The sequence below is a fragment of the Chelonoidis abingdonii genome, chromosome 3 (assembly GCF_003597395.2).
Source record: "Chelonoidis abingdonii isolate Lonesome George chromosome 3, CheloAbing_2.0, whole genome shotgun sequence".
Taxonomy (NCBI): domain Eukaryota; kingdom Metazoa; phylum Chordata; order Testudines; family Testudinidae; genus Chelonoidis; species Chelonoidis abingdonii.
Window position 1 is genome coordinate 134,995,779 of NC_133771.1, and position 72,089 is coordinate 135,067,867.

The 72,089-nt window shown below is 44.1% G+C and overlaps 1 protein-coding gene across 11 annotated transcripts; it reads right to left on the bottom strand.

The window, feature by feature from the left end:
- Positions 1–233: 233 nt before the first annotated feature.
- On the bottom strand, positions 234–44,857 carry TRIM67 (tripartite motif containing 67). 11 transcript variants are annotated; one of them, XM_075064121.1, is made up of 11 exons: positions 44,737–44,857; positions 44,000–44,673; positions 38,210–38,305; positions 31,664–31,786; positions 30,203–30,313; positions 27,163–27,322; positions 16,720–16,865; positions 14,913–15,051; positions 13,083–13,386; positions 4,461–4,623; positions 234–1,129 (listed from the first exon to the last, which is right to left on the bottom strand). In XM_075064121.1, the coding sequence occupies exons 1-11, from the start codon at positions 44,855–44,857 to the stop codon at positions 1,064–1,066; spliced, it is 2,103 nt and encodes a 700-aa protein (XP_074920222.1). In that variant the 3' UTR covers positions 234–1,063. The 11 variants fall into 11 exon arrangements, with proteins under 11 accessions (XP_074920222.1, XP_074920225.1, XP_074920224.1 ...); XM_075064124.1 differs by having other exon boundaries at positions 16,720–16,877; positions 27,169–27,322; positions 31,664–31,783; positions 44,000–44,655; positions 44,728–44,857; XM_075064123.1 differs by having other exon boundaries at positions 27,169–27,322; positions 44,000–44,655; positions 44,728–44,857.
- Positions 44,858–72,089: the final 27,232 nt, after the last annotated feature.

Below are 72,089 nucleotides of genomic sequence, written 5' to 3' on the forward strand. Positions count from 1 at the left end.
GTGCTTTGCTGGATCAGGGCCTTAATTAGTTCATCCCAGCTGAGTAGAAAATTAAGACCTTTGATCCCAAGAGATGTTGCCTATCCACAGCTCCCAGGGAAGACTACGGCCACTGCAGGTGCTCAACACCTGTCAGGATCAAGGCTATAAAGTATCACTCCTCTTCCCAACACGGTCTATTTTGTGTATACCATTTTTAAAGAAACATCTGTGATCACTTCACTGGACTCTCCTCTGCTTCCTTTTCAGAAGATGATTGTTGCTGGTAACTGAAATGAGTTCTCCCATTTGTGAGACCAAAAGCCACTGCAGTCACACTGAAATGAGAAGCACTAAGGTTTATTGAGCAGTTTTTACCCCCACTAGGTATAGACCCTAGTGCTAACTAAAATGAGCACTAATTTTGTATAAAAGTACATAGGGCCTAATCTTGTTGCCATTGAAGTCAGTGGGAGCATAATTAATAAATGCATTTAAGGCCAGAAGGGACCATTATGATCACATAGTCTGACCTTCTGCATAACACAGGGCAATGAAACTCCCCCAGTAATTTCTGCTTGAAGCCCACAACTTCTTTTTGAACTATAGCATAGCTACTAAAAGATAACCAGTCTTGACTTAAAGAACTCAAGTGATGGAGAATCCATCACCTCCCTAGATAAATTGTTCCAATGGTTAGTTGCCCTCACTGTTAATCATCTATTCACAATAATAATGTGAAGCTCAGATCCAATTATAAACGGGAAAATGTGCTCATTTTAGCTGTCACTATGTGTCTGTAGTGTGCTGTATATATGTGCTTTTGTACTAAAATGCAGGAATGCACACCCATTGTAATAAAAAAACCCAAACATTCTATAAGCATTCTTGTTACCAATGTAAAATTAAAAATGGATGTGGATTAATATTAATTATCAGATCATACAGTGCTAGTTAGCAATGTTCTGCATAAGTGTTAGTCTAATTTAGGGATGACACTGCTTTTCTACTGACAGCAAATGATGACAAATTGTATTTAGAAAGATTACAAAATCCAGCATAGGGTTAGGCAGCAGGAGCTCAGTTAGTTACTGGGCAGCTTTGGCTGTCTTACACTCTGTGGCACCTCCAGTCCTGTGTGCAGAGTCACCTGTGCAGAAAAGAAATAATTGCTTAGTTAAAATACAAATTGGGACATCCTTAGTACAAAGAGTTTGTGAAGGCCAAGAATATGTGGTTAATAGTGAAAAGCTAATGTCACCAGGGGAGGCCCAACATACAAATGATTCTTCCCCTGAGGCCAGGTCTACACTACAAACTTACACTGGTTTAACTATTTTGCTCGGGGAATGGGGAGGGAATCCACACCCCTGAGTGGCACAGTTATACTGACCTAACCCCCGAAGTAGACAGAGCGTCTCCCACTGACATAGCTACTGCCTCTCGCAGAGGTCGATTAGCTATGCTGACAGGAGAAGCTCTCCCGTCGGCATAGTAGCGTGGTATCTTCACTAAAGCAATACAGTGGCACAGCTGCACTGGTGGGGCAAGGCAGCTTTTTAAGTGTAGACCTACCCTGAGTCTAGCTGCCAGGTGTTTGTGACTCTTCCCAAGACTAGCAACCATTTATCAGCCACCGCTGAACAAGCTGCTTCTTGACAGCAGGAAGGGTGACCCCAGATGGAGTGGGTGCCCAAGGAGTTATGAGGCAGGTGGAAAGCAGACTGGGGAGAGGCAGAGTCTGGTAGACCTTTCCCTGCTACCCTGTCAGTGTAAGACAGAGGAGGTTTTACAGCACTCACCGTAGCCTGACACCGCTGTGATCTACCAGGGTTCTTACAATGGCACCCATCGCTGTAGGATCTGAACACCTCCCAGGAGGTCTCTCAAGCTTGAACTCACAAAAGTGTTCTCCCCTGCCCCCTTAACTGCATCTAGTTCCATGGACAGGGCAGAGTGAATGGAGGGCATGTTGTGACAGAAATAGTGTAGCAGACTGGCTGGGGTGCCTGGGCAATGAGGGAATTGGACTGCAGCATATAACTATCAGAAAGGCCCTAACTAACAAGCCCTGTAACTTCAGTGTCATTTTCCTAGTATTGTGTGTCTGTCTGATCTATTTAGATTGTATGATCTGTGGGGGAAGAACTATGGGTCAGATTTTTAAAGGAATTTAGGTGCCGAAAGATACAGATAGGTGCCTAGTGGGTTTTTCATGTGGAAAACTGGAGTTAGGCACCTATTGGTATTTTAAAAAGTGCCTATCTGCATCTTGAGGTGCCTAAAAATCTTTGAGACTCAGATCTGTGTCTTTCTGCATGTTAGTATACCATCTAGTACACAGATCCATAGATTCCAAGGCCTGTGATCATTTAGGCTACTCTCCTGTAAAACACAGTCCATAGACGTTCCCCACAATAATTCCTGCTTGAAATAGATCATATCTTTAAAAAAAAAAACCAGTGGAACCCCAGTCTTGACTGGCGTATTTGGGCACCATTAATAACAAATTATGAAGATGTTAATAATATAATAAGAAATACACGCAAGGTCATTGTTTTAGTTTGGAGTATTTTGAATTATTATTAATGAAGTCTGGGTGTCTAATCTCTTTGTTAACTTGATGTGACCGGCTGTAAATGCCTAACTACTTTGCAACATGCCATGCAGAGTGCCCTGCAGAGTTATGTCTGAAAAACTGTATAATTCTTAGAATTTTGTATTAACTTTATTACAGTTGTGCCTAGAGCCCCTAATCAGGGCCCCACTGTACAGGGTACTCTACTACTCCACTCCACTCATAGAACACCTGCTGAGTGCCTGAGTCCATATTTAGGCACTTAGAAAGTGGCCCAATTTTCAAAAAAGCTGAGCACCTGCAGCTCCCAATGGGAATTCAACCCATGCCCAGAGTATAAAGCTGCTGCACAAACCTCAGAAGTTACTACGACCCCTGCCTATGGGCTGGACTAGCAGCCACAGCAGCTCCATGCCAGTTGCGCAGCGTCCTGGGGCCAATGGATTCATGTAACCTGGATCTGGAGCCTAATCCCTGCCCCACCCCACTGTAATCTTTCAGGCCTACATATAGCCTGTTCAGAGACCTTTCTTGTGGCACACAGGGCATGCATAAGAACTTCTGTACAGACAGTGGACTCAAAGAATAGCTCCTTTGCAGGGAGTAGGTGATGTGCACTAGCTCTTCCCACCACAGGTGAATTTCACCGTCTGAACAATCTGCAGTGCTGCCCAGGGCCCACCAGCTCACCACCAGTGGGAGGTCCAGCACACGGAGATCCTGGTGCATCCCACAGGAGGTGGCCATTGGGAAGAAGAAAAGGCTATTGCTCCAAGAAACAGGGCCATTGTGGAAGCAGGATACACAAGGAAGCAGGATACACAAGGACTTCAGAGGGAACAGCCAACAGAGGCTACCAGCTTCAAGGAACAACGATGAACTGAGAAACTGCTAATGAACAGATGATAAGAATACAGCTGCCAGTCCTAGACTTTTTTAACTTCAGTTCCCAGACCACTATTAGTGCAACTTCTAAGTCCTTCCTTCCTTCAGTGAACAGTATCTAGTATAAATGTAGCTGTAATTGGGCCAGGACAGTTTAGTGAAAATGTATTGCTGTCACGCAACATCCTTGGAATGAAGGACTCTCTACCCTTGGAGAAAAGTGGAACCAGCTGGGGTTATACCAACATGCAGGCAACCCAAGTCAGAGGAAAGAGACTAATGAGGTGCGGTAGTCTCTCTACCCACGCAGGTACCACAGTTGGTCATTGTGGATTCAGGTTGGGGTAACATGAACCCTCCAACCTGTCAGGTGCTGGAGCACATTTAGGATCTGATTCTCAGTTACATTAAAGCCTCATTCTAGCAGTACAAAGGAGCGTTAACCTGGGTTAGCATAAATTACATTTACACCATCAACCTCAGAGAATATATTAGTGTTTCCAAATGTCATGAATTAAAGAGTGTGAATGAACTGCTTGCTGGGTCTTCTCTTTCAAACTAGACATTCTTTGACCTACATTTTCTTAGCTTTATTTAGTACCAGGCTGCTGAAATTGTACTTACTTGCAGCAGTTAATTATATCCAAACATAAGAACTCTAAGAATATTTAGATATCAATGCTTTTACTCGAGGCTGGCCTTAGAACATTGCTGCTTCCTGGATGATGGAGCAGCAGAAAAGCGCACGTGTGTGTTTATTTCTAAAGCATCATTTCTCTATATCTGAGATGTGATACAAAAAAGTTAAATCTAACTATTTTCTTTTAAAAAGTGGCATTAGCCCAGATACAATCAGCAAGCAAAACTAGGCAAAGTGAAAAATAAATCCATATTTACACCTAACAGTTGCAGCTTGATCTCTTCTCTCTGGCAGTCATGCAATAACTTTCAACAGGCAGTAGGATTTCTCCTTTGGTTGACATGCTGAATGAGTTAGACTGAACTGAAAAGGATTTACCTGTACATTTCGGTTGAGGCTTAATGCAGGCATGAAGACACCCTCCACATTTTCAAATGCTGAAGGTCCTTGCTGCTGCCCATTTATGTAAAAAGTCAGGCTGTGCTTGTTTAGGTCCAGGAGAACGCCCACAGTGGCACCTTTAGAAACACCCCCTTCTGTCCTAAGAAACAAAGTGACCATATTGTTCATCTTAGAGAAGGCAGCTTGTTACATTCCAGCCTCTCTCTATTTCAGACAGTCTTACTGAAGTGAAAGGAAAGTGGAGCAGCATGGTAAAATTAGTATTAGTTGGAGGATATCTGGTAAAGGCCTTTTTTCCATGTGTAGTTCCCATTTCCCACTAAATGCAGGCAGCCCTGAGAAATGAGGCTCTATAAGGTCATATCCACCCAGTGGGTACATTCTGGCAGAGCTGAAAAAGTTCAAAGTGCTTAACAGAGAAAGGGGGAGTTAAACTAACAGGACAGAGCAGAGACATTGAGGACAGAAAAGTTATTGTTTGAAACCAGTACTCTTCAAACCTCACATTCTGGAGGGAATATGTTAATATTAAAAAAGAACTGATCCTAAGGGCTTTCATTGAAATCCACAGGAATGTTCACGTAAGTAAAAGCTGCAGGAACTGACCTAAATGTTAATGTCATTCGAGGTCTCAGATAGAGCAGCACACTGAACTCTTTAGAAGACAGATTATAAGAACAGACAGTAGCTTATAACTGGTGAAATCCCTTTTTGCCTGAACTAAATACACAACATTAATTCTATTTTAATTTGGTTATCACAGCTAGCAACTGGGATCTACTCTGCTCTAGTCAGAGGCACTGACTTTCTGCTTTCCCCAGGGGTGCTTTACCCCCACTCTGCTCCAGGCCCCACCCCCCATTCCACTCCTTCTCCCAAAGGCTCACCTGCACCCCACCTGTTCCTGACCCTGCTCCGTCCACCTACCCTCCCAGGGACTCCTGCACACCACTGAACAGCTGATCACTGGTGGGCAGGAGGCACTGGGGGGAAGGAGAAGGAGTGGATCAGCAGTACCGCTGATGGGTGCTGAGCACCCACTATTTTTTCCCCATAGGTGCTCCAGCCATGGAGCACCCATGGAGTTGGTGCCTGTGGCTCTAGTTGCAGGCCAGGACCTAAAAATTATGTCCAAAAATAACAGACAATTTAGGCTGCCCTCAGCTTGGGGGGAAATGAGCTCAGTTTACTATGAAGTGCATAGATCAGGGGACCTGAGAGTTTGGCACCCAGAAATGGCTTTGTGACATTGTGTGTGATGTGGTACAGAGATGAAAAAGCAAAGTTTGTTTTTATTGATTAACAGCTCTAGGATAAGGTTTTAAAAAATGATTAGTGATTTTGGAGTGTCTCCATTTTTGGGTGTCCCACTGACTTAAAGAGACCTGATTTGCCAGAGGGCATGGTGCCAATGCAGGGGTAGCAGGAGCTGGTTCAAGGTGAAAGTAGAATAAGCTGATTAGGGGTATGCTTCCTCACTGCACTAAGCTGGTGGCTAGAAGTGGGAGCCAGTTCAGGGACTGAGAGTGTTGAGTTATTGGGCTAGGAGCTGTTTCAAGTGTTGGGGTTTTGGTGGTGGTGGTGATAATCAGTTGTGTCAGGAGCAGCTGTTGAGAGCTACTGTAGCACCAGAGTCCTACCATGATGAAAGATTCAGCTAACTCTTATATGCAAGAATAATATCATACTACTTTAAAGAGCATAGAGCTAGAAAACCACTAAATATGTGGATTGGCCCTAGGCGCTGATGCTTTTAATGTCACTGGAATTCTGCAAGGGAATTATAGCTTGACGTGCACAGATTCAGTGTTTATAATATTTTTAAAAATTTACAGCAGAAGAGAAAAACACACAATTCACAGAATAAACACAATTTTAATGTAATATTCATCAGACTGTCTAGTGATCAACAATAACATGCATGCCAACCTGAAAAATATGAATAGGGCCAAATATGTGGAGCAGGAAATTTTATATTGGTAATGGCTGTTTTAGTTTTGTCCACCAGGTGGCATAAGATAGTTTTCTTTAGATTAGACCAGTGGTCTAAAACCTTTTTTCATTTGCGGAACCCTACAAAATTTCAACTGGAGGTGCTGAACCCTTTGCAAATTTTAGATATAGTCTGTGGACCATCAGCAGTCCACAGACCACAGGTTGAAAACCACTGTTCTATGGCAATGACAACCTTTCTGGACCCCCTAGACATAGTGTGTGGACCTCCAGGAGTTCTGAGACCACAGATTGAAAACCACATGATTAGACCATTGTGTGGCTCAGTCCAGCTCCCCATGAACTCAAAGGGAGTTTTCCTACTGATTTCAGTGGAAATAGGATTGGGCTGATAATGAGAACATGGCACATTCTTTCCCTAATGAAATCTCTTCAGACAATACCAGTATTCCATTCAAAACTCAAGAATTAGTCCCCCCACCTAATCATGAGATCACTTTTTAAAAAAAAAACACAAAATAATAACTATGGGGATTCTTTTTTTTTTTTTTGCCTCCCAATGTAATAGTCACTCTGGATTATGTTTTCAAGATTTGCTCTATAACCAGAAGGGCTAGAAACCTACATTTTTTAAAATGCAAGATGAGATTTTCATAACCTAATCACATGAATCCAGGGTCTTTTAAAAAAACCAAACACACACCAAATATTGCAAGACTCATGATAAAAATGGCAAGAACTGGCAACACTGAGATAACAGAGATATTTTTCTGATGGATCATATTTTTTCCCCTCTTAGTACCTGATTTGATTATAAATTTTGTCCAGCTTTACCTCCTGCAGCATACGGCTCAGTTTTTGAATATACTTTATGTCATCATTTAAAATGTCACTTAGCAGAAACATTGATCCTCTCCAAGAGCAGAAATGTAAGCTTCACCCCTTTTGATGTTATTATGTTCCTACCTATATAAGAAGTTCATTGATTCTCTGAGTCTAATGAATTGTGTGGTAAACCACTGGTTCTCAAACAGGGGTCAGGGGGGCTGCCAACAAGGGTTGGTGTGGGGCCCTGGGCAGTTGTCCTGCTTGCTACCCACTAACGCTGGTCCTGGCTTTTATATGCAGAAAAACAGTTGTTGGGACACTGGTGGGCTGTGGCATTTTTATAGCATGCTGTGGCAGTCTCAGAAAGAAAAAGGCGGAGAACCCTTGTGCTAAACAATGACACAGAGCCATAGGTCCCTGCACTTCCACAGACTGAGGGTATAAAAGCCCTGCTTGCAGGCTGGAAATGAGGAGTGCTGCCTCTGCAGTAGTGTTCCCCCAGCCCGTAATCGAACAGAAACCCCTTCCTGAGATCATGATCTATCACATGGAAAGGGGCAGAGTTGGAGGTATTCCCACTTTCCAGCATCGTCCTCCTCCCACCAAACCCACAGGTCTTGAGCAGGTAAGTTACTAATACTCTGTCAGCATTACTCACTTCCCCTCTGCAATTTGTTAAAGGGGCAAAGGCAGAGAGGGGATTCTCTAACATCATGGCTGAGGGCTGCAGGGGAAAGGGAGCCACTGCAAAGGCAAAGGGTCTCAGTGCAGATCACCCTGTGTTTCTGGTGGTTCCCACAAAAGCTACACACCACTTGGTGGTCCATTGCTTTTGAGACCAATCTCCCAGTCACTCTAATGATGGAGAATGGTGGGAAAGTGAAAGTTGCATGGACAAACTTTACCAAGGCATCTCCTGACTTCTGAGTGTTTTATTTTGCAGCTTTAACATTTAGGTTTTTTCTGACTGAATGCTTTGGATATAACTTAGAAACCAATTGGCTGAACAGACTCTGAACTCATGTAATTATGGCCTGAAATAATACACACCACAGAACTACCATGCCTTTTCATTAGTCAGATCACCATGCCACATCCAAAATGTTTCTTGTTAAGCAGCATCCACATACAAAACACAGTTACATAGGTTCTCCCATCGGCATAGTTAATCCACCTCCTCAAGAGGTGGTAGCTAGTTCAGCTACACCGGGGGTTAGGTTGTCTTAAGTACATCGCTCAGTGGTGTGGCTTTCTCACATCCCTGAGTGACATAGATGGGTTGATCTAATTTTTGAGACCAGCTGATAGTTCTAGTGTAATTCCTTTTTATAACTCCATACTTGTTTTAAATATTATATATGAGATAATGCATGTTACATTTTACGTGAAGCTACTTAGTGTCTTAACAATCTGCATGACCACTTCACGGAAACAGCAGCAATTTGTTACAATACTTTAGGCAGCTAAATAAATATTTACTGGATGAGAATCTTTCTTTGTAGAGATAGCCAACAATTTTTCAGCATTTCCATTTAGCTCCCAAATTCTGCCACCTTTACTCACATTGACTCTGGTCCTGTTGATTATTTAGTCACATGTGTAAAGTTAAGTATGTGTATGAGTGTTTGGAGACTTAGGACCACTGAGTAGTACCTTAATCCATAAGAAATTCCAGAAGGCACTACTGTTTGTAAGTAAAGATAGAGGAATCTGGCCCTCCATGAATAATGCTGTTGTCTCTCAGTGGAGCCTGCCACTTTAGAATATTTCTCAGCAGAGGAATGGCCAAACTGATGATGCAAAATAGGTCTGAAACAATTGGCTATATCATTAGAAAATGGCAGAAAATTTCAAAGTTCTTGTAACACAGGTTCTAACATTTTAAAAACACCTTTTAGTTAATGTAAAAATTGGTTTAACAATTAAGATGGTATTTGTCTTCTAAACCTACCCTACAATAATTTGAATGCTTTCTGATTTCTAATGGCAAGGCTAATTCTTTTCACTCCTACTTTGCTTCTTCAACGGCCTGATAAAAGCCCATTGAAATCAATTAAGAGATGCCTACCGATTTCTGACCCAAGTTCTCAAGATGGGGCTTTTCCCATCTGATGGTTAATTATTCATTTTGAGAATGCTCCAGACACAAACTCTTCTTAGTGATTTTTTTTCTTTGTGATTTGTTGCAGTTGTTGGAATTTTATATACATTGTAATGTATATACTCCTTTATTTGGGAACCATGCCAGAGAACAGCTCCGTTGCAATGAACTCCAGTGGCTCTAGCCAATGGACACATGGCACACCTGGTGTGTCTGTGCACCTATCTCCAGTAGTTAACAAATGTGAATTGATATTTGCCAGGCTAAGTTTATTGTACCTCTTTTTCTGTGCTTCTTTTGATTCATGAAAGACTGATTCCCTGCTCTGCTGTGGCTACTAAAATTAATCAGTCATCTTCTGTCGGTTTTAAAAAAAATGTTTTAGGGCTCAGTTATGCAAGATGCTGAATCAATGAGAGCTGAGGATGCTGCTACCTTGCAAAAGGAATTTAGCAATTTCCATGATTAGGACTTTTGACCATGTTTATTTTTAGACTCACTCATTTATCTAACAGCCTAATACATTCCTATAAAATTTGTGAAAGCTGAAACAATTGGCTCTAGATATCTATAATTATAATGGCCCCCATTACCATAGTATCTGTAACCCTCACAGTCTCTAATAGCTTAATTAAATATATGATAGCTCAGTGGTATATTTCTATTTCCACTGGGGAGTGACAGTTAAGCAGATTCTACTGTTTTTAGAAGACTATTGAAACTAGTGGGTTAACAAAATGACCTACTTGGCTGCCGTGGTTAAAAAGATAATGCCTAGCACAAATACCATTAAAGTGCATGTATGTTAAAAAAATGTGCACTGCACAGTTATGCTCCACTCTAGTGAACACTCCATGAGTCTGTCCCTTTTAAAGATATTCCTGTAACAGCTGCCAATTCACCATCCATGGAAGCGGTTTTTTCCTCCCGTTTAGGCAGAGTGATCAGAAAGCCAAAATGTGTCCATTGTTTGCTGTCCATGGAAAAAAAGCTTTTGCTAAGCTCTTGAGCGGCCAAGCAATACAGAGTGCTTGCCTGTAACAACACTCCAAGGATTGAATCCATGAAATACGTTTCTTGGACAGTGTCCCACAGACTATTTGCCAGCATTTTTTCAGAAAGCATCAGCTATTTCATGGGCCACTAATTTTTTTACTGCTTAAAATTACTTCTGCCCTAAATCCAATCAAGGCACTAAAGGGACAGAGACAAATATCTTTTCATATAATTTATCACATTGTTATTTTATTCTGTGTTGGTTTAGGACTTGAGCCAAAACCCATTGAAGTCAATGGAAAAATTTCCACTGACTTCAGTAGACTTTGTCTAGGCCCTTAAATTCTTTTGCCAATCTATAATGGCCCAGAAGCCAAGATGGCTTTTTAAAAAATACTTCTTTGTTGTCATGCATGTCATTTGTGATGCTTCCTATAACAGGGTGATGGCTGCATTATAAATTAGAACAGAGACAAATATACAGATGATATTCACAATAGAAATGGTCAAGAGTTTTTTGACAAATCACTTTGTTGGAAAATGATGATTCATCAAAACTGAAACTTTTTGCAGGAAGGTATCTGTTTCAACAAAACTTTCTCATGTCCAAGTTGGAATTAAACTACAGGGAGAATGAATAGTCTAGCGGACAGAACACCTGTGATGTGAAAGACCCAGGCTCAAGTCCCTGCTTCACCTGATTTGTCTCAGGAATTGAATCTACATCTTCCAACATCCCAAGTGAGGGCCCTGGCTACTGGTTATTCTTGGAGGAGGAGGGGTTCCTCTCAACCCCAATTTTTTTTTTGAAATGTCTAGTATTCATTCCAATGGGTAACAAAATTAAACATTGAAAATTCAAAATTTTTCACAAAAAAAAAAAATTGAGCTCTTGTTTTCTGGCCATCCACAGTTCTGGGAACAGGGTTTGCTGGATAACTTTGCAGCAGTTTTGCTAGGTCATGTTCTGGCATTGGCCTTTGCTTTAAACATTTTTCAGCAACTGTGGTATATTTTAAAACACAAATACATATTAGAATATACAGTACGTGCTACAGGAGATATAGAAACCCATTTTTAGGTATTGTGACTATGAGGTAAGTATCCCTTTAATATCTGAAAAAAAGATAATATTATAAACAAGCCTCTTCAAGATCACTGCAAGACTCTCTTAATTATTGGTTTTAAGGAACAAATATTCAAGATAGTGGGGTGAGGACGGGCAGTGTGGTCCAGTAAATAGGACATTGAACCAGGTTCTATTCCTGGTTCTGCTATAGACCTGATATGTGACCTTGGGCAAGTTACAATCTGTGTGTGTGTCAATTTCCCATACCTGTAAAATAGGGTTAATAATACTTAAGCTTTTCAAAAGCACCAAAATGCCTTAGGCGCTGCCTACATCCCATTGACATCTTTTGGCACCCCGACTGACTTTCATGACCCCCATATGGGTCATGACCCACTCGCTGAGAAACATTGGTATAGATAGAATGGCTCAAATTCACTCTGCTACATGCTGTTGTAATTTTGTGGGAATAATATGTCAGTTCAGAGAAGAAGGTCCTGGCTGTGCAGTTAGAAATCAAAGATGTGGATAACCAAATAAAAATAATCAGAAGACTCAAAATAATGTACGATGATGATGATGTAAATTACTTTTCTTAGTCTTACAGATGTTGTAACTAAATAAAATTCTAGATAATACTTAGTTCTGCCTTGAATGCAGGGGACTGGACTAGAAGACCTCTTGAGGTCCCTTCCAGTTCTTCGAGTCTATGGTTCTATGAAAAAAAAGCATTATCCAGTGATTCAATCAAGTCAAACATCATGACATGAATAGCGAACCCTAATCATGCCACTTGGTTAGAAATATTTCTTGTGATTTCACTGAGCAGTTGTGTCTGCAATTTACCCTAACAAAACTTACATAAAACCATCATAGCACTCTTGAGAGTTACCTGACACGCCTAGACCCAAATTCAACCCTCATGTAACTTTACTAACTGAAAGATTAAATCTTTTAAATTCTTATTGTTTGGTTGCCCACACTTTTGATTACTAACTCTACACAGCATTCCTCCCAGCCATGGCTCCATTTCTGAAGGCCATATTATTTCCAGGAATTACAGTATTGTGATATTGGCTGTTACACGCTGGCTGATGCTGGGAAAATCTTCCTGACGAAACCAGGGTGCAGAATACATAAATGCTGATCTCCACAGTGATAGGAAGGGGAGTTAAGTATTTCAGCCTTAGACTATCTCCAGCCCCCAATTCCCAGATAAGGACCCCCAAATTTTCTCCAGTTTGTGCCTTCAGTCCTAGCAACTTTCCAGTACAACCACTAGTCATCTATCTGAAGAAGACTGACAGGCTTTGCAAAGAATCCTATTCAATACCTCTATTTAATAAGGCAGATCGGTCATCGTTCATCAGTAAGGCAATCCCTCCTCAAATCACCCCTGGGAATAGCTTATCACTGGGTTTAATCAGCTTTCAGTACTGCCAGGAAACATCTTCATTTTGAACAAACCACAACTGGTGCTAGCATTTGCCTAATTGCTATACTGCCTTGTGACCACAAAGAATCCTGAGGAATGTAATGAAATCACCTTTCCCACTGCTTCAATGAAAAAGAATGCAGAATCTTTAAAATATGTTGTACATAAGAAGGGAAAAAAATCAAGCCATGAGAAGAGTCCATGATCAGAGCTTACCGACTTGTATGAGAATTGCAATGCATGAACCAGCTGCGGTTGTTGTCAACATACATGGCCCATGCCTTGTCGTCCTTTCCTAGCATCATGTCCTTGACCACATTAATTCTGGCAATTCCAAAAGCCGGATCTGGATGGTTATCATAACGATCCACATGCAGTTCCCAGTAATGTACTCCCTTGGAGAAGGCCGCTGTGCCCAGAACAACACGATCATCATAACTACTACAAGTGGCAGTCTGGTTGTCATTCGATAGGACTATGTCCCGATGGGCCGAAGAGGGGTCGAAGGTGAACCAGGCCACTGTGCAGGAAGAATAAAGGCAGCTCAATAGCAGGAAAGGATGCAATAAAATTTAATTTTGCTTTATTTTAAGTAAATTTCTGCCTTCCTAAATTCCCACCATACTTTCAAGTGGAGAAGATATTCTTTCCTTGTTGTTCTAAACTAGTCTGTTTCACCTCCGAGATGACTGCATTTCAGTCAGAGGAGAAAAGTAAGAATGCTTTATGTTATTTACATAATCAGTAAAATTTGCAATGCATTTTTCAATCTATTTGGATTAAAGGTGCTGTATAACTGTAAACCAGCCAACGTGTTTTGTCCTATCTGGGCCTGCCTTTTGGGATGTAAGCTCCCTGAAGAAGTGTCTCTGTTTGGGTCTGGTACATTGTTGAGCAAATTACTGCAGCACAAATAAGAGAGAAAAATAATTTGGCTCTGGACTTCCCCAAAGTCTGGGGCTGTTCAGATATGGGATTTGGTTCAGGCCTGTCTCTACTGAATTACTGTTTCATTGTGTGTCCAAGCTCATCATAACTGGGTTTCACTCTATTTTAAAAAAATTCTTTACAGCTAAATATTTTATATTGACATATTTTGACAACACTATATAAATACAGAGCATGATTATGGTATTTGCTTCAGGATTAATTTACAGTATTATTAATCAAGATGAACTTCTTGTGGTGCCCATATGGATGTCAAGTGTAATTAGATGGGAACACAGCATGAACTACCACTCAAGTCTTATCGAACACTCTTGTGAAATTAGTATCAGTAGTGAAGAAAACACTGAAACACTAAAGACAGAGAGAGAGAGGTGGAGACGAGAAGTGGCATATAGATATTCACAGTGTGTGGTGTAAATGACTATGTACTCTAGAGTAAACACGATTTTAATTAAACTCAAAGCCTCAACAGGCAAATGCACTTGTATCATTTGAATCCTGGAGAGCTGCCAATAACTAAAACATGCCAAAAGTCTAAAGAGCTGGATTTTATTTTTCTTTTATCATTTTTGAGTATTTGCGGCAGGGGAAAGGGCTGGATTGAGAACCTCAGAGACTGCAGGCTTGATTTTCAATTAGGGCACAACATAGCCGCCGGCTGCGTGCAGCTACAGTTGCACAAGTTCTTTCCCAGCACTAAATCCTGTGCATGTACCCAATTGATCCTAACACTGTGTGCAAGTGTTAGACTCCACAAATCTGCACATGCATACTACTGCTGGAAAGTGTGCACATGGAAATCACGTGTACACTCACCAAGGCCAAGATCTGCTGAAGGGGATCTGATATCTTCTATTTATCCACAGAAGGAGCAGCAGGAGTATGGGCTTCCCCGTCCTGCCCCACTAACGTATATCAGTCCTGTCCTGGAGTCAGCATAGGGCTGAGAGGGAAGCTCAGCCTCTAGGCACATTCAGTGCTGGGGCCCCTTAATGAAGGTTATTAAAACTCATAATGCCAAGTATAGTGGTGGCTGTGATGGAACGTGAATACCTGGTTGCTAGAAACTGGAGCTCTTTATTTTTTAATGAAACTCACCGTCAGATGTCTGTAAAACAACTGTCTTGCTATAAGGGCCAACTCCTGATGAATTAAAAGCTTTGACTCTTGCATTATAGGTACTGTTGAAATGAAGGCCATCAATTGTGCACAGGGTCTCCTTGCCAACATACACTTCCTGAGCATTCAAAGAGACAGGAACAAAGCTCACCACCTTCTTCCCAACAGAGGGTCTCACAGTCAGACTTTTAAACATAAGCTAAAAGTAAATATTGTTCAATGTTTAGGAGAATTTAGAATTTACATTATTATAGTAGGGATACTTAGATCCAGTGAGGCTCAACATGGAGAAGAAAAGTCAAGAAAGAAAGGTGGAGGCAGCAAGAGTGAGACAAAGATTAAAAAGGGAAGTCTAAAATGCATAGTTTTGTTATTTCAAGAGGGCTGTCTCAATCCTCCTATGGGAATTGTTAATATACAGCAATGTAGTTTTGGAGCCTAAATCCAAACCACGAATACAGGGTCCGAAGAGGCTTATTTCTGACAATAAAAAGAGCTTTGTATGTATCATTTGGCTATCCAACAATTAAGGGGGTAGAGGGAATGTGACAAATGGCTGCAAAGATCTGACTGGTACAAACACCAAGCAGGATGAGTCGTCATTTGGAGCACAAAGGGGATGGCCAGGAGTAATGGGATGAAATTATGAAAGAGAAAAATCTAAGCAAAATATAAGTGGGATCTGTCAGGCAATGTAAGAGTCTATAGGGATGAAGAAGAAACCACATTTTTAATTGGAGACTGGATAAAGCATTAGACAATCTCCAACAGGTGAAATTCTTTAATTTTTTGTTTTATTTTTTGGAAATTTTGGGATATACTGGCCACTGCTTCGAGCGGCTCCCATTGGCCCGGAGCAGTGAACCACAGCCAGTGGGAGCCGCGATCGGCCGCACCTGTGGACATGGCAGGTAAACAAACCGGCCCGGCCCGACAGGGGCTTTCCCTAAACAAGCAGCGTCCCTAGTTTGGGAAACACTGGACTAGATAATGGTGGCAAGGTCTACATCTGAGAGGAAACACTGCAGTCTCCAAGCCAGATGCAGATGATAAAAAGCTGGTTGAGTCACTTCAGTAATAGGATTGTCAGGCAGAAGCGGGGGTTGTAGATCACCTCTACATTGCAAAAATTAGTAACTAATGGCACACATATTCTTTCAAAGGGACTCATATAACCTCTGCCATCTACTGCTGCTTCCCCCAGCCCACCATCACCACTTCAGTCTTGTCTGAGTTGAGCTCTTCCGTGACCATAGAAAGGATTTTGAGAACCTCAGATAAAAGCCAAATTTACCCAGAAAACCATGAATAACAGAATTGTTCCAGGATTACATTTCTTAACCTGGGTCATTGTTTGCTGGGTGAAGCCAACAGTGAAATCTGCAAAGGAACCTCTCCAATTCCTGGGCCATTTATATACTGGGTTCAACCCCAGCATACATTAGAGCAACCTTGGGGCTTCTCTATCCAACTCCAGTTTACTATATCCTGCAAGGGGCTAACAGCGAGCTGAGTACCACAGTAGTGCACTGAACTTCCACCTTCGACCCTCACAACCCCTCCATCCCAAAGCCTGCAGGAGGGCAGCACAGAAACTGACTACACTAGTTAGAGACACCTCCATGCAAGGGGAATCCTTATCTGGGACGATCCAGCAGCTTTTTGGCCCCATTGCACTGCAGAAGCAGGAATGAATTAGAGAAACTGCCCTTCTACATCCATGTCCTTATGGAAGTTTAACAATAACACAGAGAGAACTCAAATAAATGCTGAATGAAGTCCTCACTCGGAATTGGCCGCCATCTCCATCATCAAGTTCCAAGATATACCCTTCCACTGGATTATGGGTAAAGGGTGGCATCCTCCAGGCCAGTGTCACACTGTTGTTTCGAGTACAACACTTCTCCAGCTGCAGTAACGGGACTGGTGGCACTGTAATGGGAACTGAGTACAGATTAGTGTAATTTTGTCCTTACCCGTCAGACTCTGTTGTCAGCAATATGATGATCCATCACTTCCCTCACCTCCCTTTTAATCCCCCCGCATTCTGCAAAGTAGCCGAAGTTACTTGGGGATAGAGCTGGTCAGAAAATGTGTTTTCCCCATGGAAAACTTCAATTTTTCAAATTCTATATCAAAAATTGTATCTGAAAACTGAAAAAAAATTAGCTGATACCAAATTATTTAGGACAAAAAATAAAATTTTGATTTAGAAAATCCTGCCACAGTGTCTCATGGAAATTGTAATTCAGGCACCACAGACATCCATTCTCCTCAACAGGCCAGACTCCCTGCCAGAATACATGACCCATGATGGACTACAGTCTCCCCTCTTGCAGAGAGGAAGAGGTGCATGGGGTGAAGGGGGAGAGTGCCTCATGCCATCGTGCATCATGGAACTTGTAGTGTGGCCTGGGAGCTCAGTCCATTATTGAAGACTGGAGATATGAAACAATCCAACTTCACTATCCTTGAGGCACTGTGGCAGCCTATCCAAATTGAAATATTTCTATATGGGGTTATTTTGTTTTTCAAAGAAAAATTTAAATTTCTCACAGAAAGCAAATTTAACAAAATTTTTTGTGGCGTCAAAACCCCAATTCTTTGTTTAAAAAAAGTTTCAGGAGAAATGTAGGGATACTATTAAAGAAAAATTGTTTCATTTGAATCTATTATCTGAATCACTGTGTTCAGGTAGAAAAAGGTGATTTTTACATTACAGGAGTCTGATGTTGGCTTCATCCATTTGGAAACTACAAAAGTGAGGGTGATGTTGTGGATGAGGGTATTGTCAGTACTGGCTGGGCCAGGAAAATGTTACTGTACTATTGACCAGGCTGATATTTCAAAAATAAAAATAAGCAAAGTGGAACATTCAGCCATGCTTCCGTGAGGAGAGATCATGTATATTATCTGTCTATGCCACTAAACTCAATTTACCTCTGTTGTCTAGCATCACAGCATCTTTCTGTTCTCCTTTCACTGGGATTAGTCAGCAAGAATCCTAATTTGGGGTGAATTTCACCCTTGTACAGAAGACTAGTGCAAGGCTTATGCACCACTTAAATCCCAGGGCTTTATTGGGGTATAGTGGCATGGAGGCCTTGGACTGGCCTTCTGCATGGGGCTGAATTTTACTAATAGGGCTCAGTTCTGCAAAGTGCTGGGTGCCTCCTGCAAGATGCTGAGCACTTTCAGCAAGGGGTGGATGTAGCCTCCCGATTCAACAGGTGCACTATACTAAGCTGCTGAGGGGGTAGCAACGGCTACCAGTAGCACTCTTCACCCTAGCACTGCTACCCCTAATCCTGGCCTGGGGAGGAGGAGAGGCCCAGAGAGGGGTGGGGCTGAAGGACAAGCCTGCCCCTCACTCGTATCACAGTGGCAGCTCCGGTCCTGTGGGTCTGGGTCCAGCTCCATACTCTGGGTGTTCTGACCTGGAGCTGTTACTACAGAGCCCAAAAGAATGAGTGTGGCTGACAGCTTTTAAAATAAACTATTAAAGGTGACCCCTCTCCCAAGTTGTGACATTTTTGCCTCTTTATGATATTTAAAGAATACTTGAAAGTGTATAATAAATAAAAATCTGCTCATTTTTTTTACATTAAAGCTTGGGTTTTGTCTTCCCTGGAAGATGATATGGTAACTGGAGTACTAGTGAAATTGTGATATCACAACAGTCAAGAAACTCAATGCTTTGTAATTAGGAGGTGAAAAGAGTTTTAGCTGGACTGTTTAAAACTTCAGGGTTTTTTTTGTTTGTTCTTGTTAACACAGATGTAATGTCAGTGACTAATGAACGAGTTGGAGAAAAAATGTCGTTAAAGAGTCACACTCCTGCCACTTTAGTTAAAATGTGAAGTTCACAATACACATCCAGTGATACCCCCCTCCCAGATCCCCTTCACAAAACAAGGGGAAGATCAGATTCCTGACATTTCTAAGGTTTAAATCTAAGCAAAAAAATCCCAAAAATTTAAAAGAAAGTTTTCAAGTTTTATTCACCATAAAGAAGTGAAAAAAGCCACAAGCTTAATTAAAAAAAAATCCTTTGAAGGTCACCTTTAAGCCTTAAAGAAGTAGTAATGCCATCTAGTTTTGCTATGTACTGTTAAATAGGTAAGACACAATTCTCACTCCTCTCTCCCCCTGACCCTTCTGGCCCAGATACCTAGACTTCAATGTATATAACCCATATATTTTGAAGCAAAGACTTGGGGATCTGCTGTGTTATATGCCAGAAGTGGATGCACTTCAGAATTTGTGAAGTGATCCTTGTGCACTTCCAACCTACCACACATGACGTTGTGAAACTTAGGGCCATACTATTCTGGAGGACTGCAAGGCCACACAGTGGAGCAAGGGGGAGTAAGACCCACAACCTACCTCTTTACCCCTAACTAGGCCCCTGCATGGCCTCCCTGGATTTTGGGTCCAAGCATATAGGAGTAAGCAGTTGCTGCATGCCTGCTACTAATCTCCTCTTCCCACCCCATGTAGGTAGGTGGGGAGTAAGCAGGAATGGGCAGAGTTTTGGCTCCACTTTCAGCCCTAGATGGCCTGGGTGGAGGGGGCAATGTGCTATGGATAAGAGCCAGTAACAGATTGCCAGTCTACTGGAGAAAAGGAGGAAGGAGAAGGAATTGTGCCTCTCTGTCTACAAATACAGGAAAGGGAGGCGAATTATTTAGGGCAGTACATTGGGCTGTACCTAAGAGCAATAATACACACTTTAAAAAAGGTAAATGTAGGCTAAGTATTTGCGATGGGGTGGAGGGAGGAAGAGAACACTTAGCTGTTAAATTACAGAACTGTCCCATCGCTTGTGCCATTTAAAACTATTCTGCAGAAAGCACTAAAAAAAAAATGCTGTACAGAACAATGCTGCCTTGGCAAGGAGATGGAGCAGATAACCAAACGTTTTTTCCATCTCTAAATGCTGGGCTTCTATAAATGATGTAGGCAGGACATCCTTTGGGTACTAGATCAGGACTGTCACTGATGTTTCATGGCAAGTTAGAAGCTTAGCACACACAATTCAACTCATCCCATAGCCCCTCTTGAGCTGGATGTTCAAACAGGGGTGAAAGTAATTTACAGGACTTACCGGTACTGCCAGAGTCCTGAGGGGGGCGTGGCCTCATCCAGAAAAGGCAGGGCCTCAACCAGAAGAGGTGGGGCCTCTTAAGATTTAAAGGCCCTGGGGTACCGGCTGTTGCTGGGAGCCCCAGGGCCTTTAAATCAACCCAGGGCTCCCAGGCAAATTAAAGGGCCCAGGGTTCCAGCCACCACAGAGCTCTGGGTCCTTTAAATCCCCACTGCAGGTCCAGCGGCGGGAAGCTCTAAGCCCTTTAAATCCTGGCCCCAGCCTGGCCGCCAAAGCTGTGGTGAGATTTAAAGGGCTCTGGGCTCTCTGCAGTGGTGGGGAGCTCTGAGCCCTTTAAATCCTGGCCCCAGCCCAGCCGCCAAAGCTGCAGGCGGGATTTAAAGGGCTCGGGGCTCCCTGCCACTGCCACTGCCCTTTTAATCCTTTTAATCCTGGCCGCAGAGGCTGGTGCGGCGTACTGGACCCTACTGGCTTACTTTCACCTGTGTTCAAAGGTTCTATTCTGCTGTTTGTCAACCTGACCAGCGAGCTGTACAATGACTTTTCCCCTAGGCTAGTCAGTAGAGGGATTATATTCAGCAAGACAACAGTCCAATGAGAGATTCTGTAAACTTTAGGTCCCTCTAAATTAAATAAACAGAGATAAAACTAGGGATGAAGCCACTCCCTTGGATTTTCCAAATACCAAATTATTTTTTCGTGATGAGTCTGAGTTGTGAGAGACCTGTCAAGTTAGGGGGTCGGGGGAAAGGAGGGAGTCCCCATAGGAAGATGTGAGTGGGATGATCATGAGGGCTGGGTAGAGATGACAGGAGGGAGGTATACTCCAGGGGGAGGAGAACCAGACAGAAGGGCCGGCGCTTCCATTAGGCGACCCTAGGCAGTCGCCTAGGGTGCCAGGATTCAGGGGGCAGCATTTTGTGCGCTCCGCATGGGGCGCACGGGAGCTTCCAGTTCCGCTCCTGTCGCGCCGCCGAAGAAGGACCTTCTGCTGACGTGCCGCAGAAAACAGCGGCAGGCAATTGATCAGCTCAATGACTGCTGCTGTTGCCTGCGGCTTTTCGGCGGAGGGTCCTTCTTCGGTGGCACGATGGGAGTGGAAGCGGAAGCTCCCGCGCACCCCGTAGGGAGCGCACAAAATGCCGCCCCTCAATTCTGCCTACAGCGCCAGAAACTCTGGAGCCGCTTCTGCCAGACACATTGATATTTGGAGTCATCAGGGTGGAAAGAGGTGGTTGGTTTTTAAAGCTGTGTCAAGATGGCAGAGAAGACCGCAGTGGGTGTGAGTCTTTCTAAAGCAGGGTTGGATATTGGACAGGAGCTACAGCAGAGGCAGTGTGAGTATGGGGGTTATCTCTGTATCACACCACATAGCAAGAAGCAGGTGGAGTTGGTGAAAGGGAACGGGGAAAAGATGGGCCACCACATGCCAAAAGTGATTTTAAGCATTTGTATCTATTCTTCCTTTTGCAACAAACAAACACTAATCTCATCAATATTCCCGCATTCAAGAACAAATCAAACCTGGATTAGATCTCTGTCCATGTCTTTAGTGAAAACAGAGAGATTGTGATGTACAGACACAGCGAGTCATGGAGAAGGGTAAGGATTTCAGACCATGGCAATCAGAAAATATAATGGAGGGAAGAGGATGGAGGTGAAGGAAAGAAATGTGGGCTAAATCAAAATGCCACCAAATATTAGAAACTGTGCATATCTTTCAGTGGATCAACATATCCCCTAGAGTGCTGAGGTATTGCTAACAGGCTAGCAAAGAGTCACTCTTGTCACTCATCGTTACAGTACAGTAACTCCTCACTTGAAGTCCTCCCACTTAACGTTGTTTCGTTGTTACATTGCTGATCAATTAGGGAGCATACTCATTTAAAGTTGTGCAATGCTCCACTCTTATGTTGTTTGGCTGCCTACTTTCTCCACAGCTGGCAGCTTCCCTACAGCCCCCTCCCCACAGCACCTCCTGTCTGCCAGCAGACTCTGCAGATCAGCGCCTTCCCTCTCCTTCCCCCGCCTCCTGCCTGCGGCAATCAGCTGGCTTGAGGCATTTTGGAGGCAGAAGGGAGGGTGGAGGAGCAAGGACTCTGCGCGCAGGCTCCCCCTCCCTCCCCTGTCTCCCGAACGCAGCAAACCAGCTGATTGCCCTGGGCAGGAGGGAGGGGGGAGGAGCGAGGACTTGGCACACAGGCTCCCCCTCCTTCCCGCCAGCGGCCATCAGCTGGTTTGCGGCATTCGGGAGGCAGGGGAGGGGGGAGGCGCGCTGAGTCCTCGCTCCTCCCCCATCTCTCCTGCCTCCAAAATGCCACAAGCCAGCTGACTGCCGCCAGCAGGAGGCAGGGGAGGGAGTGGAGGTGCGCCGAGTCCTTGCTCCTCCTGCCTCCCTCCTGCCTGGGGCAGTCAGCTGGCTTGCTGTGTTCAGGAGGCAGGGGAGGGTGGGGGAGGGAGCCTGTGTGCTGAGTCCTTGCTCCCTCCCCCTCCCTCCTGCTTTCAAAACACCACAAGCCAGTTGATTGCCCCAACAGAAGGGAGGGGGGAGGAGCGAGGACTTGGCATGCCTCCCCCCTCCTTCTCCTATGTGGCAATCAGCTGGCTTGGCATCAAGAAGGGAGCGGAGGGAGAGGGGAGGAGCCAGGACGCAGTGAACGAAGTAAAGGGGGAGGAGATAGGGGGGAGAAGAGATGGGTCAAGGGTGGGGGCTTGGGGGAAGGCATGGAATGGGCAGGCTGAAGGCTGAAACCCCTGCCTCTGGTGCTTGCAGAGCAGGGGAAGCTGCCCTGGAACCTAACCCCCCCATTTACATTAATTCTTATGGGGAAATTGGATTCACTTAACATCGTTTCACTTAAAGTTGCATTTTTCAGGAACATAACTACAACATTAAGTGAGGAGTTACTGTATCACAGTTGTGCTTTCTGTGCAGTAAATCTGCAACTGATTACATTTCTCAATGTTAAAGAAACTCTGCCTGATCATTATTTACTGAGATTAGTTTTTGATCTGAGGCGTATCTTTAGACCACCAGTAAGACATATGCACAAGTCAACACCAGGGCTAATTTAATACAATCTAATCTCATTTTCATTCTGCTTTGTCTAACGCAGTGAATTGATGTTTGTTTATGAGCAGGCATTCACCTCCCACTGACCTGTGCAAGCTTAGTGATGTTGAATGAGCCGAGGCCAGAGGTTTGAAAAAAGATTTCAGAAATTCAGACATCAACAAGTGCTGATGACAATATTCCATTCCTTTTGGGTGAAGTTACCCCTCACAGTTCTCCCCTTCCTCCCTGTCCCACCTCTCAGCTTCCTTATTTCAACATGGACAACTTCCTCCAGTTTCCAATCTTCAGATACCAGGGTGAAAATAAACATATAGGAAAAAACAACTTGCAGTTAAAAGGGTCAGACTGGAACTTTTTCCCTTGGGACTGTATCTGATCTCCCATTGTGGTTTAGGTCTGAGAGTCATTAAAATGCATTCTGAATCTGCTGTTGCCAGACCAAACAACATAGAGAGTTGGTAGAATTTCCATATGAAACCAAAACGGTTGGCACAGATTGATTGCTATCTGGGGCAATGTGGTGAATGGGACTGGAAAAAGAGGAGCTGGTTTCAGGAGGGGCATATATTTTTGTAAGACTACTGGTTCAGGAATGCAAGCCTAGGGGTTGCTCTGTATTTAGCTTATGGATAAATAGCAAAGCCTCAACATGTTATGCTGGCTTCCCAGTTATTTATAAAGCTCTGTTTCCTACCAATTTAGTTTTTGGTTAGCGAAACATGGCCACTCATTTTGAAATAATCCCTTCCATTTCTACATGCAGGACCATCTGGATAGGGGGCATTTCAGATTCTCAATATGTGAATGAGATGATAGTGTAAAGTTGGTTTTAAATTTTTTAGGCACTAAGGAATCAGTGGGGAAGGGAGAGACTTTACAGAAGGAATGAGCGTCCACGTTAGCACCGGCTTGCTGACATAGAAAAGTTTTTGGGAGCAAGCCAACACATACTGGGGCAGGCTGAACACGGAGGATGTCAAGAATACAAAGGTACCTTTCCATCTGGTATGGAATGGAAAGGAACTGGGGGAGAAAAGGGTTGAGATCACAAAAATAAAGTCCAGTAAATACCAACATGTCTATACATCAATCACAGGGTGTGGCTGCAACTCAAGTGCACATACCTGAACTAGCTTTAATCTAGCTACCTTGGGACCTGGAGAGCCTGCAGCAGGATGCATTTCAGTGCTGGCTACCACTGTGAATAATTATTCAGGATGCAGTGTGGGCTTGTTCAGCCCATGTTGAAGTGCATACTGCACAAATTCACTGCTCAGAACCCGAGGTAGCTAGACTATAGCTAGCTTGGGTATATCTACTTGGGCTGAGTCACACCCTGTGATTTCAGTATAAACATACCCTATAAGGTTAAATAGAAATAGGCACACAGCCAAAAATTTTATTTATATATATATAAATATGTCTCTCTATATGTCAAACAATTCCTATCTTCCTGTGATTGTACATTTATTTAGAACGAGAATATAGCTTGTACTACTTGATCACACAGCATAAGGGGAAGTAAGAGCCTTCCTTATGCCCCTGAAAGTACAGGTCCCCAGGAGAAAGCAGGTGCTACATGTCCACTATTCCCCACCAATGCAAGTGGGCAGAGAATGGGCACAGCCTTGGTTCTACCCTCCAAATGCACAAGCGAGTGGAGATGACATGGCCTAGGGCGGGAGGCGAGGGAGAGTGATTTTCTGCGGGTTGTAAATTAAAAAATGATGAATGTCTGGAAGCCAAAAATCTAAGGTGTTCCCATCTCAGGTACTCTCTGGGCTGCTTAGCTATTTGGAATGCATGAGTGGCTTAGTTAAATTCATTATTAGTTGTTCAGGGGGGACTATAAACCACTATTCAATGTAGATAGATTAAAGCACCAGTCTAAGTTGACAACTGACTCCTCTGCAGATAACACTCAGAGAGGCTCTCTCAATTACATTTTAAATCTCATGCCTTGTGCTCTCGCTTCTATTTTTCTTGCTGTTAAATTTTAAAAGGGGCAATTTACTGATGTTTTTAGAGTGGCTTCATTAATATAACCCATTTATGCTGAGATGCAATCCCCTCTTAAAGAGCTTATTTTAGCCTTTAACTATTTATCTGAATTCAACAGTTTCCATTGTTTCTCCAAGGATTTATCTGTCAAATTAGCCACTCTGTTTGCATTTGGTTGCACATGTTTCAGTTCAGAACTAAGCCTACAGAAAACAGATAAATTACTAGATGAACATGAATCCTCATGTTTATGGACTGCTCTTGTGGAATCAGAGAAAAACAAAATTATTTTCAACCCATCCAATACTTTCTGGTAGACTCTTCCATGTCTTCCACATGTATCCATAGGTCTGGATTCAAAGCCTGTTGAAGTCAATGGAAACACTCCCATTGATCTCAATGGGCTTTAGATGAGGCCCCTACAGAATGTCTGTCTATCTGTCCATACATCCAGTTTGCATGTGCCTGTCTCCCTGGTATCTAAGCTCCAAGCACAACATTTAAAATTGCATTACACTGTTTTTTGCAAATGGCACCTACTCCCTACCAGCTCCTACTTTCAGCCATTTTTAGCTTAACTCCTACCCCCGCCCCCCGACTTCCTTTTGTTCTCCCTTCCCTGACCACAGGAAACAAACATCACCAGGCTGCTCTTCTGTCATTATTATTGAGGGAGGCCTTGTACAAATGATGGGTTTTGCAATTTGTCCTATAGACAGTCAGGCTTGGGCTTATCCTGATCTTTGGTGTTAAGGAATTCCATAGCCAATGATCTTCCATGCTAATTTCTTGCCCATACCTCCAAAAGCTTTATCTTGGGTTCTTGCAACTGCAGTATCCCCACTGAGCATAACTATCATGGTGGTTTTGCCTTACTGAGGGCTTGTCTTCATTGCCACACTAAATCGGTGCTGGTAGCACGTCTGATGAAGACACATTATGCCAATGGGAGAGCGCGCTCTCATTGACGCCACCTAATTATGCCACCTCAACAAGATGTAGAAGCTATGACACCGCTGTAAGTCAAATTAAGTTACATTACTCAGTGTAGTGTTTTTTTCACGCCCCTGAGCAATGTAACTTCATCAACTTAAGCAGTAGTGTAGACAAGTCCTGAGAGTAAGAAGTGACTCATTTGCCACTGATGATACTCTTGCTGATATGTTGGTAATTAGAGTTGGTTGAAAATTTTTCAATGAAACTGTTTTCTGTCAAAAAAATGCTGCTTTGTCAAAACCTAAAACATTTTGTGGAAACGGATCAGTTTTGACAAAAGTTTGAGGGTGGGAGGAAGAGAGAGAGCACGAGCAAGTTCACTCCGAGTAGCCAATAGCATGGTGGTTAGGGCAGTCATCTAGGATATGGAAGACTGGGGTTCAAGTCAATGTTCTAATCACTGGGCTATATAGTCAGTCTTGTGCTTTCTCTCCTGTTGAAATTGTTCCACCTTGTATAAGTCATTCAATATCAATTGCTCCAGAGTGATACTGACTATATAGCCCGGTGAGTAGGGCACTGACCCAGTTGTGACTCAGACAGAGTAGGGATTTGAACCTGAGTCTCCCACATCCCAGCCTATTGGCTCTTCAGGGCTGGCCTCTTGCCCATGTTTTCACAATAAAATTTTGAAACCTCAACATTGTCCATAAAAGGCAATTGTGGTTTTCCACCCAGCCCTATCGGCAACTCATTTTTAATTAACTGTATTAAACTTGTTAATGCTACACAAAGGAGCTAAGTTGTTTTCAAGTTCATATTGACACCAATGTCTTCACCACCTTCAAAACAGACAGATGGTCTTTGTCTGAAACTTTTATCTTTTCAAATCTTTAACTTCACCTAATTTCACTGTCTGAGCTTGTCTGGGTCACCTGAGGTGAGGTGAAAGCACTCCTTGGTAAATTCATGTTTAAGAGAAGATAAAAATAAACTATCCATAAATTGCAACTAGTTTCTCTTTCTCCCCACCTTCCTTCACCTCCTCCTCTACAGCACAGTTTCAAAGCAGACAGAGAAAAAATAAAAATCAAATCACAAAAGCTCACCCCTACATTTCATCTGAATAAAATCCAGCTGGTGAATTGACTGTAGTAAAGGTTCACTGTCCAGAGTCAGGTCAAATTCAGCTGATACTTTTGGTTCCAAGGCTCCTTTGACCCACTGTTCCTGAGACACCTGAACACGTTTGATTAAAGCATCTGAAATCTTAAAAAGAACATTAGGTTTTTAGTGAAACTGCAAATTCAAAAACAGACCAGAATAAGTTAGAAGTGACAGATCTGAATGACTATGCTACATCATACAAGGTGACTGAGTCTCATGGCCTAATTGAAGCAGGGCACATGGTAATTTTGCTGTGAGTTCCATGTGTGTTGCATCTTCCCATTTTGTCTTTTCAAAGCAAATCCCCTGTGAGAGTTGGAAAAGCTAGTTTTCTTTGAAAAGAAGCTTTGTGGAACAGGGCTGGGGATGTATCTTAACTGCTTGAAAGCCACACAGAAAGCGGTGTTTCCTCTCTGATCTGCACGGCAGCTGTCTTGATATCTCGTTTCATCTCCGTGAATAGAACGCAGAATATTTCTGACACTAGAAAGCTTTTTAATTTAGCAAAGTCTAGCAGACAGAAATTGAAGCTAGAACAATTCAAACTGGAAATAAGGTGCCCATTTTTAACAGTGAGGGGAATTAACCATTGGAACAGCTCTCCAAAGGATGAGGTTGATTCTCCATTAAATTAAGATTGGATGCCACTCTTAAAGCTCTGCTCTAGTTCAACCACAAGCTATTAGGGCTTGATGAATACGGCCAAGATCAGTATTGACCTCCTTCTGTTGGGTTTGTAATGGTAACCATGAAAAGATCTTATAATTTTCAGAAACAACTTAATAAATCCACATTGAATGGCAAACTAGAGAAAGTCAGAAGAAAGCATGTCAGTATGGGGATTTCAATATAATAGCTAAACCTAAATGATCAGATAGTAACTCTTTACACTTGGCAAAGGGAGGAAGACGACACCTGCTGGTCACCATGTTTTCTTTTGTAATTGACCCAGGATCATCCCCAAAATCCTTATTCAGCTATTATTTAGTTCTTGCATAGGCAAAACTCCAATAGGCCAAATCCTGAGACAAGGAAACTGAAGATGTTCAGAACCTCTCAGAGTTTGGCACATTGCTTCAGTGAAGACTGAGTAAGGATTTCAGATTTAGCTCTATTAAAATACCATGGTAAATGGTAGCTTGGATCAAAGAAACTATTTAGACTTTTCCATGTGTTAATTTGGGGTTAGATTGTGCTATGGACTAATTGCCCATGTGGGGGTACCTGTAACCCCCATCCTTTATATCCCTACATAGGTTATCTGGGAGCAGAAGAAAGAATAAAACTAAGGTTTCTGATATTGGAGATAAAAATATTAGTCACTCAATCATATTGCCTTTCAAGCAGAATGCACCAAATATGTGCTCTGGTTTTCCTGTCTCTGAACATTACATCATGTTTCTTTCCCAGAGTCAGGGATAGAACCAAGCATCCTCATCTCCAATATTAACTGCTATGTAGCGAAGAGTTGTGTAACCCACTGTCAAGACCACCTTTACAGGCTGGTCCACAGAAAGAACAGTAATTACATCTGTAGTTCAAGTGGTAAGGGTCTGTGCCGAGGATCTAGAATTCCAGGGTTCTATCCTGATGATGCCTCAGATTAGGGGACTTTATGGCTGCATGTGACAAGAATTTGATTTCCCAGTTTTCATTTTAAAAAGTGGTTTAATTAATTAACATAGTGAGAAAATAATCCTTTAAACCAGCTGTTTTTAAACTTTAGCAACCCGAGGACCCTCGTTTTGATTTGAAAGTTTTCACAGACCCACCTCCCAAGTCCCCTGCTCAACCTCAGGCCCCACCCTCTTCCCAGCCCCACTCCATCCCTGCCCCTCCTCTTCTCCACCTCCTTCCACCCCTTCTCCCAAACACTCCCTGTCCCGGCTCCTCCCCCTCCCTCCCAGCACCTTCTGCATGCCGCTGAACAGCTGTTCCCCTGCGTGCAGGAGGCACTGTGAGGGAGGGGCAGGAGTTGAACAGCGGGGCCGGTGGACCCTCTGGAGCACCTTTGCAGACCCCAGTTTGAGAAACGCTGCTTTAAATGAAGTCTCATAATCTAGAAAACATCATCATCTGTAAATTACGTTTGACATGCAACAAGATAGGTGTTCCATATCCGCATCAAAATTGGCACTCATTTTGCACTCACACACTTGGTAGGTTTGACAGTTGAGAGGTATGGTGCCAGGAAGGGCAGAGTGGCACCAGGGTTTTTGGTGCCCTAGGCGGGGGTCCTTCCGCGCTCCCAGTCAGCAGCAATTCTGCGGCGAGGGGGTCCTTCCACGCTCCTGGTCTTTGGGGCACTTCAGCGGTGGGTCCCGGAGTGAGTGAAGGACCTGTCGCAGAATTGCTGATGATGACCCAGAGCGCGGAAGGACCCCCTGCCGCCGAATTGCCGCCAAGGGTGGCAAAATGCCACCCTCCCAAATCCTGGCGCCCTAGGCAACTGCCTAGGTCACCTAAATGGAAGCGCCGGCCCTGAGGAAGGGGACATATCAGGAGCAAGCTGGAGGCTTGGCAGTATCAATGATGTAAGGTCTCTAGGCTGCTGTAACTAACTGACACTAGGACTGGGTTGGTGCAAAAATCAGGAAGCCATAACCAGTTCCCTGATGGTCCCCTACCCCATTCCACTGCAAAGAGAGCAGGCTGGGCAAAGGGGAAAATTGATCTTCCATGTCCATTCAAATCTTGGCCTCTACTTAAGCTACCAACAAGAGTACCAATTATGTTGTTTTTTTTTGGGTGATGCAGACCCTTGTCTATTGGGAAATGCATAGACGCCACCAAAATCATTTCATATTAGCCACCAAATTGTAATGATTTCTAGGTATTATATTGACAAGGACAGAATGTAAACCGGCAGCTGACAGACTCCATAGCCCATTTCCAAACCATTAAGCCAAACACTCTACCATAGCAAGTTTTACATTCCTGTATAATCTTTTTGTTTCTTCACAAGAGTAAAAAAGAAAATACCTGTAAAAAACCAGAGGGATCATTTTCTTTGATTACTTCCAGACAGTATTCCATAAGTCCTGTTGACTGACGTAGCTTCAGAGTACAGTGATTTATTTGGTCCCAAACAACCTGCAAATGAAAACCTCAGGACATTTATGATAATCATCTCAGCCTTCACTGAATCAAGTAAATTATTTCAGAAGCAGCAGCAGTGAATAGAAGAGAGTGTTAAAGCTATGTTTGTTTTAGCTGTCATATGGGTATTACCCCATCTGCATCAGCTCCACTTCTTTGCTCTGTATTGTAAATACTGATAATTAGTTTGGGAAAATGTCATGTACAGAGAATCTCAAGTATCAGAGCAGATTAAGTGTTGAATACCCAGGTCTGCTCATAGCTGAAGGAGTTAGGATCAAATGGGTGTAGAATTTGTTCACTGCACATGGAACCACGCTTCCATTAAAATTTGAGCTTTTAATAACAAAATAACTTGAACCCAATATATTAAACAGGATAACTATGAGGACTACTGGGCCATCTATATTCTATCATTCCCTTCACAATTTATAGTAGATCCTTGTTCATCCAGAGGAAAAAAAATAAGAAAGGCACGTCTCATTTTTCCGCAATTTTGGACTTGCTTCTGCTCTCATCAGGAGAAAGTCCACTGCAGTCTATGGAGTTATTCAAGGTAAAAATGGTGTAAGTGAGAGGAGAATCATGCCTTTTAGTGGGACAACACAAATTTAGGAAGTTGTGAGAGTGGGGTTCCCAGAACACTGAGCTGTCTGTCCATTCCCTCTACATTGTGTTACTCAGACAACAGAAAAAAATCTAAAATATTTGTAATGCACCCAGAACTTGTAATATCTTCAAATACAGAGCTATGAGCTGCATGAAATTTCACCACAAAGAACCCTACTGACCGCCACTCCAATCAGCCAGTTACATTTTCTCTTTCCTTCCCCTTTCTCTTAAGAAGGAGTGAAAGAGGATCTCAGAATGTCTCTCACAGGCACTTGAGATTCTGAAGGTTTAAAAAAATGGACTAAATCCTGAAATTTTTATTCAGTCCTTTCCCGAACAAGATTGCTTCCACTTGGTCAAAACCAGAGAGGTAATGAGTGCTTGAACTGCCCGTTGATTTCAGTGGGATCAGTTGTGATTACTTGGCACCTGTCAGGATTTGACCATAAACTTCAATAAGAGTATTACCTAAAGTTTGAAGCACCAAGTCAGCAAGTTACTTAAGCACATGCCTAACTTTAAACACATGAATAATTCCATTGAAGTCATGCTTACGTATCTTGTTAAACTGGGGCCTGAATAAGGACTTCAAGATCTGGTCAATGGGAATTTTAACTGAATAAGAACTCCACGACTTAGCCTAATGTGCATTAACTCTAGGCTAAAGAGTCACTAGAAATATTTGTAGCCACACTCTCTGGAATGCTTGCAACTCATAATAGTTGTGCTCACCTTTAATTTGTGCTCACGCTCTTTGGTAACTTTTGTGAGCAGTTTTGCCTTTTGACGAGTTAATGCATCAACCAGGGCATCACACTGAGCAACCAGACAAGCTTCATAATCCAACCCATTCTCCTAGAAGAAGGTGACAATCATATTCATCTATGAAAATGAATTTTTTGCAGTAAAAGCTGTTATGTACCCAAACCAATATACTTGTTTTACATTTAGAAAATGTTTCCTTTCATGAGTTTGGCATGTCTTGTTTCCTTTGGGATTCCATTACATATTGCACTGTTAACAACTGCTACCTATAAAATGCCTTAAGGGACACTGTCAAGATGATCATGCTACAGAATTGATTTATTGTAACCTCTTAATATACTAGCATTTTCCAGACAAATGAATGCTTGGGAGTCTCTATGTATTATTAAAATATCATTCCAAATTCTGCTGTTACCTCACTGAAATGCCTCTCAAATCAGGGGGGTTGCACCATAGTAACTTGAGCAGAATGGAGTCCACAGACTGATCCCAAGGGGAATAAACCAAAAATAAATATAATTCTTGAGATTGTGGCATACTGCCTCAAGATGAAGGCTGAGAGCAATATGCACAATGAAAGGAACAATTTTAACCTGAGTACTTTTTTTTGAGCTTCTTGACTAGCACATGCTTACATCTTCCCTGGAAACATGAATTTGGTTAGCCTTTCAAAAATAATGCACTGTAGGTTTTAGTCACATGGCAGTAGAGTTCACTTCTGTACAGAGGACCAGCAGAAGGCCTATGCAGCACTTTAGTCAGAGCTTAAGTGGGATTTAAATAGCACCGGGCTTTGGGCTGGTCCTCTGCACACAGGTGAATTTCACTCCCATGGAATTCACAACATGAGACTGGTTTAAATGGAAGTCATCATACAAGCTAACCAGCTGCTCTTAAGGAGGGGAAGGAAGCCTTCATGCTCCCGTTTTCAGGAGACACTGGGCTGTCTAACCAGTTTCTCCCCAAATCCCAGTTCAGCACTTAAGCTTTAGTGTGCTTAACTTTAAGCATGTGCTTAAATCCAATTTAAATCAATGTCTCTCTCTGTTTCCCCCTTGGATTATATTTTACTAACCTGATTTGTCCACTTGGCCAAAATTAGACTTGTCCTATTGCCTTCCTAAAGGTTGGAGGACAATTCTCTACATTTGATATAGTCACTGATATCCACTTCTAACAGGCTGGCCACTGTGGTAGTCAGTTTTCCCAGGACAAGTATAGCTGGCAAAGTTCTCCATTATCTTCTACTTAGAACCCCAATTCAGCAAAGCATTTAAGCATGTGCTTAACTTTAAGCTTAAATCCCACTGAATCAATACAGAGTCTCAGGGAAGAACTCATCTGTCAATATATATAAACACTGGTTCACTTCATGTGGGCATTTACACCTGTGCAAAGTGGGTGTGAAATACTACCTGTCTGATGAGGAGAGTTTTACATGCACTGAGCATTAGAGTAAATGACTCCAAAGTGAAAAGCAGTGGAAAATTAGGCCCAGTGATGATAGAGAGATAAAGTTACCAAAGGATTTACAGTATTTTTAGACCATTAACCTATCCATTTCTCTGACAAGGTTCTCTTTGATATCAGTTATTAAAACCACACGTGTTACTTTTCCAGGAGTGAATTCCTGAATGCTTTTAGGCTTTAAATATAAATCTATGAATGTGCACAATTTGCTTCCCCAGTATGTACGAGTTATACACAATGCTTTGTTTATGTTAGGGACTACATGTATGTCTGTTTATCACTGGAAAAAAATCAGTTTTAGAAAAAGATGGTTTGCCAATTTTAGTTCATTATTCTGGAGCCATTGCCAAGCTAAATTAGGTTTAAATAAGTATCTTGTCTTAAGATGCAAGTGCCATCTCTTCTACAAAGTATCCCTACTTTGGGATATCAATAAGCATTGGTGCCAAATCCCTCTAGTCTCGATCGTCCCTGTTGACTTGATTCAAGTGACAGAAGGGACATCTAGACAGTAAAGGAAAATGAAATTTAGCTTTATAGTCAATGAGCCCAAGTCTCTTCTTTCTTATATCCCTTTTGCATTAATGTAACTCCATTGACTTTGACAGTTTCTCCTGATTTACACCAATATTAGAGCAGCATCAAGCCTCTGCTCTCATTTACACTGCCACAAATCAGAAATATCTCTACTGAAGTCATTGGAGTTACCTTACAGTAAAAATAGTGTAAGTGAGAGGAGAATCAGGCTCTGCATAGCTCTCTCTTACACATGCACACGTTACTTATGCCCATCTTTTTCCCTTTGTTTCGGCTTTTCTCTTCCCCTCTATTTATTTCAATCTACCTCCGTTTTTAGATTAAATTTTATTACCCTCATCCTCACACCCTAAGCAAGAGGTCGGCAAACTACAGCCCACGGGCCACATTCGGCCCCTGAGCTCCTAGCCCAGGAGGCTAGCCCCTGGACCTTCCCCTGCTGCCCCCCCTCCCTGCCGCGCATCTCAGCTCGCTCCGCCGCTAGCGCAATGCTCTAGGTGGTGGGGCAGTGAGCTTCTGGGGCAGTGCAGCTGCAGAACCCAGCCTAACCCAGTGCTGTGCTCTGCGGTGGCAATGGCATGACTGGCTCCAACCAGACAGTGTGGCTGTAGCGCCGCCAGCCACCAATGCTTCAGGCAGCACACTAAAGGGGAAGGGAGCAGGAGGTTGGATAGAGGGCAGGGGAGTTTGGGAGGGTGGGCAGGAGCAGGGACAGGGGTCGGGGCAGTCAGACGGCAAGGAACAGGGGAGTTGAATGGGGGCAGGGGTTCCAGGGGAGCAGTCAGGAATGAGAAGAGGGGTTGGATGGGGCGGCAAGGGGCAGTCAGGGGACAGGGAGGAGGTGTAGTTGGATGGGGCAGAGGTCCCAGGGGGGCAGTTAGGAATGAGAGGAGGGGTTGGATGGGGCGGCAGGGGGCAGTCAGGGGACAGGGTTCCGGAGGTGGTCAGGGAACAGGGAGAAGGGGTGTTTGGATGGGGCAGGGATTCCCAGGGGGAAGTCAGGAAGAAGGAAGGATTGAATGGGGTGGCGGTGGGCAGTCAGGGGCGGGGGTCCTGGAGGCAGTCAAGAGACAGGGAGAAGGGGTGGTTGGATGGGGCAGAGGTCCCGGGGGAGCCATCAGGAATGAGAGGAGCGGATGGATGGTGCTGCAGGGGGCAGTCAGGAACAGGGATTCTGGGGGCGGTCAGGGAGCGGATGGGAGTGGATGGGGCAGGGGTCCCAGGGAGGCATCAGGAAATGGGGGGGGGTTGGATGGGGAAGGAGTCCTGGGGAAAGTGGATGGGGGGGCAGGCCACAATCCCCTCCCCTAACTGGCCCTCCATACAATTTCCGAAACCCAGTGCAGCCCTCAGGCAAAAAAGTTTGCCTGCCCCTGCTCTAAGGCATGATTCATGCAGCCCTCTCTCTGACTAAGGAGAGAAAGAACATTCTTCCCCGGGGAGCTGAATGCACCACCTCTTTGGCTAGGTCTATACTGCAGGCACAGGCTCAGTGTAGCTTGAGCTGACATATCCAAGACAGCTATGTCCCAGAACAGTGAAGCTCAGTGGTGTATGCTTCAGTGCAGCCTAGTCCTGTGAGAATCCCCCATGGTTCTCTGCTAGCATGGGGAGCAAGGGAGCAAGCTTAGGCTGAACTTAGATAAGCTACAACTAGACCACGGGTTAGCTCAGCCCCTTTCTGCTTGTATCTGTCCCTCCTTTACTTGGGTTACACCTCCCTGTGCCTTCACTTTGTCTTTCACAAGATGATAGGGAAACGCTGATTTCTGCACAGAACGTGAGTCAAAACGACTGCTCTTGTGGGTGCTCCAGTCATGGGAACTACCCCCCCACCCCCCAGTACTTCTTGCAGCTGATGGGAGTAAGAATCATACAGTGACAGCAACAAGGCCCCTTAGAGAGTCAGGAAAGAGGTAGTGAGGGCAATCAGGCAGGTTTTGAAGAGTGCAAGAAGAACAGTGTAAGGCCGTGTCTATACGACGCGTGAAAATCGATTTTAGATACGCAATTTCAGCTACGAGAATAGCGTAGCTGAAATCAATTATCTAAAATCGATCTACTCACCCATCTTCACCGCGCGGGATCGATGTGCGCGGCTCAACATGTCAATTCCGGAACTCCGTTGGTTTTGGTGGAGTTCCGGAATCGATGTAAGCACGCTCAGGGATCGATATATCGCGTCTAGATGAGACACGATATATCGATCCCCGAGAAATCGATTGTAACGCGCCGATACGGCGCGTCATATAGACGTGGCCTAAGAGACTTGAAAGTGACCTAAGAAGAGAAAAAGGAGAGAAGAAAAGCAGAAATCCACAGTCAAGGAAAAAAATAAGAGCAGAGAAAGAAAAAGGAGGCCGTGAACCCAAGTGTAAGAGCACAGCTCTCTCTCGCTAAGCAAGGGAGTAAAGGGTTTGACTTGCCGTCTGGCTTGTATGGTATTTAAATATAATGATAAAAACTACACATCTTTTACTCCATCAAGCAAATGTTTGCGTGTAAGACAGTTCTGCTGAGGGGTGAAAGTGGGAGGCTGCCAGTACTGAGCAGGGCCAGCTACAGGGTTTTTGCTGCCCCAAGCAGCGAAAAAAAAAAGAAGCCACAATCCCGATCTGCGGGAGCTCTACCGCCACCACTTCAGTCTTCGGCAGCAGGTCCTTCGCTCCGAGAGGGATCGAGGAACCTGCCGCCGAAGATCCAGACATGCCGCCCCTTCCCCGTGGCTGCCCCAAGCACCTACTTGCTGGGCTGGTGCCTAGAGCCGGCCCTGGTACTGAGGTATTTATTGGAGACAACCAGAATCATGCTTCTCAGCTCAGGCCATGGATCTGAATCCAAACATTCCCAGTGTTCTGATTTGTTCAGATTTTGTGTTCTGGTTTAGACCCATTATAGAGATAGGCTTATGATGTGGAGTTCAGTCCAACTCCAGATTCAAATTTCCTCAAAACTCAGAGCGTAGGGATTAGCTGCAGGTTTCTACTTTGGGTTCACCTCTAGGATTATAGTAACATGGGGTGGAGATTCAGGGGGTCATAGTCACGAATACCAGAACAGACAATTCCTGGTCATACAACTCTAACTACGACAGTACCATTATGCATAACAATTTGCCAGTGTTTCTGTTCATATGCATTAAAGGATTTTACAGCACAGTTTTAAATATTTGTAAGTGTTCATCTCTAGGTTTCAAAAGGGTAAAAGTAGCTACTGAGGGGAGCTAGCTGACCCAGTGGATCAGTGATGGACTATGGAGTCCTTCACCTGTAGCTTACTGCTTCAAAGCTGTTCAATGTGTATAGTGAGTGACTGAAGTTCATTACCATCTGACAGCTGTTTGGTGGCCTAAGGGACATGAGTTGGTGGTTTAGGCCAGTTCCTATCAGTCAGTTATCCATATCACTTTAAAAAAATAAGTTAATCTCCCTTATTGGCGCTTCTAGCAGAGAAACAAAGGGATGCAAAGGGTGGGGGATACAACATTCTGTGGCACTTTGCGTATGTTGGCAGCATTTGTGGTATAAACTCAATCTGGGTTTTTAAAATAATTTAATTTTAGATCAAATCTGTATTTCTCAAACTCCTGCCTTCCCTTTCTGCACAAAGCAGGAACTGGGGATTGCTCACTGATGACCAAAGGGCCAGAAGTAAAGCAGACAGCACACGGTGGGTAGACCATAGAAGCCATGCTAGAAAAAATCACTAGCTAGAACAATAATAATCCTCCCCTAGCGCCCTGATGAGTCAGTATAGGGAAGCAGGCACTGCTGCTGCATGTCTCAGACCTGTTCTCTGGGTAGATAGAGAGGTGAAAATTCCTAATATCCAGCAACTTTCATGAGCCTATACTCACTTGAAAAAAAACAATTGAGTTTCACACTGGTTTTGTGCTCTTGTAGTGCAAATATAAATGTGTGTTTTAAAAGACATTAATGAGTCTTTTGCTCAATGTAATGAGTTGAAATCCAATGATCAGAGCTGAACAGAAACATACACAACAATAATTTCAACACAAACCCCCTCCCTCCCTACATTTATTTTGGCACTGCTTGTGTCCTTTTTGTATTTTGACTTTCCACAAATATCCTAACAATTAAAATACAAGAATGTTCTCAGAAACAGCATAATTTAAGCAAATGTTAGACTATTCACAGGTAGTAAGTTTGGAATTTGTAAAAATTAGTATTTTTACCAAAAGCCTGACTCTAAGAATTACACTCATCCAGTATGTGAACAGAAACACACACACAACCAATGAGTCCAATCAGAAACTAAACAATACAGTTCAAATTTCCAATTCTTGCAACAAATGGCATACAATCTACAGGCCAACAAATATTTGTAGACATTAATTGATGAATAATTTTGCCTAACAAATACATTCAAGAAAAGAGTGTGTTATTCCAGGCAACCTGTGAACAGCAAGAGACTAAAGTCATCAAATAAATTATGCACTCAGCTCTAATGATTATTGTATTATCAAAACAAGTAATATACAATTACCTGTATCTGCTGTAATATATTTTTCAGCTGACCCAAAAATTCTTTAGCTTCCTTTGCTTTATCTGAAACTCCATTTAAAGCCTGAGACAACTGTGTCTGTAAGAAACAGAATTTAAAATGAAAAAATTAGAGATAAAATGCAAATGAATTGCAAAAAAATGCAAATACTAATCCTTACTTCTTACAATTAAATGTTAAAAGGCTTACTTGGAGTCACATGCATTCTTACTTGCACAGAAGCTTTGTGCTAGAAAAGAATAAGTTAGCATTTCAATTGTAAGAGATTTAGTAAGGGTGAATCTCTGTGTGGGTAGTCAGTTATTGTCTCAATTTTCCAATTAAATGTAATGACTAGCTAAGTCACAACACTTACAAAAGCCTGAAACTGTTCACATTGCACTGAAATGATAGTATCTTATATTTACATAGTGTCTGTCATGCTGAAAAATCCCCAAATGATATCTAAACTAGCAATTTCTTAACTCTAAACCTGAAATGTTTACAAACTTTGTAGTGTCAGCTACAGTTAAAATATATTAGAACTTTCATTACAAACCCCTGTTTGTATAGTCTTGTAACATTGTGTCACAATTTCTTTTGGGGCTGAAAGCATCCATTCACTAACTTAACCCAGAAGTGAACATTTCTGGAAAAATTCTTTTACTCATTTTGAGTTACGAGACGGTGAAAAAAAAAATAGGTACTTTCACCATTGTATGACAACTTTAAGATAATGTTTTGTTTATGAATAATTTAAATGGGTGAATTTTACAACATATTTGAACTAGAATTCTAGCCATAAGACTAAGCAACTTTAACTCCACCCCTTTGTGCATATGTACTACAATTATCTTTACATGACCACACATTATTTCTCAAAGTATAAAACATGGCATTTGATAACCTTGTATTTAGCTGTGATACTCTGAACACCTTTCCTAGAGCTGAGGAAGAGCTCTCTGAAAGCTTGTCTCTTTCACCAACAGAAGTTTGGTCCAATAAAAGATATTATCTCACCCATCTTGTTTACTTGCTAACAACCTTAGACACATGCAGTATCTTGCACAACCATATAGATGTAACACACATAAAAGTGCATTAAATTATTTCTCTGAAAAGTACACATGAAGGCCCTGTTCCTATAATTGCATCCACGGAAGCAGACCCTTGCCCCTGCATAGAGCTTCAATGACCTTTGCCCCCTCACAGATAAAATTGCATGATCAGGCTCTAGAGTATATTTAACCAACAGACTACAGATGAAGAACAGCAAAACTGTCTAATTGTCAACAGCACTATGTTTTGTGTTATGTTATGGGTGATGTAACTTCCGGAACTCTTTCAATACTATATCAACCAGCACGGCTTCATTAAAATAGCTTGTGGAAAATATACTATGAGCCAGATGATCCTTTGCTGCTGTTAATTGACATAGCTGCATTCAAGCAAATGGAGCTATGCCAATTTACACTAGCTGAAGATCTTGTCATTGGTCTCTTACTACAATGTTAGCACTTAGGCCCAGATCCACAAAGGTATTTAGGTATTCTCTCTCTCTCTTTCTGCCTCAGTAACTGTTTAAATATTTATCTACAGTACAATAGTAGATTACTTTGAAATCTCAGGTGCCAAGTGAGTTCAGGGACCTACAGAGTTTGGCAGGAGTACTGTGGCTCGCAGTGGAGTCAGAACTGGGATTTAGATACCTAATTTTGTTGTTTAGGCACCTATCTACCTTTGCAGATGTGGGTCAAAGTTACCATTTATTCTCTGCTTGATCCTGAGGGAAAGTGATTGACAGCTACCCTGACAAGGGCACAGCTTACTTCGCCCTTGTGCAGCTCTGCTTTACCCAACCCCTCCCATGCTCTACCTGTCCTCCGCCCCTCCCTCCCTATGCACATGCTCAACTGGGAGAGGGAAGACATTGGGTATGCTGCTCCTTCTGCTCTATTTCCTATGCTTTGACCGATGAGATAGGAAGCTCTAACACAACCACAGGAGGGTCTTACCTTAGGGGTAGGCACAAATTGGCCTATAATGGGACATAGCATTGAAGGCTTAAGGAAGAATCAGCCCTAATGTTTACCCTCCTGTTCATGGAAATGTTCTATATTAAGCCCAATTACATGCATTGTACTGGTACCAAATTTGAAAATAGAATATCCTCTACTACAATTAACTTGTAACTAATCTAATAGGAAGAGCTATAATAATTATATTATTGCTGTCAGTACTTATATATATGTTTTTTCAGCTTCCTACTCAAATTCTTGGCATTTCACAAAATTTGAAGTAACAATGTGTGGTCCAAAAGTTTACCAGGCTCATTGAGCCAAATCCTTATCTCTTGATATGGTCCCTGTGTGCCACCAGAGCATCACAAAGGGGCTGGTGAAGATTCCCACAGTTTTACATTCCTTTTGGTCATGTACCTGTACCTCACCAACAGGACATATTTTTGCAAGCACCAGATGGAAATGTGATGGAATAGTGTGACAAAGTATGGAGAACGTGGGGCTTGAGCGTGATGTGCTCTGCCAATCAGTGGCTAGTGGAATGGTCCCAAGAGGTCAGATGTGCCTCAGCCACAAAACAAAGACGACTATAGTTAGTCCATGACAAAAATATAATTGCCACCACTCCAACATCTAATCCCATCACCAACATCAGAGCACAGTGCATCCCACAGAATGGATGGGGCCAAAAATTAGGGTTTGTCCTCTAGTTATCATGGCAGCCATTAAATTCGGAGTCAATCCAGATCACTCATCAACTACATGGATATTAATGTGACTGAGCACATTCAGTCTCAGCTCCTCATATATAGCCACCATGAAGAAGACCCTGTACATAAACTTGACAGAGAAACTGATCAAATAACTTGACCAAACTTTTTCACTCATTAAATAATTGTAGTTGTGCTACGGCAAGTAGAATATGAAAGCCAGTTCTCTGATCACTAAACTCATTTAGAGATAATAGCCTTGTTTATTAAAACATTTATAGGGTAGTTTCTAAAGCAAATGGATTTAGTCATGTACTTTCCATTAAAACAAAATGGATCAACTTTCAGAGCTCTCTTTCAAATGGTGGAAGGATTTGCTTGAAGCTAAACTGTAAGTTACAAGCTCCATTAACCATGACAATTAATAATTCCTGACAAATGTTGTTCTATCCACATTAATCTTAATTTTAATATCTGGGTCCAGCAATGAAATAAGGATTCTGTAGATGGGTAAAAAGGTTATACTCTTATTAAATACAGTAACAGACAGATAACGAGGAGGACAAGTAATCAAATCTAGCTAGGCATAGAAGACTGAAGTCTTCCCTGATTTTAGAAAATGAGACAGATAATTCTATCATTCTTTTTCAAAAGAAGAGTTCATTGCTCATTTACCTTTCTTTTTCTCCATCTATCATCATAGCAGATTAACTACTGATGACATCATATGATCCAGGCACTGAATTCTTAAAGAGTTTCCAAGTTTCTGGGAATGGAGGGTAGGGGTTTGGGGCAATTCTGGTCTACCTTCTAAAGATGCATCAATATGCCAATATTTTCCCTCAACTACTTGCTCATCTCCCTATGCATCAGTGTCCTAAACAGAGGCTTGTCCAGTTAAAGTTCCTGATGTCGTCTCTACTACAAGATCACACATGCACAATAGTTATATTTTTGACGTACATGGCAGGACTCAAGAGAAGTTGCAGAGCTGAGACTTGTTCACCATGCTTCCCCATACCTGTGAGTCAAAGGGCCCACAAACTTAAATCTATCGTCAGTAATATTATTAATATTTTTGTATTACAGTAGAGCCTAGAGATCCCAAATGTGATCATGGTTCCATCATACTAGGTGTTGTACATACACAAAGTACAATATCCTTCCCTCCAACAATAGGAGCAAACAATTTTGATCAACTCCTTTAAAGCCTTCCCACCAGAACCTCAGCTGATATAAACCAATGAGCCTCCACTGATTTATACCAACTGAGGATCTGGCTCTTTGTCTGTATATTACAGACCCTCTCATTACCCCCAAAGGTGCTAGTCATACCAAAGGGAATAGGGAGGAGGTGAACCTTTCGTCTGCAGTAGCCAACAGAAGGAAGCAAGCTGCCCCACTTGAAGGGATGTAGCAATTGGGTGCTCCCCCTTCAAGAGGGAGGGACCCTGTTCAGTGCTGCTGTACGGATAGCTGTAATGTGCTGAGGATAACAAGCACTCTATACATGTAAAATATTAATCATTAATTCTTAATCGAGTCAGTATCCAGGCTTCCTGGCAAGACTGACAAGCTTCAAATCAATGTTAAAACAATCGTCTCTTGATCTCTATCCAAAAAGTATATGAAACAACCCCAGCTTTTTATATAAAAAGATTGCATGATCAAACTACCCGGCAGCTCCATCTTGCACACAAATATCAGCAAACCCCCTCTTATGTGAAAGTACAAAGTCTCCAAACAAGTTCCCTGAATGGTTCAAATTATAATGAGTAGCAATACTAGGGATGAGTGAACCAGACTGTAGCAATCTCTGAACTGGCCAAGCCTTCATCTGTCCCTTAACCAAACACTACCATCACTAGTTTTTTGATCAATGTGGATAAGATCCTCACCTTCTCCATTCTTAACTATCATCATTACTGTGGATCACAGCCACCACACAGTCCTCTAAAAGGCCCTAACATGACTTGCAAATAAACCTCTACACACCTTCCCTCTCTGCAGCCCTCCAATGGGTCCCAGGCAACCTTCCGTCACTGACACATTTATAGCAAAGTGACAGATAAAGATGCTATGGAAGGCCCAACAACTGTCTGCTTCTCTAATTTCATCTGGATTGGGAAGAAACCAGATTTGGTTTGATATTTGGAAGCTGAGAAGTTACAGCATAATGCAAGATCACATAGAGGGAGCATTTGACTTATTAAAAGGTCATGGGAAGTGAATATGCTGCCCAGGGTCTAATGGAGGGTCAGCAAGAAGGGAAGAAGGACCAGGGGCCTATTGGAGATTTGCGTGAAGGGAAGGGAGAGCTGAAGGCTATCAGAGAATTATGGAAATGAAGTAGCTTCAATGTTCAGATAAACATCAAGACACTAGGGTGAGTTACCCTGCATTGCCCTCTTATCTCATTGCCTTCAACAAGAACTATCACTGACATAGAATACTTCTTCCTCATTGTGGGGCTAGATCCCTGGCCCCATTAAAGATACGCTGTGTTACTCTGGTGGCATGAAGTGACTGTACAGCTGTCCTGAAGGGGTAACAGGATTCCTCCAATACAGGAGACTCTTGGGTGGGGTATATCTGGTGTAGTCAGCTTTATATCATACCCCCTCCTTGCACAGAAGGCATGTTGGGGCTGGCTGGAGTTGGGAGAAGACATTCTGGGAACGTCTCAGAGGTGTGCTGGGGGCTTTCCAGGACCAACCTTGTCCAGCAGACTCTTCTAGACAGCATAAATTACAGCAGTCCTGGGGCTACTCTAATTTGAGCAAAGGGCCAGTTCAATCCCCAGCTTGCTCCAGGAATGAGGGAGGAGTAAAGGTAGCTGAGAGCCACCTTTGTCTCCTTCCACCTCAGCATGATCTTGGCTGCAGAGGAGGGTTGCAAAAGCCAAAACAGAGCCCCAGTCTGTGGAAAGTGCTTGAAGGTCCCAAACAGGAGGGCACTGGAGAAGAGGCCAGTGGAGATAACAATCAGAGACCTTCCCCCAGCCATGAAGGCAGGGCTGAGCTGCTTGGGTCAGGGGGGCACCCCTAGACCCCTGGGCTTACCTTGTGCTGTTTCCACATAGCCCCCAGGGCTTTCACCTGGTGCTGGCCGTGCTTGCCCTCCTCCAGGCACTGGTAGCAGACGGGGGTGGCGCAGCTCACGCAGTACATGCTGTAGTTCTCCAGCTCGTGATCAGCGCAGGTGGGCAACTTGCGGGCACCCCCCGCCGCCTTGCCCGGCCCGCCCGGGAGGCTGGGCGGGGGCAGCAGGCGGTGCTTGGCGAAGGGCCCCCGGGTCGGGTGGCACTTGAGCTGGCAGGCGGCGCAGTACAGCACCTCGCATTGCTCGCACGCCACGGCGGCGGGCTCGGGCGGGCTGCGGTCGCAGAGCTGGCACTTGGCGGCGGCCCGGCCCTGCTGGTAGCGCTGCACGATGGCCTCCAGCAGCCGGTTGCGCGGGAAGCCGCGGAGGCCGCGCGGGTCCAGGGAGGCGCTGCGGTGGCATTGCGGGCAGGTGAGAGACGAGCTGGGGCCCGCCCCGCGGGGAAGAGCCGCCGAGGAGGAGCCGGACGGGGCCGGCCCCAGCGGCAGCACCCGCACCCCGTTGGGGGACTTGAGGCTGGGGGTGTAGGAGCCGTAGCCGCTGTCGCTCTCGCTGTGCAGGCTCAGCTTGTCCGCGTGCTCCCCGCCGCCGCCCCCCGCGGCGCACTCAGCCTCCGAGCCCGCCGCCGGCCCGGCTGCCCCCGGCGTCGCCGCCCCTGGGGCCCGGGGCTGCAGCAAGGCGGGCAGGTGCTGCTCGCGCTCGGGCGTCTGCACGGCGATGGTGCGGGCGCAGGGCAGGCAGACGTTGTGGGAGCAGGGCAAGATGATGGGCTCCCGGAACAGCGAGCCGCAGACCGGGCACTTCAGCTCCTCTTCCATGGCCGCGCCGGCCGCCTCAGCAGACAGGCCCGCCGAGGCGGGGCGCGGGGCGAGGACGGGGCTTGCTGCCGCCTTCCCTTCCCATGCCCCAGGTGGCCCCCGGCGCTCCGGCTCAGCACCCGGCGGGCGGGACAGCGCCTGGCTGGGCGGAGGCGGCGGAGCTCCGCAAGCCGGGCTGCACACAGAGCCGCCCCTCTGGCTGCCGCTGCGGAGTGGCTGGACAGCTCCTGAGGGGCTGACCTCGGCAGGAGGCGCTAGCGGTGCGGCGGCAGGAGGCTATTGTTTATTGCCAGGCAATCTCCTCGCCCTTGGTGTGTGTGGAGCGCGCGGAGCGGGGCTGGCTTGGTTCCCACCGCACCGAGTAGTACGCGGGGGCGGGGGAGGGCGAGGAGGCACAAAGGGCGGGAACAGTCTGCAGCAAATAAGGGATGGCTTGCTGGCTGGCCGAGACTGGAGACAGCGATTCTTTCAAAGGGGCTGTGCTGTCATGGCTTTATAGGTTTAAAAAATCCATTATTAATAGAGAGGATTAAACGTGGGAGTGAGAGGGGAGCTTTCTATCCCGAATAGCTTCCCCGCCCCCAAACGGCAGAGACGGAGAAAAGGAGGAAGCTTGAAAGCGAATAACAAAACCAATAATATGTTTCCTTGATACATTTCTTATCATGCTCCAACCCAAATGCGAACCACAAAACGTTCAGGCATTGTTAGAGAGAATAATGCAAAGGGAGAGGGAGGCTGTTATAGGCACGAATGGCTGCTCCATGCACATGCAGTGGGAGTGGGAATCATGAGTAAGGAAACGCACCAGGGCTAGTAGCAATGTAACTCAAACCGAAATTTGCTGAGAAAATAAATCAGAGATGACAGCTCAGAGTTTTATGAATTTAAAATAAACATCATTATAAGAAAGAAACCAGTGGTGGGAAATCCCCTGTCTGTTTTGTTGTTTACGCTCCATATGTTTAGAGTGGTTTATTAACAGAATGAAGAGATTATAAATAGAAAGGATTTCACTGCTTTGAGTAGATAATACAGTTTTGTGAGTCCCATCATTATTTAACGGATAGTTTGTTTAAAAGCCACATTCATATTAAATTCCATCCCACCCGCAGACTTCTTGTTTTTGTATTTAAATGTTTGTGGGTTGATTTAAAAGGGAAGGTTATTCATCCTGTACAGTAACTGAGGTTTATTCAATATATGTGTCCCTGCGGGTGCTCCACTTCAGGTGTCAGTGCGTTCGAGTGCCGTTGATTGGAGATCTTCAGTAGCAGTGCCTGGTCGGGTGTCTCACGGCGGCACTGGAGTCTTTGGTGCATGTGCATTCCAACCCCCTCAGTTCCTTCTCCACTGTAGAGTCCTTTAAGTCAAACTCCAAAGTAGAGGGGAAGAGGGTGGGTGGTGGAGCACCTACAGGGACGCACATCTCAAAGAACCTCAGTTACTGCACAGGGTGAGTAACCTTCTCTACTTCTTCAAGTGATGTCCCTGTGGGTGCACCACTTCAGGTGAATGTAGAGCAGTATCCGCTATGGTTGGGGGGACTTTGGAGTTGCGAGTTTGGCAGTGGCAGACAGTACTGTATGACCTACTATAATGTCTGCTCTAGCATCTTGTGTGATGGCGTAGTGTTTGGCAAACGTATGGTCTGATGACCATGTAGTGGCTTTGCGTATGTCAGTAATGGGTACATTGTGTAGGAACGCTCAGTTCAAAGGGGGGGTCTCATGAGGCCTCGGAGGATGAGGTTCAAATTCCAGGTTGGTGTGGGGGTGGGGGTGGACTTCAGGGTAGAGGTTTTGGAGTCTGGTAAGGAAGCATTTTGTAGTAGGGTTTGTGAAGACAGAGGACCCATCCAGTTTCTTGTGAAAGGCGTTGATTGCCACAAGATGAACTCTGATGGAGCTGAGCGATAGACTTTTGTTTTTGAGTTCTAAAATGTAGTCTAGGATATCGGGAAGGGGTGCAGTGCATGGTGAGGGTTTTCTGTAAGCACCACATCGAGAATCATTTCCACTTTTGGAGGTAAGTATTGCAGATGAAGTCGCATCTACTATGTAATAACATGTCTGACTTGCTCCGAACAGGCTAGCTCGTGCAATTGGAAACAAGGAGGAGCCAGGCCGTTAGGTGAAGCTTCTCCAGCTGTGGATGGAGGATGCAACTGCCGCGCTGGGAGAGGAGGTCTGGTCTCATCAGGAGAGTTCTCGGAAGGTGGATTGGCATGTGAAGCAGGTAAGGATACCAGGTCTGTCTGGCCTGTGCTGGGGCAATAAGCATGACCTTGGCCTTGTCGTCCCTGATCTTGAAGAGAACTCTGTGTATTAGAAGACTAGGAGGGAATGCATACATGAATGTCCAGTTCCATGAGAGTAGGAGCCAGTCCCGAGTCCCATTCTGGAGCAAAATAATTGGCATCTGCGGTTCTTTGCTGTGGCAAATAGGTTTATCGAAAGACAGCCCCAAAGAGAGAATAGGTGGGATGCAATCATAGGATTTAGTTCCCATTTGTGTTCTTGTGAAAAGTGTCTGCTGAGGGCGTTGGCGGTGGTGTTCTGACACCTCGGCAGGTATGAGGCTGTGATGTCTATGTGATGTCATGTGCATCAGTTCTGAAATTTGATGGCGTCTATGCACCGGAAGTGTGATCTTGCTTCCCCTTGTCTGTGATATAGAACATGCATGCAATGTTTCCATGAGTACTCAAATAGATTTGTTTCAAATGAGTGGGAGGAAGTGAAGGCAGGCGTACCTGACTGCTCTGAGTTCTAGGAGGTTTATATGCAGATGGGCCACCGGTGCAGACCACCTGCCTTGTGTCATGTGGTGTTGCAGGTGTGCACCCCAGCCTATCAGGGAGGCATCTGTGGTGAGCATGATCACAGGGGGATTTTGGCAAAAGGGAACTCCTACGTCTATTATTTTCCCTTTCTGTCCATCAGCGCAGTGAGTTCAGCACATTTGTGGGTGGACTCACCATCATGTGGAGGCTGTGCTTGGGGGGTTTGTATACTGAACTCAGCCAGCCCTGTAAGCACCTCGTGTGTAGTCTGGCGTGTTTCACCACAAACGTGGTAGCTGCCATGTGGCCCAGAAGTTGCAGACATGTTCTGGCTTCAACCCTTGGGCAGATGGACACTGTATGTATGAAGCGTTTGATGGTGAGGAACCTGGCCTGCGGGAGGAAGGCTCTGGTGAGGGTCAAGTCCAGGTAAGCCCCAATGAACTCTATTTGCTGTGTAGGCATTACAGTGGACTTTTGGAAGTTTATTTGCAGGTCAAGCCTTTGGAAAAGAGCAATGGTCGACTATGTGGCCGTATGTGTTTCTTCGTATGATCGGCCCTCAATGAGGCAGACATCCAGGTATGGGAAAAATATGATCCCTTGTTTGCACAGATAGGCTGCCACCACCCTGAGAGTCTTGGAAAACACCTGTGGTGCGGTGAAGAGACCGAATGGGGGCATTCTGTATTAGAAGTGGTCGTGCCCCACTGTGAACCATAGGAATCGTCTGTGTGCTAGGTGTATTGAGATATGGAAGTATGCGTCTTGGAGGTCAAGGGCTGAGAATCAGTCCCCTCATTCCAGTGCAGGTATTATTGTGCTAATTCTGAATTTTTGGGAGCCGAAAAATTTGTTGAGTTGTTGCAGGTCTAGAATGGGTCACCAGCCTCTGCTTTTCTTCTGGGTTAAGAAATAGTGGGAGTAAAATTCCCTTCCCTTCCACTGAACCTAAGAGGAGTAGGTGAGTTACATCTTCCTGAAGTAGATGTTTGTGAGAGGGGTCCCTGAAGAGGGACGGAGAAGGGGAAAGGATGTGGGGGCATGAAATAAAGGGGATGGAATAGCTTACCTGCACTATTTCCAGGACTCAGTGATTCTGTGTGATGTTTCGCCAAGTGTGGTGGAAGCATTGGAGATGATAGCCAAAAGGGCAAGTGGGCGCTGGTGGTAAGGAGTGGTCACTCAGACCCTCGATCAAGACTTCAAAATTGCGGTTTGTTGCCCGATGGATGGGACATAGGTTGTTCCGGCTGGGTTTGTCGACGTCTGTTAGCCCTGCTGTGGGACTTCCCAGTGTCGTACCACTTGGACTGTGGGTGGCTGTATTGCTGCAGGGGAACCTCTGGTAAGGTCTGTATGTCTTTCTCTTGGAAGGAGTGGTGCAGATCCCTAGTGTCTGCCAGATAGTCCTGGAATCTTTCATCATGTGAAGGACTTAATCGATTTTCCTGGAAAAAAGTTTGTCTTTGTCCGCTTTGGTCTGCAGCTCTTTAGAGATGTCAGATGAGGAGAGCCAAAAGCCCTACGCATCACCACTGCAGTAGCTGTGGTGCTAGCTGCCGTGTCGGCCATGTCCAGAGATGCTTGAAGTGCCATTCTGGATACTAGCTGTCCCTCTGCCAGGACCAATTTAAAATCTGCTCTTCGGTCCTCAGGGATGTGGGAGATAAATTCAAAAAGGTTGTTGAAACTATCAAGTCATAGCTAGTGAGAAGAGTGGTATAGTTGGCAATTCTAAATTGGAGAGCAGAGGATGTGTAAACCTTGCAACCTCAGAAGTCAATGTGTTTGAGGTCTTTTTCCTGGGGTGCAGACCGGTAATGAGGTTGTTTAGCCCTACGGTTAGCACCCTCAACCACGAGGGAGTTGGGCTGCAGGTGAGAGAATAAAAAGTCCATGCCCTTAGCTGGGACATAATATTTCTGGTCAGCCCTTTTGCAGGTTGGTGAGAAAGGGGCTGGTGTCTGCCAGATAGTGTTGGCCAGTTCTAATATGGCATCGTTTATAGGGAGTACAATCTTTGAGGATGCTGAGGGTTGGAGGATCTTCAAGAGTTTATGTTGATTCTCCTGTGCTTCCTCCAATGGACTATCCTGGCTGATTGCAACCCTCTTAAATAATTCCTGAAACTGCTTAAAGTCATCTGCCATACTTGGTCGGGGTGGCATGATGGCTTCATGGAGGATTTGTGTTCAGGAGACTCTATGTCAGGTGCGGGCTGTTCCTCCACTTCCTCATGTAGATCCTCAAAGGCTCTAGACGTTGATGGTGCTGGGGATCCAGGTGGGGAGTGGATTTGTGCTCTATGGAGTGAGGAGATCTGGGAGTAGTGGGCTTTATAGAGTGCCCATGAGTCCCAAGGTGCCTGTTGCATGGGATATGGTAGTTGAGGTCCCATCCATGGTGGAGCAAACCATGGAATTGGGGTTGGTCCTTGTGATGCACGTTCCTGTGAGGTGGTCTTTGTTGTGGTGGAGCAGAGTCGGGTGGAGAAAAGACTACATCTCTGTGGTTATCATCATCACTGTCTGTGAAGACAGAGCGTTTAGCAGGAGAGAATGGCTGGATCAAGGGTGAGCCCCCAGTACTGAGTGGAGGCGAATCCAGCACTGGGGCTACTGAGATGTTTTGAGGCGTTAGAAATTACATCTGGGCCGGAGGGTGCGGCACCGTGGATTTAGAGTCAGAAGCTGTTGGTTTAAGCAATTTGCCTTTGGTCTTGATTGGTGCCGGTGGTCCCACGACGGCGCCATCAGCTGGTGACAGATGATATGTCGGTGCCGGTGGAGTCGCCAGTGCCAACAGCGTTGTCGGTGCTGTGGCTACATGCGCAGATGGCACCAACTCCGGTGCAGATGCCAGCACCTTCGGTGCCAAGGAGGAGACCTGGCCATGATGTGGTCTTGACTCCTTACTTTTCTGCCCATATGCCCGGTGCCAGAGGTGCCAGGATAATCGCAGGTTCTGATCCTTGAGGGAGTCAGCACCGCTGGCAAGGACCTCGCTGGGAATCATTTCTTTTTGCCAAGTTCCCTGTGTGGGGAGGTCGAGAATCTCTTCCTCTTCTTGTGAGAGGGTGGAGCCCTGCTCTTGGTTGGTTCTGACCGGGTTGGACAGCACCTAGGAGAGGGTTTTCTTCTGCCCATCTCCAAATTAGGTTGGAGGGATTTCTCCATAAGACTAATCTTTAATACCCAGTCTCGGTTGTGGCAAGCTCTGGCTTTTAGATTATTGCAGTGGATGCACTTAGTTGGGATGTGCATCTCACTGAGGCATTTGACACATCAGGAATGTCCATCGGAACATGATCTGGGGTCTTTGCAAGAGTCACATTTTTTAAAACCAGGCCCACTCAAGAAGGTCTAAGAAAAAGACCTTAGCAGGGTTGGTTCCCGAAGGAGGTAAAAGGGCTTAAGAAAAAACTAGGTTTTGTTTTTAAATGAACTATATTCAGCTATCTAACGGTAGAGTAGTAACTGGGGAGCTTTTATCTAAATAAAACTAATTTTCTCTCAAAATAAGGGAAGAGGTTCAACACTGCCCCGAGTTCTACCTTCAGCCGAGGATGGCTCAGAGGGAACTCAGGAGGTCGGAATGCATGTGCGCGAAATAGAGTCCAACGATGACGCGAGACACCAACTGTGCACATGTGTCCCTACCGGGCACTGCTACTGAAGATCTCCAATCAACGGCACCGGGACGCACCGACACCTGAAGTGGAGTACCCACATGGACACCACTCGAAGAAGAAGATTTGTTTTCAAACAAAAGGCTAGCATTAACTTTTGGTAGCTGAAGAGCATAGCGAGTAGAAAAGCTTAATCCTCTTTCATGATTCATTACAAGGATTTTAGCATTGTATTTGTGTCATTGGAAAGGAGGGCATACATTGGTTTTGGCCTTTGCCTTTGTCCTACTGGTAACATTATAGCTGTACATTCAGTAGGGAGTTTTAGTACCAGTTGTGCAGAAGTTGACTAAATTGATAATGAGATATCATTTGACAGAGCTAGACCTGAGTAGTCGTCTGTTAGTTTATAAGGTGCCACAGGACTCCTTGCTGCTTTTACAGACCTGAGTAGGGTGACCACCTATGTGGCATTGTGAGGATGTTAAAGACTCCCGCTATTTTCAGTGTATTCACTTGCCCCAATTCTCAGGTCTGGCCAATGCAGGCCCTGAGAGGAAGGGACAAAGTGGCTTTATACCTTTGTAACTTCCCAATCCTGAGCTGAACAGGGCTGTTTTTGGCTCCTGTCACAATTTAGGAAAGCCTCAGCCACATGTGGCTGCCTTGGCCCAAAGGGGCCATTCCAGCAGGCAGGATTGCCAGAGAGTAGCGGCTGTACTTTGACCAGGCACCTTTTTTCTTCAACATGCTTTCTCTGGTGGGGACCAGGATATGGATGTTGTAGACCTGCTGTGCCCAATCAGAGATACCATTAATACAAGGGGATTTCCCAGGTAACATGTCCAACTAATTTTTCAGCTGTTTTAGGCCATCAAATCATAGGGGAGAACTGTGACCTATATCTGTTATATGGGGGTTAAAATATTTTTATCATCTACATAGTCTAAAGTGGACCTCCCCAACTATGGGACTAGATGTACAATGAATATTTCTGGCATGGGTATATGTCACACATGTCATGATATATATATTTTTTTATTTCCTAGAAGCAACAGTTCTTATGGAGATCTTTTGGGTTCTTTTTGGCCTTTTGCTAGATCTCTCTCACTTTTAGTGATCATATTGGGTGTAATGGCATATCTTCTCTGCGAGATTATTGGTGCAGTGGGAGCAGAAGCAAAGAGATAGGTCAAAGTGTGCACAAAGTTTGACTACTACAGTGTCATGCTGGTTGCCAGATTTGGCAGAACCTGATGGTACTGGAAAAGTAGGCCCTGGGCTTTGCAATGTTTCCTTGAAGCAGGCGCACTGGTCAAATACATCTGGTGAAGAGATACATCATTCTGTTTTAGACTGAGCTTTACTCGTGTCCTGCACAAATCTGGTTTTGCCTCACTATTTATTTCTGTAATATATTAACCTTGAAAAGGAGATCATAGAACAAGTAACAGATGTTTAAAAATCAATCCACATATTTTCAAGATTCTTTTTCTACTATTTTGTGTCATGTCTTTTATTCTAGGTCTTTGCCATCCAGTTCAAAAAGTCATTGTCATACATTTAAGTCTTGGGAGGGTAACAGTTGAGCCTTAGAGGAGGAGTAATTTAATATGATGCACTTGTTCACATATGCTAGTCACCTCAGAAAGGGTCTTGTTTCAAAATAATTCTAGAGGCGGAATGTATGCTCAGTTAACAAAGTGACATTATGGGCTGGTGATGGAAGAGTCAATGCTGTGATGGAGAGCAGAACAAGTAATTTTTCTCTTATGCCAAATGTACACATAATTGTAATTGCATTAGAGATGTGGATGTGAAGGATTACAATGATACTGTCATTTTTGCTGTCCTGAGGGCAGAAGAGAAACTAATATAGACAATGAAAAATTATACTTAGCTTACATAAGAAAATACAGCTTGTAATCCCTGTGGACCAGATTCTGATACCCTTACTCATATTAAGTAACAGTTTACTCTGAAGAGTCCCCTTGATTTCAGTGGGACTACTCATGTAGTAAGGTGCTACTCAGTGTGAGCAAGGGCATCAGAATCTGGTTCTAACATGTTTAGTATCTACATTATTCTTATAAAAGCTAAAGCTTCTTACAGTTCCTCCTCTTTTCTGCCTTCAGAAGAATCTGAGAGAAATGGGACTGCACATGGATAACCTGGAGACCCCTATTCTAGCAGTTATGACTTTGATTCTGAATGTCTTTGCCTTGTTATGTAAATACCTCAGTTCTATTGTGATTATCCCCTTAAATCATTTACCTTTTATCAGTACTCACTCATTCATATCTTACAATTGAGCATTTACGTACTGGAGCAAAATGAATAGGTTTTATTTTGATATTTAAAAGGTAAGTCAGATAGCAATTCAAACAGTGCAAAGAGAGAGAGAACAACAATCAGGAGCTCATTTATTTTGTTGGATGGATTTGTGTGTGAGTATATTCCTTCTGTACTCCTGCTTTCTCCATGTGTCTGGTAGTTTCCTCTTTTGTTCTCTTCCTTTCCCTAACTCTTTTATGTCTTACACTATTTTCCTCACACACTTTACCCTCTTTTCTATTAATTTTCTCCTCACTTTTTCCTCAACCCCTTTTCTTCAAAAGGCTGCTGCTGAGATCACTGCACTTAGTTTTCTTCTTTTTCACATTTCCCTGATCCAGTTGCCTTCTCCTAGCCCTTATGGAAAGCTCAGGTTCCAATAGTCCATCCCTTTTCCTGTTAAAGGGACATCACTCAAAACATACTGCTTGCTGTTAGAATGGCAGCAGAGAAGAAAAGGATATCACTCCACAGGTGATCACTCCATTGCAGAAGCAGCTACAAAGAAAGGGTCCATAAGTGAAAAAAAACAAAGTGCACCTGGACCAATTCTAAAGGCCTACATTGGAATGTGAATTTTTTTTTGGGGGGGGGGGGGTGTTTGCACCATTGAAAAAGTGTAGCCTGATTATCAGAGCTGCTGAGAACTCACAGCTGCCTGTTACTGAAGTCAATGGGATCTGCAAATGCTCAGCACTTCAGTATCAGGTTACTAGTCTAAACTAGTGTATGTGTGTTTGTGATACAACACACACACACACACACATCACTACCACAGCTACCATATACAACAGACTGCATTCACACTACAACCTTATTTCTGCCCTCTCATCAGTTCCTGTACACAGCCTTTAAACCAAACTCTCCCTCCAAACACTACTGTGGATGTTTGGTGTGTTTGAACGGGATGGTTTAGCAAGCAGGGTGCTAAAAATCTGATATCCATAGTGGGGCAGAGTTAAAGTTGTTCTGTATGCCCCTGTGGCTGGAGAAGTAGATGACAGGTACTGTTAAGTGGCTTGACTCTTCATTTCCTTTCTTTTGTGGGTTTGTGTCATATATGTTGTACAACCAAGTTTTTGTGTGTATTAAGTTATGTGTTCAGTGAGGCAATGGGGGCAGAGATGGGGAGGGTACCAGAGCTGTGCCACAGAAAAACAGTTGCTGATAGAGATTTTACCTGCCTGCTGATAAAGATTGTATCTGTCAGAGAAATGCAGCTTCTCCATGAGAGGATAAAATCTGCAGGAAGAATGTAAGTGCTGACATAGAAGCTTTCTATCCGGTAGGGAAGATTTTATTTATTGACTAGTTGTTGAACACAAGTTTTCATTATCATTAATAATGGCAAAAAATGACGCTTATTCAAACATTTATTTTCAAGAGCTACCTAATCATCTCCTGATTCACCTGTGTGCCGATTCTGGTGTAGACATACAATGTTGTTTTAAAAATACACGTCAACCAAAGAGGCTGGCAGATAAATTTCAACAAGAAGCCAACTTCAAATACTTCCTATCAAAAATTTATGCAAAGCCAAATTACGTTGAAAACACAAAGCGCACAGCTATGAATATTATGTGAAGTTTCACTCTGACAAACCACCTACATAAAGAGAAGAACAAGAATTTAGGCCCCATTTTAAGATTTCAGAATGCACCATCACTACGATGTCATAATCAGCACCTCCATAATATAGGAACTCTCTTAACATCTGCCACCCTTTCAAAGGATGCAGCATGTGTTTCCTTTGAAGCTGGCCCAGCTTTGCTAATTGGTATAGCAGGGATGGGACGATAGCTCTTCACTTACTCCTCCCCATCTCCAACAATGGCACCTAGACTCAATCAGCCTTTGTGCTCAGTGAGCACAAGAACAGGGATTGTGATTAGTCTCTGAATAGGAGGCAGGAATGCTCCTTGCACCTCATTCTCCATGCTGCAATTCATCCTCCCTTCCCCACAGCTGCACAGGGCTAAACATAATCTGGCCATTATTATACCAAGTCAATATAATTTTCCTTTAAGGCAGAATCATTGAGAAGAGGCACAGAAAAAATAAGGAAAATGTAAACAGTGGGGGGGGGGGGGATCTCTGAACTGAAAGAAAGACACATGAGATAATGTGTCTGTAACACTGAAAAACTGGTGCCATCTAAGCAAGAGTGCCTGAAAGAACAAGACAACTAGGAACACTAGAAAAGAAACTTGGTTCACCATTGCCTTGCACCTTGTGTAGTTATTTACACTGGTACAAGGTGGGTGTAAATTGCTACCATTTTAATCTGGTTGCATTTTATACTTCCTTGGCATTCACTGTGCCTGAGTATAAAAGATTAAGCCCTGGTCTACACTTAAAATTTAGGTCCACCTACCTGCGTTACTCAGAAGAACAACGCATACCCCTTAGTGCCGTAGTTAAGATGACCTAACACCTACATAAGAACATAAGAACGGCCGTACTGGGTCAGACCAAAGGTCCATCTAGCCCAGTATCCTGTCTACCGAAGTGGCCAACGCCAGGTGCCCCAGAGGGAGTGAACCTAACAGGTAATGATCAAGTGATCTCTCTCCTGCCATCCATCTCCATCCTCTGACAAACAGAGGCTAGGGACACCATTCCTTACCCATCCTAGCTAATAGCCATTAATGTATTAACCTCCATAAATTTATCCAGTTCTCTTTTAAATGCTGTTATAGTCCTAGCCTTCACAACCTCCTCAGGCAAGGAATTCCATAAGTTGACCATGCGTTGTGTGAAGAAGAATGTCCTTTTATTTGTTTTAAAAATGCTGCCCATTAATTTCATTTGGTGGCCCCTAGTTCTTGTATTATAGGAATGAGTAAATAACTTTTCCTTATTCACTTTCTCCACATCACTCATGATTTTATATACCTCTATCATATCTCCCCTTAGTCTCCTCTTTTCCTGCTGTTGATATGGCCAGGTTGACACAGGAATTCTTCCATCGACCTAGCTACCACCACCAGGTGGATTAACTGGAGCAACAGAAAAACCCCTTCGATTGATATAGGAAGCGTCTGTACTGTGGCACTACAAAGAAAAGGCAATGGTTTATTTGGCCCCTGAAGTTTAGGACATATGAAAGGGGAAGTAATATTCAGTGAACTGAGCCATACAACTGATCCGTCTGTGACTCCCAGAGAATAGATCCTACCAAGCAGGGAACCTTAAGAAGCTTTCCTACAGCTCTATACATAAAAAAGGATGAAAGTCACTATCATTGTTCAGCAAAAGGAAGGGAATTCAGCTGAACCAAAAAGGATCGCTAAATACCCTAGATGTGAGATTTGCTTGTCTATTCCTAAGGAAGCTAGAGATCATTTCCTGTCACAAGGGCTCATGAAGCCATTATTGGAGACACTCTATCTGAAAGACCTGCCAGACCTATGAAGCAAGTAAGCATTTGAAGCAGACAAGCCTGACTGGGCTACAAGGACTTGGATAAAGCCAGAGGGAGAACACAGTGGATTTCACTGACCACTCATCCAATCAATCACAAGCTATCTCATGGTTGGACATGCAATGTCACCATAATGTAGAGCAGTCATAAGTTGTGCTGCAAGCTCCTGGCCAAGTCCAGAATCCAGAAGGCACAAAGGTGATTGTGTTTCGTGTAAGGTCTAGCATAGAATCTGGCTCATTAGGCCTGATTCTTTTCTTACTTACATCAGTTTTACACTATTGTAACTCTACCAATTTCAATAAAGTTATCTTCTAATTTACAATGGTATGAGTGAAGGAGAAGGTATATGGAGGGGCCAGTTCCTTCTCACGCTGCTGCTACTCCCTTCTAAGGATAAGCACGATGAATAATGAACAGGCTAACCTAATAAAAACTTAATAGTTGGCCTACTGTAATCAGAGTTTCCATTTCTTCATAAAAAACCATGAGCAATTTGAATTTCAAGTTTGGGTATTTGGTACCCACATATAAACAAAGCAGGAAGATTCTAGTGAAATAAGGAATCAAGCGTACTTGTGACTTTAAGAAGAAAAAAAAATATGATAGTATATTAGACCCGATGCTGGTCAAGCTGCATCAGTGCAAATCTTTAGTTACGTCATTGAAATCAATGGAATTAGTCCAGATTTACACTGGATTGTCTGAAGTCAGAATCTTGCACCCTAATGTTTCCTTCTTAGGTTTCTTGCTGGGTCCCTGCCAAAAGTCTGTACCACTTTTAATTTTTTGCTTACCACGAATAGCAGAGAACTAAAACAGCTGAAGGAGACAGATAAGAGACTCAACCCAGAGTAACCACTGTCCCAGTCCAAATTGGACTGATTGGTTTGGTGCCCAGAAATCCCCCCAAATCTCTATGGATATGCAATTTAATAGAATGGAAAACATCTTTTCACAGTAAAAAATTAGAATAATAAAGCAGTCTTGTGGAATAGAACATCTTCAGTAATGTGTGTTTATATGTATGTATACACATATGGTAATAATAATGTATATATGGATGTACACACATATAATAATACAAACAACATATACTATATATATTACCCTAACCTGAAAACAACTAGTCATCTGTGACAATTCACATCCTTTTTTCACAAATGAAATATCAGCTGTGAGAGAACAGAAAGGAAGGATAATGAAGTTTTGGGCTACAAAGTCAGAGGCATTGCTTCATGGAGTAAGGAGGTCACAGAACTCCTCCTCTACAGAGCACTGGCAGGAAATATTGTTTCAGTGCTGGGCACCATGTAACTAGAAAGATGTTAAAGCTGAAGGGAGGTCAAGGAAGAGGAAGAAAAATGATCAGAGAGATGGAGGGATTGACTTATAAGGAAAGATTAAGAGAGTTAAATATGACAGGTTTCAGAGTAGCAGCCATGTTAGTCTGTATCTGCAAAAAGAACAGGAGTACTTGTGGCACCTTAGAGACTAACAAATTTATTTGAGCATAAACTTTCATGGGCTACAGCCCACTTCTTCGGATGCATGGAATGGAACATATATTGAGGACATATATATGCATGGAATGGAACATACACAGAGAGTGTGAAAAGGTGGGAGTTGTCTTACTTAATTGGCCTCTCAGAGTTGGTAAGACAACTCCCATCTTTTCATGCGCTCTGTATGTGTATATATAGCTCCTCAATATATGTTCCATTCCATGCATCCAAAGAAGTGGCCTGTAGCCCACAAAAGCTTATGTTCAAATAAATTTGTTAGTCTCTAAGAGTTAAATATGTATGTCAGCTCTAAGTCACATTGATGAACACTTATTCATGCAAGCAGTCTCACTGTGAAGACAAGGGCAGTGCTTATATGCATAAGGCTCACCAGTACACATGAGGGTTCCACAGTTTGGCTCTCTGGGCCTGATACATGCAGTAACTATTGTAGTGACAGAGCATTGGATGCCAGTACAATAGTTAACACATTCTTTTAAAACCTGAAAATATTTCCCACAAGATTATATCAGTTCTAAAGGCAAGTCAAATGCTGGAGTCCTCAAAATATTTGTCTCTCTCTTTTTAACAACTCAATAGATTTAGAAGGTTAAGATTAAAATTCTGCTGAATTCCTTTTCCACAATTCAGGCAGATCCCTGCCCTGGATGTATGCTGCATTACTGTAATCTATCTCTCTCTCTCTCCTTCCTGTTCCTTCTCTATTTAATCTATTCCACTTTACTTCACAAGGTGTCTTCCTTTGATCCCGTAATAGAATAGCGACCCTGTGATTTAATCCTCATTTGACCCTTTGATCTCTTTTTGGTATTTCTGTCTGCAACATAACCTTTTCTCTGGCAGACTTTCATTTTCTCCTCATTTTCCTCCCCCTCTGCCATCACTTTCATCTTTCTCTACATCTTGATCTTTTGGTTTCATTATTCTTTTCTGCTTCGAAAATGCAGTTTAACCTGCTCACTGCTGATCCACCACTGCAGCTGCTGTGAGTAACAAAATCAATGGAATGTTACAATGGAGCTGGCTCATTCAGCATCACAGTAGGTGTTTCCTGCCAAGAAAGATAGAGAGCTGGACAGAAAGCTTTTCAATGGTTTTAAAAAATGACAATGTCTCTTATTTAAATGTTGTTGTTTTTTAAAAAAAGTAGTGGTATTCAGTCACCATATTTGGCCCGTGTTAAACTGAGGACAGCAAGTGGGAGTGGAGTAATCTAGAGATTTCTGTCCTTACAATGACATAAATGGCTGGGAACCAGGTTTGCATTAGAGACAGGAATGTGACAACAGAGGCACCAGGAGTATAGTGGGGATAAGAGGAGTTAAGATTCAAGAGGGCAACTATCTTTTGGCCAAGGAAGAGCAACACAGTTCACAATTCCATACTCCGGTCACCAGAGAATCAGGGTACTTCTGGCATCGCTTGCAGTTGTTTTTGTATTTAGGATGATAATGCGTCGTAATGCCATCTGTGAGGTTTGGCATAAATCAACCCACATCCCACAAGTACACATGGTAAACGAAAGAAAATACATTACAAATACATTAAATTGGGACATACTACCTTGTGTGGAGGGTCTTCATCTCTCCGTAGGTCATCTTGACCCATCATTGCCATCCTCCTCTAATTCTAGGTTTCCAATGCATATCCCTCTTGCTCTTTGGTCTATTCATCCTTTTCAGAAATTGTTTGTAACTGTGACATACCAGGGTACAATCTAGACTAATAAGCAGCTGTGTCACCCCTGCGATGCAACCTTGGGTGCCTTACAATGCCTTGCTGAAGTAGCTCCCACGTGAGCCACTCACAAACAGCCTCCACCGTGCAAGCCACACTCTTGAGTGTAACTGCAGCCTGTCAGACACCCTTGGGTTATTCAGCCAAGCTTGGTTATACTGCAGGGTGACCCCAACACACCCCCAGTCCCAGATTTTTCCCCAGAAATGTATCTCCTGTCCCACCCAGTCTGCTTGTTATCTGGTTTCAAGGTTTGGTAGTCAACAGGGTCGAACACTGCTGCCTTTTTTCTTGACAAAGATGACTGGACCACCAGCCAGCAAGATTGACTTGTGGATGAACCCTCTGGCTGGTTTTCCTGGAAGTATTCATGCAGCACAGGCAGACTGGGTTCTGACATGGCATAAATCCACCTGAACTGTATTTTTGCTCCTGGCTGCAGCTATATGGGGCAGTCCCAGTGCAGATGGAGGTTTTTAGACCCCTCAGCATAGTCATGATATTTAAGGGAGATTCTAATGTAGGCTCAGAGGATGTCTCTGCCTGGATGATCACCGCCCTGAGCCCTCCAGGACCTGGATGTTGGGACATTATCAGTTTGCTTCTGACAATACTGCTGACAGAATTCTGAAGGGAAACTGGCCTCCTGTTCTTGCCAATGAATAAGGGAATTTTGAAGGGTGAGCTAGGAGATGCTGAGAATCAGAGGGAAGTGTGGGGATTGAACTGCACTGAGTCATAGTATTTCTCAGTGTCCCTGAATAACTGTTTCCCAGGGGACTGTCTCCTTGATCACTGGACCCAAAGACAGAGGGGAGCCGTCCACAGTTTTTATTAGGTGCTGAGTGGCCTTTCTTTGCAAAGGAATTTGCCAGGCCTGGGCTGCCACTGCATCTATGAAATTGTTGGCTGCTCCTGAATTTTTGAAAGCCAGCTGGGTGGAAATCCATGTGGGCTTCTCGGGGATGCACAGCCAGATATGCACCTGCAAGTACAAAGCTCCCAAACAGAGCAGGGTGCATGTCCCAGTCAGGACTGAGGTGTGGGGAATTCTCACAGAACTCAGGCCGGTCCCCCTTACCAATCCTGAGTCAACTAATTTCTCAGTTTCCGTGGGGCTCGTGCAGGACAGGCAGAAATGGCATGGCCAGGTTTGCCGCAATAGAAGTATTGGTGGTATGACAGCATTGTTTTCTTTGGTGGTGAGCTGTCAATGAGCCAGCTCCATTTGCATCAGTTGAGTGGATGGAATAGGCACCAATGTAATGGTACTCAGACAGGGGACTGCAGGAAACTTATCTTTTCCTCCCTCAGTTCCTGTAACTGATTATCTATGTGGATGGCAAGGTTGATGAAGACATCCAGACTCATGGGTGTCTCCACACAGGCCAGTTCATCTTTGATTTCCTTCTGCAGATCCCATCAGAACTGGTGCCACTCCATCACCTTGTTCCTTTCTGTGTCTGCAGGGAGATGGCAGAAAGGCACTGCCTAGGAAGCAATGGTACCCTGCCCCTGCCAGAGTTTCCTTAGAGCAGCCTCGGCCAAACAGGCACAATGCGGGTCATCAAAGATTGTAGATATAGATTGGAGGAAGGCATTCAAATTTGAAAGCACTGGGCTGTTATTCTACAGCAAGAGGGTGGCCCAGTGCAACACCTCCTGCATCAGCAGACTGATTATCAAACCCACTTTGCCTGGGTCAGAAGCCTAAATTTGGGCATGCAACATGAATAGAAGGCAGGATTGGTTCATGAAGCCCCAGAACCACTAGCAACTCCCACTGAATCGTTCTGGCAGAGGTGTTGCAGGTCAGAAGTCGAGGTCAGGGACCTAGAGTCAGATTTCAGGAATCAGGCTAAGTCAGAACACCAGGGAGGCTGGGGCAGGAGACAAGAGCAGGTAGTGCTGTGTGAGCAGCCTGAAGCAGTGTGGAGCCCAGTTATATAGACAAATTCCTATTCCTCCTTTTGGCTTAAGTAGGGGGAGCAGACCAACCAAGAACTCTGGTGTTCCACCAATCAGGGCCCAGGGTGGAGCCTACTATCCGAGCTGGGCTTCAAGAAGCCCTGGTTCTAGGTGATGCCAGGAAGCTGTTGGGTGGAGGATTAAAGTTTGATGCCCCCTCCCCCATTACAGGGGTGAGTCTAAAGGTCACTGTAATTGTAACCTCTCCCCCACATCCTGCTGCCTTCTCTCCGCAGCTACTACTGGCCTCTTGTCAGCAGCAGGGGAAGTCTCTGTCCACCTCTCAGGTTGCCTGATATCAGGCCTCTGGCTTGCTCCTAAACCTGGCACCCTCTGAGGTTCAGGTTGTGTTTCCTTTTCCTGTACACAGGAGGTTATGGAATCTTGAGCTGACTGAATATTGAAGTAGGAGTTAACAGTGCCTAGTAATGAGCTAGTTAGTTCATAAAATAGTTAACTACCTCACAGGGGCCCTATGACCATTACTCAATATTTGTTTTATGCTTTGAGATCCTCAGTTGAAAGGGTACTATAAAGAAAATTGGAAAATATCTTTATTCTTGAAAATTGTCCATTCTACATCTGTATTCAAAAAGTAAATATGCATGTGTCTGGAATCTGGAATGTGCAGAACAGCATGCTAGGGCACACTCAAACAATACAATTAGTGTGACATACCATTAGACAGAAGCTGTCATGCACAGCTGTCAATAAACATATTTTATATTAAACCAGTAACACAATTAGGAAGGTTAGGGATGAGTTAAATCACCTTGATTAAGAGGCAATGCATTTCTTATATCAAAAGGAATGCCTTTGATCACAAAAGAGACAGCGGTGATTAAAGCAAGCAAATGTCCTGTGGAAGTGTTTGAAGCAAACTGCAGACTCTTGATCAAAGCCTAGGTAATTTAATTATTTGTCTTCCTGACTGAAGTCCTTTGATGTGACACTGACTAAGAGTATATGGGGATGTTTTATGTTCCTGATTAGTCTAATCTGAAAACCTAATGCCTGAAAGGGTTTGTCCTATTACCAAAATAGAGCTCCTTAAGAGAAAAGTGAAAGCAGAAGCTTAAAGAAGAGCCTTGTCCACATAGCAAGAGTTTTTTGGTATAACCATGCCAGATAATCATGTTCTAACTTGGCCAAATGGGTCTGTAGAGCAACACTGTTTGATATTAGCCTTTTTTAACAGTATTGTATCTCCATCTGAAAACCCAATGTGTACTGCATTATGGCAATTCTTAACAGCTATCCTAGAGTTCTTCATCCACTGATGCTCATAGCAGGGGAGCCTGGCAATTTTCCAATATGGTTCCCCCCCATGATGCATTGCACTCTGGAGATTTTGCACCAGTTTGAGAATCCTCTGAGTGATGTTGCACGCTGATAGGCATTGTGAGAATTTTCTAGGTAGAGGCCTCTAGACTAGGAGCTTTTGGCTCTTCCTTCAGAAACATATAGAACAAAATATTTGGAGGAGCAGATGTGCACAAATACTGCTGATAGTTAGAAAAATGCAAATCCACAGACCCACCTGGTCTCTGACTTTGAAGAACTTTTAGTCAGGGATTCTGGCTTTCCAGTTCTGCTTCCTGCTCTCTGGCCTATACTCTGCCATGTCTGGCTTTCTGGCTGCATCATTGCCCAATTAAAAAAATAAAAATAACAAATCCGTGCCTCATACCTACACAAGGGCTCTGCTTTTCCAAGCACTGCAAAGCAGGCAAGAGGCTCATCTGAGATCAAACAAAGAAACAAGGAAAGCCCCATGCTTTTAGGGGTCTCTCTGCCTCCCAGCTCCTCCCCATCACTGTGGAGCCGGTGTGGCAGAGCAGCAGCTGAAAAACTCTACAGAGCACGGCCTCACCAGCAGCGGCCACTCATCTCCCTGACAAGCTGTGATCTCAGAAGGGAAGGAGGCCAGGCTGTTGTGCAGAGGAGCCTGAGCCCCATGTGGTACCAGAGAGAACTGTGTTTTTATATATTATGGAGGTGGGAGAGGACTGATTGTTTTTTGTGTGAGTGGAATCAATTTTGAAAAGGGGAATTGATTTGATGAAGGCACTGAATTTTGGGTAGGGTAAGAAACTTGAATTTATGTTCTGGGGTGTGTGATGGGTGGCGCTCACTGGCACTGCTGCTTAGTGGTCAGGGCACTAGGTCTCTCCTCGCCCTATCTCCAATGTCTGTCACTGGCCCCTGTCACATCAATGGCAGTCTGCCTTTTGGTGTGTGGGTGTCAACCCAACCTCCAGTCTGTTCATCTAGTAGCTGTATCCTTCTCTGGGGTAACATAGTCTGAAAGAAGATATCGGGTCCCATGCTCTCCCGAAGGTGGGCAGGAGGAGGACCTTCCCTCTGTTTACCACCCTTGAAGGTCTTCAGCCCCAGCCATGAAGTTTGCAAAGTCTTTACTCTCTCTGGGTTTCCCCAACAGTGAGTCTGGAAGAGAGGGTTTTAGTGCCCTCCATATCAAAATGATTGGTATGAGAGTCCAGGTCCTCTCACTCCACCGGGTTCCAACCCAGAGCTCTGTAAGAAGCAACAATGTCCAGCACCTGGACGTGCCTAAAGGATCCCTCTCTATGTCACTTCTTACCACTTGCTATCCCACCAAAGTCTTACAGTTTGACACTGTAGCGAAGTATAACAGGGTGGCACCCACCTCTCGTGAGTGCCCCTCGTCAAGTGTGTGTGCCTTCAGCTCTCTCAGTTTGTGATGACCCCTGTTGGTGGTTTCTCAGGAAGGTTTTCAATGACTCAACCATCCAGCTGAGTCTCACACACAGTCTGTATTTGAAACAGAACAGACCACTTCTGGGGTATATGTCCATCAGGAGCCTATCCCAGTACTCCTCTGTTGGTATCTCTGAAGCCCTCCCCAGGCTCAGTCTTTAAATAGTCCTGGTATGGGGCTGTATCCCCAGGGCTTCCTCCCTGGAGACATTGTCTTCCTACAGCCCTCCATGGGGTCAGTCCTTAATCAGTCCTACAGCCCCTTCTGGGCAAGCCTTCAAATAGTCCCTCGCCCTGGTATGGGGGCCATGCCCCCAGGGCTTCCTCCCTGGAGATTCTTCGCCCTTTCTGGCCCAGCTCTCCAGTTGGCCACTTAACAGTTTAGTTTCTCTTCCAGGGGTGTATCTCAGTTCAATATTCAGGCCACTTCTCTAGCGGCAGGGAAGGGACTGGGTGCGTTCACTACTCCAGGTCCCAGCCCAGGGATCCTATGAATAGCAGCCACCTACTGCATCTCTTTAACTAAACTGTGTGTCTGTTCCCTGGGCCACTGTCCCACAGTTCCAGCACCTTCTCAAATGCTTCACCCTTACTGTAGTGCTGAAGTCTTGTACTCAGTCCCAGCAGCCAGCCAGGAGCTCCCTATTGCTCCTCCAGTCCCTGCCAGCAACTGATCTGTCTGTGATCCAGCTGCTCCTTCAGCCTGCCAGCCAGGCAGGAACACAGTTCTCACTTCTCCAGCTCCAGTCAGCAACTGACTCTCTCTAGTACAGTGGTTCTCAAACTTTTGTACTGGTGACCCTTTCACACAGCAAGCCTCTGAGTGCGACCTCCCCCCTTATAAATTAAAAACACTTTTTTATATATTTAACCCCATTATAAATGCTGGAGGCAAAGCAGGGTTTGGGGTGGAGGCTGACAGCTCACGACCCCCCATATAATAACCTCCTGACCCCCTTAGGGGTTTGAGAACCCTTGCTCTAATACAGCAGCTCCTTTTATATGGACCTGCTGAGCCCTGATTGGCCTCCCTGCAGCTTCTTTCCAATTGGCTGCTTCCCCCGCAGCCACTTTAGGCAGCCTGGAGGACTTCTCTACTGCTCCTTTCTGGGACAGGGTGTAGTGGGACCTTGAGGAATCCAGCAGGGGGCCTCTGGGCCTATTTCACCCCATCTCAAAAAGAAAAGGAGAATAACTGAATCTTCAGTCCCTCTGGGCTCAGCAAGCACTCCCTTCTCTGTCTTGCTCCCTTTTAAACTCCATCTCCAGCTAGAGCACACTCTGCAGATGGCGATGGATGGGGCTGCCTTGGCCCAGAGCTGCTCCTTAACTGGTTCTGTTCTGGTGTGGAGTTTATTCACTCCACCACAAGGTGGCATATTGATTTTTATGAGGTGGCAAAGAATTGATATGTGGAAGGAAATTTGTTTTGCTGGAGGAGAAGAGACTTGACTGTGTCGGGGTGAAGTTGAGGGTTTGAATACTTGATGGATCGTGGGAGTGGGGATTTGCAGAGAGGAAAAGAAGGGGTTGTGTAAGAACAGTGTCTTACTTGTTAGGAGCTAATCTCAACTTGTCTCTCCCTCATAGAGGCATGCCAAAGGGTTCATTTCAGCAGAGGGAGGAAGGGCACCACGAGGGAAGGAGTGAAGCAGAGGAGGAAAGAGCAAGAGCCAGAGATGTGATGGTAGAACTAATAAATGGTATGCAATATTAATGTAAATGTTTTGCAGATTTATCCTCCATCTCTTATGGACCACTGTTGGTAGATGTGGGAGGTCCTGTTGCAGAAATGCCTGTGGTGCTACATCTCCCAAATATCCTGTAAAGAGATGAAAATTTGCACCAGAGTCTATTGTACTCGTAGGTGAACTGGGATTATTCTGCAAAGAATCACACTGAACGGCTGACAAACTTCCAGATGGCCAGGGCTGCCTTTAACTTTCTCTGTCTAGCCCAATATTACATCAGCAGTCTGTCCATTTGTGAGCTGCAAGGCGTGCAGAGAAGGGAATTATTATTGTTTAATGGATTCTGCCTCTAAACTTTGAATACCACTCCCTGACAGGTTCTGAAGTCCTATCACAAAGAAATCCCCAAGTGCTTTCTTCCATTTGCATAGTATTTTATGAAAATCAAGTGAAGACTCCTGTGCACGTGTCAGCTGCACTTTCCTTCTCTCTGAAATGTTGAGCTCTCGTTACATACACTGGGGTTGTACAGTGTCACTACATGTACTTGTTTATTTTTAGAATTATAAAATGCACCCTATCCAAGTTGCCTCAGAAAGCATGTGCATAATGTAGTAAGAATACATGTACAAATGTATCTCTTATGAAAGACAAAAAGAAAAAAGGACAAGCTCTCAGACCAAATACTTCCCCCTCCCAACCAGCTTACCCAATTTCCCTGAGGCAAATGCCTGAAAAAAGAGATGGGCCTTGAGCTGTGTCCTAACTGTCAAAACCATGGCCGCTGCCTGATCAGCTAAAGGAACAAATTCCAAAGTTCCAGGCTGTCTACTAAGAATACCCTTCCTCTGTCCCTGATATTTAAATGTGGGGATGGGCTGGAAGGGACCTCAGGAGATCTCTAGTCCAACCTTCTGCTCAAAGCAGAACCAATCCCCAACTAAATCAATCCCAGCCAGGGCTTTGTCAAGCCTGACTTGAAAAAACTCTAGGGAAGGAGATTCCACAACCTCCCTAGGTAACCCATTCCAGTGCTTCACCACCCTCCTAGTGAATTATTTCTTTCCTAATAGCCAACCTAAAACTCCCCCACTGCAACTTGTTCTGTCATCTGCTATCACTGAGAACAGTCTAGATCCATCGTCTTTGGAACTCCCTTTCAGGTAGTTGAAAGCAGCTATCAAATCCTCCCTCATTCTTCTCTTCTGCAGACTAAATACCCAGTTCCCTCAGCCTCCCCTAACATGCTCCAGCCCCTAATCATTTTGCTGCCCTCCGCCTGAACTCTTTCTCGCCACATCCCTTGAGGGCCAGACTGGACACAGTACTCCAGATGAGCCTCACCAATGCCAATAGGGGAATGATCATGGTCCTCAATCTGCTTGGCACAATGCTCCTACTTATCAGCCAAAATGCCATTAGCCTTTTTTCTTGGCAACAAGTCACACAGTTGACTCATATCCAGCTTCTCATCCACTAACCCCCTAGATCCTTTCTGCAGAAACTGCTGCCTAGCACTTGGTCTCCTAGTTTGTAGCAGTGCATGGATTCTTCTGTCCTAATTGCAGGACTCTGCCACTTGTCCTTGTTGAAACCTCATTTCAATTTTCTTTTGCCCCAATCCTCTAATTATTCTCATCAAACCTCTGCTATCCTATTCTAAGCTCCAGCGTATCTATCACTCTCAGTTTAAGTGTATCTGCAAACTTGCTGAGGGTGCAATCCACGCCATCCTGGCAGACCCTCATAATGAGATCTTGAACAAACTGGTCCACCACCGACCCTTGGGGCACTCGGCTTGAAACCGGCTGCCAACTGACATGGAGCCATTTGATCACTACCCACTGCAGCCCGTTCCAAGAGATAGTTATCAGTGTTACACAGGCAAGCTGGAGGTCATATCAAGTGGGATCCTGCAGGATTTGCCTGGGGTCCAGTCTGTTCAATATCTTCATCAATGATTTAGATAATGGCATTGAGAGTCACTTCTAAAGTTTGCAGATGATACCAAGTTGCGAGGGGTTGCAAGCACTGTGGAGGACAGGATTCAAATTCAAAATGGTCTGGACAAACTGGAGAAATGGTCTGAAGTAAATAGGATGAAATTCAATAAGGACAAATGCAAAGTACTCCATTTAGAAAGGAACAATCAGTTGCACACATACAAAATGGGAAATGACTGCCTAGGAAGAAGTACTGCAGAAAGGGATCTCTGTGTTATAATGGATCACAAGCTAAATATGAGACAAAAATGTAACACTATTGCAAAAAAAGAAAACATCATTCTGGGATGTATTAACAGCAGTGTTGTAAGCAAGACATGAGAAGTAATTCTGCTCTATTCCATGCTGGTTGGGCCACAACTGGAGCATTGTGTCCAGTTCTGCATGCCACATTTCAGGAAAGGTGTGGACAAATTGGAGAAAGTTCAAAGGAGAGCAAAAAAATGATGAAATGTCTAGAAAACATGACTTATGAGGGAAAATTGAAAAATTTGTTTAGTCTGGAGAAGAGAAGAGTGAGAAGGGATATGATATCAGTTTTCAAGTACATAAAAGGTTGTTAGAAAGAGGATGGAGGAATTTATTCTTCTTAACCTCTGAGGATAGGACAAGAAGCAATGGGCGTAAATTGCAGCAAGGGAGGTTTACGTTAGACTTTAGGAAAAACTTTCTAACTGTCAGGGTACTTATATACTGGAATAAATTGCCTAGGAAGGCTGTGGAATCTCTGTAATTGGAAGTTTTAAGAGCAGGTTAGACAGATACCTGTCAGGAGTGGTCTAGATAATATTTAGTCCTCCCCTGAGTGCAGGGAACTAGACTAGAAGACCTCTCAATGTCCCTTAGTCCTATGATTCTATATATCTTGGTGCCAATTTTAATACTGCTTTTCAAAGACCACATTCTTTCATCTCAGTAAGGTCTTCAAGAAACATTTCTTTCTTCTTCTGCATCCCTCTTCATTTCCCCCTTCATTCTTGTCTCAGTCACTCTGTAACAGGGTGGCTTTTTCCAAGGGCTAAAGGCCTGGGGCCAGCCAACCCTAGTTACTCAGAAGGCACACCTGAGCAAGGATCTGCTGGTAACCTAATATAGAGCACGAGGAAGCTACTGGAGGATGCTCTGGGACACACAACCAGAGTGAAGCTGGAGGAGAGACAGATTTCAGCAGAGCCTGCCAAGGGAGGGAATTGCTGCTGGGAGCAAGTAGGTGCCAGCAGAGAATACTAAGGTATCAGGGGGTGAAATTTAGGAAGACTACAGAGACTGCTGGGATCAGGTAGGCTCTGGGCAGGGAAAGTGTGGAAGAACCCCAATGGGAAAAGCTAAGAATCCTGAATCAGAAAAAATGGCTCCAGTCAGGGAGGGCTTGGACATGAGGGGGATTTGAGAAACCCTCCAGTGGGAAGACTGAGGGCCTGGACATGAGGGGGATTTGAGAAGTTTGTTTTGGGAATGATTTTGTTACTGTAATAAATTCAGCCCCAAAGAGGGGTGTTGCTGAACTAGAGAAGAGTTTGTGTGGAGTTATTCAGGAGTCCCAGGAGGGAAACTGAGGAAGGGTGCCAGAGAGTCACCTGCGGCCACAAGGGGGTGCTTGGGAAGTGGCTGGTCCTCTTATATATTCCCATTCTTCTGTTCCTCTCACTGTTCCCATAGTCCCCCACCCAGACCCTTTAATCCCTTTAGACTCTTTCCACATCTCTCTCCCAGTCAAAGCCCTGGACCTTTCCTGCTCACCTTTCTTTCTTTCTTCCCACCAAAGCATTACACTTGCTGCTTCCCACCAAAGCCCCACTTCTCATTTGTGATCTCTCAAAAGAGGCTCCTCTTGGGGTTTTGTTCTCCTCCCTCCTTTCTCCTATCCCCTCAAAGCTGCCATTATGTTTCTGGTTCCCCTGGAATCCCATAGTTGCAAGTCCCACAAGAATCCTGCAGAGCTCAGGAGCCCATGGAGCCCATGGAGACCCCTATAAAGACAATGAAATATGTATGCATAGACTCCAACCGCATTTATAATCTCTCCACGGCCTCCTGTATCAATTAGGAACATCACAGTTCAAGTGGAATCCTGCAGAGCTTATAAACTTTTCATAGACCCTTGTAGAGAAAATAAGGTCCACAAGATCTCCCAAAATGGTTTAAATTACATTAAAACTTCACAGGTGTAAAGAGAAATACATTCCATCTTTCAAAGTATCACAGAGCAATTCATTTAAAAAGGGGTTGAAAGAACCAAAGGAAATTCACAGACAAACACCTTCTTAAGAGGGAAGGGCTGTGAATATATATTAAATGGAGTGGAAGTGACTGTTAAAACCCTTAAAAAGGAACATTATAGTTAAAAAATAATTAGAAAGCTAGGAAATTCTAAGTTTACACTTAAAAAAACAAAATGAAAACCCCACACTGGAAAGTATGGGCATTTACAGTGAAGATAGCCCACACAGTCTTAAATTTGCCCTGTTACCTTGCCATCCCATGTATCCTATTAGATATATGTTTGTCAATAGATAGTGTAACATTGTCTTATAGAATCACAGAGATTTATTGGGACACTTCAAGGCACTTCCTGCTAACCCCCAAGGTTGGAGCAGCAACATCATAACCTACAAGAAAACAATGTAATAGTATGATAAAATTATAGCATCATTTACTGGTGGAGGAGCTGTCTACACTAATCATTGCAACTCTCCCCTGCAGTTAAATAAAAATTTAAACAGTAACTTCTAGGAATCTAGGAAGTCTGCCATACACACAGGTTTCCATGTTTGTCTGCCCCCTCAAGTATTATATTCACTCATGGATACATAACTCACAGTCGGATCTAGATTATCAGTGAATGCAGGACTCATGTCCTCTAGGTGAGGCCTATTTGTTGTAGATTGACTGTCTATTGAAGATGGCACTGTGTTGAAGTCCCAAGAGCACCCTGGCAATTCCTCTTCCATGACTGGTCTCCTACTACAAGCCACAGGAACCTGCTGAAGTGCCTCCAAATCCTCTTCGGCATCACTCTGGGATAGTTGTTGAGCATCCTCATTGTTTGCCCTCCCCTTTCATTCAATGAATCTGTGCAGCAGTTCTTGATGCACTACAAAGGGATGAGCTCTTGCTTTCTGTATCAGCAAGGATAAGTTGTTTAGTTTCTTAACCACTGTGTAAGGGTCCCGTAAAAAAGAAGTAAATCTGGATTTTTTTCCAGGCTGCTTTTTCCAGCTGTGTAGCCTCACCATCTCTCCTTCCTGGATGGGCACATTATTTTCCCTTTTCCTGGCATGGCTCCTTTCAACTCATCTGTTCCTTCACCTTCTGGAATGCTGTCTTCAGGTCACTGATATTAGATTCCTTCATGTTGCCCATCTTTTTAGGTGCAGGGGGCCTTGCCAAT

Excerpts from the sequence above, each read along its gene's own strand:
- TRIM67 (XM_032806402.2), bottom strand. The coding sequence starts at position 44,857 with ATGGAAGAGGAGCTGAAGTGCCCGGTCTGCGGCTCGCTGTTCCGGGAG. Across the intron at positions 27,323-30,202 it reads ATCCCTCTGGTTTTTTACAG|ATTTCAGATGCTTTAATCAA; the intron begins GTATTTTCTTTT and ends GTTCTTTTTAAG. Across the intron at positions 13,387-14,912 it reads TGTTTTACAGACATCTGACG|TGGCCTGGTTCACCTTCGAC; the intron begins GTGAGTTTCATT and ends CTTCCTGCACAG.